At 39.8% G+C, this 60528-nt stretch overlaps 8 protein-coding genes and 1 long non-coding RNA gene across 15 annotated transcripts; 4 read left to right on the forward strand and 5 right to left on the reverse strand.

Annotated features, from left to right (window-relative positions):
• Window positions 1-6836: 6836 nt before the first annotated feature.
• LOC121973562 (mini zinc finger protein 2-like) lies at window positions 6837-7653 on the reverse strand. Its single transcript, XM_042524967.1, has one exon. The coding sequence runs from the start codon at window positions 7208-7210 to the stop codon at window positions 6908-6910; it is 303 nt and encodes a 100-aa protein (XP_042380901.1). The 5' UTR covers window positions 7211-7653; the 3' UTR covers window positions 6837-6907.
• Window positions 7654-9114: 1461 nt separating this feature from the next.
• On the forward strand, window positions 9115-16082 carry LOC121970603. Of its 2 annotated transcripts, XR_006108982.1 has the most exons (4): window positions 9115-9623; window positions 11616-11793; window positions 12459-12540; window positions 15783-16082. It is a non-coding gene; the product is annotated as an uncharacterized LOC121970603 (long non-coding RNA). The 2 variants fall into 2 exon arrangements; XR_006108981.1 differs by lacking the exon at window positions 12459-12540.
• Window positions 16083-16675: 593 nt separating this feature from the next.
• Window positions 16676-20189, reverse strand: LOC121970604 (activating signal cointegrator 1-like). 2 transcript variants are annotated; one of them, XM_042521409.1, is made up of 5 exons: window positions 19996-20137; window positions 19857-19900; window positions 18784-19428; window positions 17481-17579; window positions 16676-17151 (listed from the first exon to the last, which is right to left on the reverse strand). In XM_042521409.1, exons 3-5 carry the CDS (start codon window positions 19381-19383, stop codon window positions 16852-16854), a joined length of 999 nt encoding a protein of 332 aa, XP_042377343.1. In that variant the 5' UTR covers window positions 19384-19428; window positions 19857-19900; window positions 19996-20137; the 3' UTR covers window positions 16676-16851. The 2 variants fall into 2 exon arrangements, with proteins under 2 accessions (XP_042377343.1, XP_042377342.1); XM_042521408.1 differs by lacking the exon at window positions 19857-19900 and having other exon boundaries at window positions 19996-20189.
• Window positions 20190-20515: 326 nt separating this feature from the next.
• Window positions 20516-22356, forward strand: LOC121972631 (pectinesterase-like). Its single transcript, XM_042524282.1, has 3 exons — window positions 20516-21489; window positions 21567-21904; window positions 22000-22356. Exons 1-3 carry the CDS (start codon window positions 20532-20534, stop codon window positions 22354-22356), a joined length of 1653 nt encoding a protein of 550 aa, XP_042380216.1. The 5' UTR covers window positions 20516-20531.
• A 701-nt stretch (window positions 22357-23057) lies between these two features.
• On the forward strand, window positions 23058-27497 carry LOC121970605 (NEDD8 ultimate buster 1-like). Its single transcript, XM_042521410.1, has 11 exons — window positions 23058-23505; window positions 24556-24678; window positions 24787-24883; window positions 25027-25062; window positions 25140-25324; window positions 25418-25520; window positions 25870-26051; window positions 26128-26205; window positions 26680-26782; window positions 26864-26957; window positions 27046-27497. Exons 1-11 carry the CDS (start codon window positions 23120-23122, stop codon window positions 27393-27395), a joined length of 1737 nt encoding a protein of 578 aa, XP_042377344.1. The 5' UTR covers window positions 23058-23119; the 3' UTR covers window positions 27396-27497.
• Window positions 27498-29088: 1591 nt separating this feature from the next.
• Window positions 29089-35790, forward strand: LOC121972632 (nucleolin 2-like). The gene is made up of 10 exons (XM_042524283.1): window positions 29089-29246; window positions 29600-30951; window positions 31039-31072; window positions 31801-31877; window positions 33379-33464; window positions 33528-33591; window positions 33780-34209; window positions 34997-35106; window positions 35358-35388; window positions 35468-35790. The coding sequence occupies exons 2-10, from the start codon at window positions 29635-29637 to the stop codon at window positions 35578-35580; spliced, it is 2262 nt and encodes a 753-aa protein (XP_042380217.1). The 5' UTR covers window positions 29089-29246; window positions 29600-29634; the 3' UTR covers window positions 35581-35790.
• Window positions 35791-36251: 461 nt separating this feature from the next.
• On the reverse strand, window positions 36252-42987 carry LOC121970606 (WD40 repeat-containing protein HOS15-like). Of its 5 annotated transcripts, none has more exons than XM_042521411.1 (14): window positions 42742-42967; window positions 41661-41806; window positions 41232-41574; window positions 40137-40231; window positions 40018-40064; window positions 39048-39198; window positions 38817-38880; window positions 38201-38359; window positions 37972-38093; window positions 37747-37821; window positions 37364-37417; window positions 37223-37290; window positions 36894-36968; window positions 36252-36812 (listed from the first exon to the last, which is right to left on the reverse strand). In XM_042521411.1, the coding sequence occupies exons 1-14, from the start codon at window positions 42806-42808 to the stop codon at window positions 36575-36577; spliced, it is 1704 nt and encodes a 567-aa protein (XP_042377345.1). In that variant the 5' UTR covers window positions 42809-42967; the 3' UTR covers window positions 36252-36574. The 5 variants fall into 5 exon arrangements, 4 of the variants coding, with proteins under 4 accessions (XP_042377345.1, XP_042377346.1, XP_042377347.1 ...); XM_042521412.1 differs by lacking the exon at window positions 42742-42967 and adding an exon at window positions 42562-42731; XM_042521413.1 differs by lacking the exon at window positions 42742-42967 and adding an exon at window positions 42562-42593 and having other exon boundaries at window positions 41699-41806.
• A 127-nt stretch (window positions 42988-43114) lies between these two features.
• On the reverse strand, window positions 43115-46312 carry LOC121970607 (soluble inorganic pyrophosphatase 6, chloroplastic-like). Its single transcript, XM_042521415.1, has 5 exons — window positions 45835-46312; window positions 45096-45196; window positions 44802-44983; window positions 43987-44085; window positions 43115-43448 (listed from the first exon to the last, which is right to left on the reverse strand). The coding sequence occupies exons 1-5, from the start codon at window positions 46263-46265 to the stop codon at window positions 43356-43358; spliced, it is 906 nt and encodes a 301-aa protein (XP_042377349.1). The 5' UTR covers window positions 46266-46312; the 3' UTR covers window positions 43115-43355.
• Window positions 46313-46734: 422 nt separating this feature from the next.
• Window positions 46735-59071, reverse strand: LOC121972633 (protein JASON-like). Its single transcript, XM_042524284.1, has 6 exons — window positions 58851-59071; window positions 58384-58756; window positions 57988-58132; window positions 47210-47499; window positions 47046-47128; window positions 46735-46801 (listed from the first exon to the last, which is right to left on the reverse strand). Exons 1-6 carry the CDS (start codon window positions 59069-59071, stop codon window positions 46735-46737), a joined length of 1179 nt encoding a protein of 392 aa, XP_042380218.1.
• Between the last annotated feature and the right edge of the window lie 1457 nt (window positions 59072-60528).

The following is a 60528-nucleotide window of genomic DNA, read 5'->3' on the forward strand; positions in this document are numbered from 1 at the left end:
CGCGCCTTGCTAATTTCGCTTCTGAGGTGCCTTCGGAAAGCTCCAGGAATTTTTCCCAGAGGTCTTTGGCGGAGTCGTAGCTTTTGATCTGACTTACCTCCTAGGGCGGCAAGACGCTGAGCAGATGGAATTCTGCCTTTCTGTTAGCCACGAAATCGGCTTGCTCCTTTTTGTCTATTGAAATTCTTCTTTATCTTTTGGGACTGAAAAACCATATTTTATAGTTAATAAAATATCGAAATCCGTTTTGAAGAATACCTCCATTCGGCGCTTCCATGTCGCAAAGTCTTCGGCAAATTCCGGGGGATGAATAATTGTTCCGGCCATCATCTTGATATTTGTTGCTTCAGATGGCGATTAGTCCTTCTGAGGCGGTCTGGCTCTGATACCACTTGTTGGTGCAATGGGACCGGCAAGAGAGGAGGGGTGAATTGCCTACAAATAAAACAAAACCCTCCTCGTTCTTTCAACTCAAGAATAACAACAATGATAAAATAAAATAGAAATAAAGGTAAAGCAAAGAAGAGAAGACTCAGGGGTTTACTTGGTTACAACCTACATGGTTGTTAATCTAAGACAGTTGAAAAAGCGCACTACGAATCTCCTTCACTGTAGGCGGAGAAGCCTTTTTACACACTAAGAAAGTTCACAAGTTACTAGGAATTGATTACAGAGTTGATTGCTTAATTCCTAGCTCCAGGGGCCTTTATATAGCTCCTGGAAACTCTATCTCGAGTCTTGAGGGTGCCTCCAAAGGGGTTGAGGGCGCCTCCAATCGAGGCATCAGATAAAACTTTATCCAAAGTCGAAACGATCAAGTAGATTGGGTCGAAGGCGCCTTCAATGACATTGAGGGTGCCTTCAATGTTGAGGGCACCCTCAATGCTATTGAGGGCGACTTCAATATTGAGGGCGCCCTTAATGTTGTTGAGGGCACCTTCAACCTGCATGGTATAAATAGCTTCCAGCTTCTTGTTTTCTTCTTCTTCCGAAACTCCGATCGCTTGGGTGATTTCGGTCAACCGAAATAGGGCTCACCTGAACCCAATTTCCGTCCTTCTCCTCAAGCAGGCTTCCGTCCCGACTTCTCGTCCCTCAAACGTCGCACACATTCTTCTCGTCCACCGGAGTACTCTTCCGTAGCTCTTTCGCCATTCGGACGCACCGAGGCCATCGGCTCCCTTCCCGTGCCATCCTTCTCGCTAGCTACATCTTCCGCTCGACTTCCTACGCTCCTAAGTTCCTACACACTTAGACATGGGGATTAAAACAAACCAGGATCTAACCTAACTTAGTTGATCACATCAAAACAACCACGGGGTTCAACAGACGAGTCATCATCAGAGTCAGATCTGGAGGAGTACGCTGGACCTGCACTGATGGCAAGCCACTAGGAGGAGAGCATAGATAAAGGGGGAGGCCCCTCGGAGGAAAGTAGCAGCAAGGAGGAAGAAATAAACTTCAGAATATATATGGTAAGTGAGGTATGCTTACTATCCCTAACCAGTTATATTCAGGTATTAAATTCATGACGAGATCCCTATGTAAACTAAAAATAAAAAATATTAATTTGAAAAAAGAAGTTTTGAAATTAAGAACAATCCTAGCAAAAACATGCCCCCTATAAATGTATGATAAATTAACAGATGAAAATAAAAAATTGAAAGATCAAATTGAAAAATCAAGAAACTTTGCATATGATAATCAAAATACCTGAAAAAATTATAGAAACCGAAATTGATATCTTAAATATCATAAGGGTCAATTTAGAAAAATATCACAGAAGTATGTTTCTAGAAAGTTTTTGATAAATCCGATAGGAAGGAATCTGTTTTGGGTTCCAAAATCATGCTTAAATCAAAATTTTGATGCATGACCTATTAGATCTAGGGCTTTTAAAAAGAAAATGAAATATTTAAATTCTTTAAGAGGCTTTGTCTAGAAGTGGTTGTTGTTCCAATAACCAAGAAGGTTTAGTGTCTTATCATAACCTAGAAGTCAATTACTGAATTGAATGTTTAATTGACTTACAGTGAAACATTTAACTAATGCTTTAAATTTTTGTTAGAAAAAATTATTTAGGTTTGATCATTAAAATTTATTTAAGTTATTTTTTTAACTTTAATCTAAATAATCTGTTGAAAAAATTTTTCGTTTGAAAATTTTTATGAACTAATTATCAAAATGCAAATTTTTTATTTTTGCTTAAAATTTAACTTTTTGTGAAATTTTGATTTAAACAATCTGTTGAAAAAATTTTTTAATCAAATTTTTTAAATTTTAACCTTTCATATTTTTTTCCCTTAAACTTTAAAGTTAATTTTTCCAAAGTCATTTTAAAAGTAGCCCATTTTTAATGTGACCAAAAGGGGGAGTAGTAAAGTTTAAGTTTAAAGGAAAGGTAGTTAGCACAAATTAAATTTTTTTTATAACTGTTATTTGTTTATGGTTTACCCTAACTTAACTTGGGTTTGCTCACATCAAAAACTGAGAGATCATTAAATACCCCAAGGTGGTTTTGATGTGATCAACCAAGTCAGGTTAGGTCCTAATGGTATTTAACCCTGATGTCTAAGTGTGCAGGAACTTAGGAACACAGGAAGTCGAGCGAAAGACACAGCTAGCGAGAAGGACGGCACGAAAGAGATTCGTCGGGCTCGGTGCGTCTGAGGGGCAAGGTGCTGTGGAAGAGTACGCGGGCAGACGAGAAGGAGGCATGCCACGTTTCTGAGGGACGAGGGGGGGGGAGATTGCTCGAACGCCTGAAGTTGGGTTTGTTGGACCCCGTGGTAGTTTTGATGTGATCAACCAAGTTGGTTAGGTCCTGCTTTGTGTTTGATCCCTGTGACTAAGTGTGCAGGAACTTAGGAGCGCAGAAAGTCGAGCGGAAGACACAGCTAGCGAGAAGGACGACACGGGAAGGGAGCCGACGGGCTCGGTGCGTCCGAAGGATGAGAGAGCTGCGGAAGAGTACACCGGTGGGCGAGAAAAACGTGCGCGGCATTCGAGGAATGTTAAGCCGGGGAGGAAGACTGCTCGAGGAGAAGGCCGGGAATTGGGTTCGGGTGAGTCTTATTCCGGTTGGCCATAATCACCCAAAAGATCGGAGCATCGGAAGTCAAAGCGAAGCAAAGAAGCAAGCTGAAATTCGAGCTGCCAGCTTGGAGGTGCCTCCATCAGGCTTGAAGGCGCCTTCAGCCTTGTTGAAGGCGCCTTCAACAGGTCAAACTGACCGTTTCGAACAACGGATAAAGTTTTATCCGCTCACCCCTTGCAGGCGCATTGGACCCCCTATTGGAGGCGCCTTGGACCCTCGAGATCAGATTTCCAGAGGCTATTTAAAGGCCCCTGGAGCTAGGAATTCAAAACAATTCAAGCAATCAATTGTGTAGTCATTCCTAGCAATAGTTCTAAGCTTCCAAAGTGTAAAAGGCTTCTCCGCCTTCAGTAAAGGAGATTCTTTTTAGTGCGCTTCTCATTGCCCTGGATTAACAACCTCCTTGGTTGTAACCAAGTTAAATTCCTGTTTCTTTTCTGTTTACTGCTTTATTACTTTACTGCTTTATTTACTATTACACTAATTGAGTTGAAAGCACGAAGAGGGTATAGTTTTTTTTTGTTTTCAGCAATTCACCCCCTCTTGCCGGCCTCCGCTGCACCTGCAGGGTTCGGGTGAGTCCTATTCTGGATGGCCGAGATCACCCAAGCAAGCGGAGCTAGAACGGAAGACCCGGACCAAGGCGAGCGGAACCGGAGCAGAAGACCGGGATCAAAAGTCAATAGGATGTTGACTTTCTTGGTCTGGGAGCCCAGACTCCGGGTGCCCGGAATCCTTCCAGGAGCCCGGACTCCGGGCGCTCGGACCAGGACGTTTATCTAAACTCGACGTGGCACGAACTTTCACAATGGGGATACAATTTTATCCCCCTCCAAGCACCTGGAACCCTTTCAGGCGCCCTAAACAGGACTATAAATATAGCTCTGATCCCAGTAGTCTATAACAACTTGTATACGAGTTTCTTTAAGTGTTTGAGAACTTTATGTGCTTTCAGCGCTTGTAAGAGGCTTCTCTGCCTACGATGAAAGGAGAATTTGAGTAGTGCTTCAGAGTCTTGGATTAACAACCTTCCCGGTTGTAACAAAGTAAAAAAAATCGGTAGCCTCTTTCTTTTTAGTTTATCAATTCTTTTTATACAAGTATCTTATTATTTCAAAAGATCGAGAAAAACGTTTGTTTGTTGTTATTGTGTAGACAATTAACCCCCTCTTGCAGGCTGCATCGATCCTAACATATATTAGTTAGATATTGGGTCCCTTATTGTTTCTGTAGCTATGGGCATGGCAGTGATTCACTCAATGTTGTCCTGTTATTAGGGGTGGGATAGAACATACGCCCCTACTTCTGCTCGGGACTAGGTACAATGATTATTTATTCATATCATTTTAGATTAAAGTATTATATACTCATTCACTTGATAAAATTATGATTTCAAGTGGGTAGGTAAGAAAGAAGCGCGACAATCACCGTTATTCACTTTGCAGGGATGGAGTTATGAATTCGACGTTCAAACACACCAACAAGTAAGGTCATTGTTATTTTAACCTTTGTCATTTACAACGTTAGCTATATTAATGAAAAGACTAATTGTTATGACTTTATGTAGATCTCTTGGGAGCCATATGCATAATTTATCCACTAGTTAGATCTGATTTATCTATCAGGGTAGGATATTTGGGTTTGGTTCGGGTACCCTTGATATGCTTCAATGTCGTCGAATGGTATAATCTAGATAGGGTACGACGATAATTTGACTGACTCCAGTTTATCCCTATTCCTCCTTTTCATCATTATGGTTATCATTCAACCAGTCAAAAGGGTAAGCACAAGGCTAATTGGAGGGTTGAATGGGCAAAGGAGATTAACATCTACAATAACCACCAATAATTTATGGTTCATAGTAACACCAGTTTATTGACCCAACGCTATCATAGTTAGTATGAAGACTAGTACATGCGAGTAACACGAAGATTTATGACAGTCGAGGGGGCCACTCATGTAGGAAGTGTAAGATATCACCAAACTCTCTTATTATTTCACAACTTAATATTCAATTGAACTTTAACAACCATTATATTCTTTTTTTCTTCTTCTACTAGATTGATACTCACAAGAGAGCATGGATCTCTTCATGCTCAAATAATGCTATGATCGGACGACAGCATAACCGGATGGCTAGGGCTATTCTTGGTGCTTTCGGAGAGCGGCGAAGATACTACCCAAAAGTGAATATATCATTCAGGACGATATGCATATTTCTGATTATAGATTCACTTCTACCGCTAATGCACCATCGGGTAGAGGTCTAAGAACTCGTCAACCAAGGCAAAGGTATGTCAATCCTCCTCATATGAGATGTGATACTATTTCTGAACCACTGGTTTGAAGAGATCTGTCGATGCAAGCTGGCTCATCTTCATTCACACCCGCCCCGACAAGTTTTGGTGGTTATCCCACATCAAGTGGGTTTGGCCAACACTTCAATCCCCAATCATTTTCAAAGTCATTTCAAGGTAGTTGGGGGACCTGATTATTTTACTCTCTCTATAAATATTTTTACTTCATTTTAAATAGAACGCATGCCCACAATGTCTAACCTCTAATCGGTAGATATATCTAGTATGTGTTCTCGTTTATCTGAAGCTAATGACAATGATCCACAAGAGGGCAATCATGGGGATGACGAAGAGGTTGGAAATGATGTAGATAACGATGCTATAGTCTAACAATCACACAAGCGGAATACGGATGGTAGAATTCTTTTTCTAAAACGATTCCTCCCACCTCGAAATCGTCGACGTCTAAGATGTAGTACCGATTGAATATAATTTGTAGCGTGTTTGATAAATATTTTTATATTTAAATATGACAATCTTTTTACTAATAATATAAATATCGGTTCTCCTTATATTTAGACGTGATATTCTTAAATATATTTGCTAAATCAAAGAATTTTTTTTAATGAAATTATTTGCTAATATAACTTATAATATATTTAATAAATATAAACATAAATATAAATTATTATTAGTTTTTAAACATGTTTTATAAATTAATCTTATTAATTATAATATTAATAAAAAAATTAACTTCTAATTTTTTTTTAAAAAAAAAGTTAATGGGAGTTAAAATATTAAATATTTTTTATAAATTTATTACTAGTTTGATTTTTTTTAAAAAAAAAAACTAAAACTTAATGGCAGGTAAAAATTCTGGATTATTTTAAAAAATTAACTATGCCGGGATTTAAATCCCGGCTATATAGCAAAAATTACCAAATGTGCCGGGGGATTTAAATTCCTATTATGTACAAAAAAAAAAAAATCTTCCGGGATTTAAATCCCGAATATAGAATGTACCGGAATTTAAATTGAGGAAAAAATTATAAATAATAAGTACCACAATTTAAATCCCAGATATTAATTACTCTCATCTAAACTCGGAAAAAAAATTACTTTTTATCAATTTTCGTAATAAATTTTACTATTCACTCTTATTTAAAAAAAAAAATCCCCTGAGTTAAGATTAAGAATAAAGTTAATGCCGTGACTACAAGATGAAAGAGAAAAATGGTCGCATTATAAAAGTTTTCTAAAGTTCACAATACTTCCTTAAAAATAAAAGATCAAGAACTTCAAAACTAATATTAATATTTGTAAAGAAGAGAAGGACAAGCTTAAATACAGAGAAATTAATTCTCTGAAAATATCTTTTAATCAAATTAAAACCATATCACATAATCCAAACTTTGAATTCGATGAGAATAATATTCTGAATATCACCATCACATACACAAACCTTCCAAACAATAATGAGAATAATAAATAATAGCAGTAAATTAATTAACGGCTACTGCAGAGCGCGTGAGCTCGCGCAGTCGCCGTCCTCCGCCGCCGGGGGCTGGACGTCGACCACCACCCTCCGGTGGAAGCTCCGGTGGCAGCCGCAGACTGCGCACTGCAGCGCTCCTTCCCCTCCATCCCCGACGGCGGCGATGAACTCTGCGCATCCGTCGACGGCGTACCCGCCGGTGGCGGCGGCGTGGTTCTTCCTGCACTCCGCGTACCTCACCTCCCCCTGCTTCCTCCCCCCTCCGTGGACTCTCCCCACCGGCTCGTACCTCCTCAGCACCACCAGATGCCTCTTCATCATGCACCAAGTAATTAAGAGCGTCCCTAAACCCTAAACCCTCGGCATTATATATACCACCGCCTGCGTAGTGCGTTGGCGCTGTCCAATTCCTCGCCGGCCCAACGCCTGGACCGGCTGTGGCACGGCGCACATGAGCCGAATTGATGGTCCAACCGCTTCCACCTCAGGCTGGACCAGCCCCTCCCTCCCTGAGGCGGTAGGGAGAGGCCGTACCTTTTGCTCCGCCCCCACTTGGTGGTGGTGCTGCTGCTACTGCCGCGGCCGCTGCCAGTGGCTCGAACCCATCAACCGACCAAGCAACATCGACTTATGGACTGAGCGAGCAAAGCAAAGCAGCCGTGAAGTGGGAGGCCCTCCCATGCCTTTTCTCTTTCTCATCTCTGTCTCTGTAATCTCCTCCAACAGGGCCTCCCAGCTCTGCCCCTGTTTCCCATCCCTCGACGTCCGCTGGCTTCCTCTGTTTGTCGTCTTGCTGACGTCGCATTTCCATGATATACCTTGGTCGGAAGGCAGTTATATATAGGCCGACTTGTCTTTAGTAGATTCACCTTTCCATCAAATTATATTAATTAATTAGGCCATGCACCTCATCATCGTCGACTATACCATACAGAGATTGACATGATAATATAACATATAATCCACCTCATAATCACTCGCTAATTAAGTGATTACATCTAAGAAGTGAACCACTTAAAGTGAGATTTGCACCTATTTGCCACTCGTATGTATCCTCTATTATTCATTTCATGCTTTTGCTTACTTGTTCATAAACTCTCGAGTTGTGTTAATTAATCCAAGTGCAATATACATTAGAAGTTTTTTTTCCCATTTTCTCTTATTATTTTACTAAAATTTTAGAGTAAATGGAAAATTAATTATAAATTCTATCAAGATAATTTAGAATCAAAGTGTGTCCGTGGTACCTTTGTCTATGAGAAAAAACTTCACTTTTTAATCTAACATATCAAAACAAGATAAAAAATTTTGATAGACAAGTAAACAAAGAACATGTGGTGAGGTTCCATAAGTAGGCAAGGAAGATGACGACAAATGCTATATTATCATGTATCATCTTCTCTCTTTTCCTTTACTTAATTATAAAAAGTGAATTGAGAGGAATTTACTTCTTTTTCTTTTCTCTTCTCTAATTTTATTTACTCTCTTCTTCTTCTTCTCATTCTTTTCCTCATAATAATTCTACTATATAGAAGGTAAACTAATATATATTTTTTAGTTTGATAAGGTTTGATCTTATTAATCTACTCTTTTTCATTTTGGTTCACTAAAAACTAAGTTCTTTAACAATTCAATAATCATTACGACTTAATGAGTCACCTTTACGATCCATTCACATCTAAATCTACAATAATACATCGTCGTCTTGTCCCATTCTACCGACGTAGCCCATGATGATGGGTCCATCCTTATCGTTCATCCGTCTTATCTTGCTTGTTGTTTGGCTTTCTAATCAATTTTATATTTAATAATGGCCATGATAAGCATGATTAGGCAATGAATTAACATCAAACAGCCATCCCTTGTCTTGTCTTACCCTACATGTTTAAGTTAAGTACTATGTTCCTCATACTTTTCCTTTCGCATATATGCTTTACACCTCGGGCATAACTTGGTTTACCTCGACCAGTCCAAGTTGTAAAGTTTGTAAGCACGACCCATTTGGTACTGTGTCGGGCCATTCAGGAGTCGACGTGGCCTACTTAGACCTCTACAAGAACTCAAGAAGCGAGTTCAACTCGAGTTCATCCAAGGTGTGAAGTTTAATTTGCAGGCCTTAAGAATCGGACATGGGCCGTAAAGCCTGATTAGATCCGGTCGGCCAGGCTTGGGCTCGGCCCGCTCAACTCTTAACTGCTGACGTGTAACATGATATTTTTGGTCAGCGCTTTTTTCTCGTCGGTCGATTCATGCCGAGAACCGAGATCCGACGCCGGCGTTGCGATTCCTCGCGTCTGCTCGCCGGCGATCGCTTCCGCCCTCAGGTTCGTCAGCTGTGATGAAGGATTCCAGTTTAGAGCAGGACGACTTGACCTAGCACTCGTGTTCCGAGACGCTTGGTAGGGTTCCTTGACGCTCCTCCAGTTGCTTTGTTTATGCCGTCGGCTGATTCGAAAGAGGGTTTTTCCTGTGAGAATTTTGGAAAGGATTTTGGGTGATCTAAGGGTTCCTGATCCTCAGCTTGACCTATTTGGAGGTATGGGTGTGGAAGTGATTATCTAGTGGAATATTGTGGGTCGTTGGATTCTGATGGAGAATGGGGGTGGACTTTTGCCTTTATGAACCAATTTTTTGGTGGGATTCGGAGATTCTCTTGTGCCTTTGCATTCCTAATATGAGTGGATATAAGTGAGAAGAGGTCCCTCCGAGAGAGGACAGAAGGATTGTTGATCTGGTACATAACCGTTGGCCATTTTGGAAACTAACGTATAATTATCTATGATAATTGAATTCTCTGAACACACTTTTCTTTTTGGGAAACAACTTTTTGGACTAGTTTTACAGCTATGACATGTTGAGAGATTGTTCGTCAATTAGAATGTTTTTGACTGTATCAAGTTATCCATCAATCAGAATGTTTTTATAACTGTATCAAGCGTTTGTTTGATCTCAAATTATTCACATGATTGGATTTGTGTTTTATGTTCCTTTAGAATAGGGGAATGGTAGTTCAACCCAAAGACCTTCTCTCAATGAAGCAAATGAGATCACTTGCACTCTTTGGCCTGGAGATGAAGATTATCAGGGAACAGAATGAAGATTACTAGGGACTAGCAGAGACAAACAACAATTTTCATACTGTTATGGATCATTATTACCATGTTGCATCTTACAACATCAAGAAACATTGAATTGCAAATAGTTGGTTTGGCTACATGAATATTATACAATCCTTGAACTCTTCTAGGTAAAATCACTAGGAAAGCAGAAATTTGCATATATTTTTGTTTTAAGTCAATTTTTTGGGGGTCTTCATTTGTTCCTCACACCTTCAATTTAATTGATTCAATTTATTTTCTGACCATAAAAAAATTTGCTATCCACGACCAACTTATGAGAATTTGACATTTACCATTTTTGCATCTGCCTGATCATATCATTGAGTGCACAACTCCTGAGTGGTAATCGATCTAGACTAGCACAAGTATAGTTGACCCATCTTAAGAACAGTCTTCTAGAAACCTAAATGTTACCGTCCTATAGAGTCAATTATGTCTCGCTCTACTAACCTGCTAACCGAATTTAGTCAAGAAGTCTTAGTCAGGAATTCAATATCTCCTTATTGCTAATAAATTTCCATAACATACATGATTCATTGAAGTTTCAATAACTAATGTGGAGTTTAGAGGCACCAAATTTAGTGAACAAGTTCCAGCCAGGAAAACAATTTGAGATTTTGAAATATTGCTCATTGGGTAATTAATATCCATAAAATATATGATTCAGTAAAGCTTTAATAGCTAATGTGGAGTATAGAGACACCATGCCTACCTTGTCATACCTTTGTATTTTTTTCCCCTTATATCTTGCCATGAATATAGTAGGTTCTTAGTGTCTCTATGGTTTGAATGCCTCGTAGTGAGATATCATGTTGTCTGATATCAAGTTTCTTGAAATTTATTATGATAAATGCCATGCATGAGCATGTATCTTTTGAAACGAACTGTTCATAAAATTTCATCTTATTTCCTTTTCACGCTTCCAATTCTCTATCACACTACTTGCTATAATCTGGACTTTTTTTTTGTATTCCCTTTGTAATATCTCTGGCTTAACTTTTTTAAGGATTTACTTACCAGTAAAATTCAACTTATTTGGATATCGAAGGAAGAGAACTTCTCTTTCATAATATACTTCAAGAATTATGTTTCTTTTTCTTTCTTTGTCAGCTGGTATATTTTGTTACCTTCTTTTTCCACGTGTGATTCTGTATGACTTTTCCCACAAAAGGATCTGGCCAACTGGATTAAAATCATTAAAGTAGCTGGTGAACATATAAATAAAATATTGCTTGATGAAACAATGATAAGATCCTTAATATGCAATTGAATGCAGGAGGCAGTTGTACTATATATTAATTGTGAACTGAAATAGATGTCATTGGTATAAACAAGCCAAACTGTAGCAACAGTAGAATGCTTTAATCAAAGTAGTGATCGGTTGATTGTCTATAGACAAAGCAACTCGAACCAGGCCTCAAGAATTTGCATACGAAAATAAGCAAATATATCATATAGCAAGTACTAGCTACCATATTAAATATATATGTTATTGCGAACTATATAACTTATGCAGAACAGCAATCTGCATAGTACACTATTTGCATGTATCATAGATCTTTGCTAGAAGCAAGATGCTCGCCAAATTCACTATTCTGATTGATCAGGAATGGAAGAAACTCTGCAACAGCTCCACCTGGGCACTGTTGAAATCCATTGTTTCCATTAGTGCTGAGAGCCGATTGCTGAGGTCGTCGACCTCCTGGTGAAGTTTCTTGATGCAGTTGCATGTCTCGTGTAGGATGTTTTCTGGAGAAGCCTGCATCAGGCAGCATCAGTGTGCAAGTAAGCTTCATTCATTCTATTTTTACGGTTGATAATTAAATTATTGCATTCTGTGATTACATTGCATGCTTGATAACTACTTGTTTGTAATTAACTTACTCTGCTTGAGCCACGACGTCGTTGATGTGTGTCTTGAAGAAGGAACTGGAGGTTGGAGATGAGCTCATTGATCTCTTCCTCTGAGATCCTGGACCTCCTGCTGGACATCGTGGTCTTCAGCAATAGCAAATAGGAACTCTAAAGTGATGAACTAAGTGCCAGCCTGAGATTTTTATAGGGGAGAAGTGACATTAAGACAGGTTAAGTATAAATTATACCAATTTTGTTTTAAAAAATAGATAAATCGGGTCATATATTATCTGACGTGGAAGGTGAAACTCCACATGTCGGAGCTGACTTATGCCATGTCAGTATGACCACGTGAGTTAGCATGGCATGACAATGAGTCGTGGACCATTGAGCATCTATCTTAATACTCAAACGTATCCTTCATAAGATGAAAAATGAGATCAACTTAAGGAGGGCCTTGTTCTTGTGGTCCTACAAACAATTAACTAAACTGTCAGCAGGGGAGTTGATTACGGAGTCCGTTAACATTAATAATTTTTCATGTTGGCTTACCTTGGCATATGTAGACATTAATTCAGGCGATAAATTCTATGTAGGCACTCACATGGGCATACAGTGGTCATGGCATTCACAGCTTACATGGGATGAAGAGAGACATGCCCTGCTAGAGTACTACATGTATGGACTGCATGCCTAACACCTTACATGCATATATGTGCTTTAACTCACTGTGTTTCAAATTGCATATATTCCACCTTTCTTTCTAACGAAAGTAAAATGAAACAGAAGTAATTCTAATAGACTAATTCAGATCCTACATGAAACATATGAATTGTTTAGGCTAATTGTGAGTATTAATTAGGAACAAAAGATCCTAAAGGCTAATCATGACAGTCATGTTTATATTATATTATAAAGGAGCTGAAGAGTGACTAATGCTCCGAGTGAGGGCATACCAAAATATGTCTCCATTTTTGTGTGATTGAAGAGGTTGGACTCTAATTGTAATGCAAATCCTATGGAGGGCCTGATATAGGATTTTGTTATGGAGGGTTGTGTCCTTGAATCTAAATTATACATAGACAGGAGATGATACAACCCAAAACAAAACCTAATTAGATCGAGTTGTAAAGAAAGGGTCTTCGGTAGCAAACCTTATGACGGTCTCTCCACAGGATTTGTGTTCCTATTTATAATGCATGGGTTGCGCCCATGCTTATTGGCACTAATGTGTAGCTGTGTCTTCCATCCATGAATGTAAAAAGTGAAGAAAAGAAGCCCCTGGGGCAATGGTGCAATGATTACACCTTCTAATGGATAATCAAAGGATCTAACGTTCGAGTCTCAGCTACGGCACACTGTAGGGGAATTTTCCTCTAGTGAGAAGCGGACCTAAGAATGCTAGCCTATTGGATAGGCCTTCATTAGTGCTTTCCGATTTACCATGACGGTCAGTGGGAAACTTTTGTGGAGCCGGGCCGGTTGCTTCAGGATTAGTTGGCTCGAAGAGCTGGATACCTAGATTACTAAAAAAACAAAAGTGAAGAAAAGAACCCGGGAGCAATGGTGTAGCGGTTATGACCCTCAATCGGTTAACCAGACATCTAAGGGTCGAATTCCAACTGCGGTGTACTATAGGGATTTTCCTCCCATGGCATGACAACTCTTAGAACGTTGGCCTCTTGGATGGGCCTCTGCGAGTGCTTCCTGATTTACCATGGGCGACTAATGGAAATTTTTCTTGGGGCTAGGCTCGGCTGGTCACTTTCAGAATTAATCAATTCGAAGAATTGGATACCTGAATTATCAAAAAAAACATGAAATTTGTTTACTCGCGGTGTGGTAGTATAATATTTACATTAGACAAGTTGATCATGACTTGGTTTACATATTTAGGAGTTGTAGGAGATAAAACTACTACATACGTATTCATGTCCTGTTCTACTGCCAATGCACAATTGACTAGCTAGCCATGGTCTGATTGATTCCCATGCCTCGAGTGATATCTTTTTTTATTATTATTATTTTTGTTATTTTCATATAGAGGAAGATTTTAATATTAACACACCAGTCTGCACCACCAAGGTCTCGATTAGAGCGACATGCATACACCCATGTCTGTAGCCAAATTACTCGTATTGTTGCTGTCTGTATCAACAATTATTATATATATTTTTTTAAGCCACCAAGCTTATATGTATGTATACATTGAACATTATTTATTGCTAAAAAAACCGGTTCAACATGGAGGTTGGCCTTATTTATTCCCCAACCTAACCTGCGACCAACTGAAGTCCATCAGAGAAACAACATAATTAAACCTCAACGTTCATCATCACCTCATCATGGTGCAGTGTGCGGGCAGTGCTGCTGCATGTTGCCCAATTAATGCTCAGAAATTAATTATTCTCTCTCACACATATTTATGAATGTAACTGCAACTACCTTTTACAGTTAGAAATCAAAATAATGAAAAGGTTTTTTTTTGTATGTGTGTATGTGGATATTATTATATATATATATAATGTTGTGCATGTAAAATTTTAATGTTGTTAGGAATGGAGTGATATTAAATGCATGGATACCTACTTAAATGTGGCAGTTGGCGATGCATTGCATTGCATTACATTCTTGTGGATACGCCATACATTGCAGCAAAAGGCGAAGCCCTCGCCCCCAGGGCCCCCACCGACCGGACCCACGGCCATCGTGAGGGAGGTAAATCGTAGCACCCGAGTTAGTATGGGACGAACCGGGTGGGATACAGGGATAGGGGATTTATTCCCCCGCTGCCACTGAGTTTCGACCCGGCGGCCTCATTGCAGCAATTCCCGCCCCATACCGTCTCGGATGACCCACGGGGTCTGTGGATACGCCATACATGAACCAATGGGAGATGCATGCTAGTATTAACTTCTTTTACTAGTGGAATTGGCCTCCTACAGAATCCCCAAGTAAATTTCGGATCCAAAAAACTTGGTGTCTAGTGTTCGATGTCTTGCTTGGTGTCTATTCTTCAATGTCAAAACATCTTCATTTTTGTGACATCCATGTTTCTCCCCTTCTATTTATGCACAGGTAATATGGGTAAACGATCAGTTTAGTCTTGCCACCTGTGGATGGAGACATGTAGGGAGCAGAGTGCTAATGGTGTGAACAATGCATGATCTGGGAAACCAGATTTAATTAGGAGAGCGATACGCATTTAGGCTGGGAGGAATTGTTGCAATGGAGGACAATTGAATCATCCATTAGTTAGGTGATGCATGGCTGGACGGCATTGAAATGGCTGGACGCCATTGAATGGGGCACTCACTTCAAGACCTGTAAAAGGAGACAATGCCAATCTTTTGGAAAATTCTGGCAGAATCTAAACAAGCCCAGAATAATAACTCCCGATTTGGGCATCCCCCGACCACACTATCCTCCGTCCACACTTCGTTCCACTTCAAGCCATTGCCATTTTCACTTTGTTCCATGACTGCCCCAAACCATCTCGACTTGGTATTTTTGTATCAGTCCATATTCCTTCTTTGTGGCCCAAGCTAGTTCAACTTGGATGAACCCCAAGCAATTATCACAAGTTGAACTCTACTATGCCCTGTTCCTCCTACCTCTGTCTGTCGGCTGAACTACTAAATCTAGTTCGGGCGAATTCTACTCGACCTAACCATAACTCTTGCAAACTTTTCCTAACTTGGGCTCCCCTCTGACTTGTTCCCCAATTGATGTCGGGTCCAACCGTAGGTTCAAGCTGACTTGGAATCTGTAACAAATTCACAATTCGAGTTGTGAATTAGTGGCTGCAATGTCGTACAGAAAAATCTTTTTTTTTTTCTGATAAAACATTTGAATTTTTTTTTGCTTCTTTGTTTTTTGAATATCTTTTATATATTTGCTAAGACATCTCTTCCCTTCAGTGAATTCATGAGGATCACTCCAGGACTACCCTAAAGGCAATCTGCTGGTGGAAGATTTCCATGAGTGTGAGTGACCGCAGCTATTTCTCTACTAGAGCTATATTAATTTCAATGCTCTTGGTCAAGCTACTAAGGTTACTTAAAAAGATGTAACCAATTTCAATGTCTCTGGCCGAGCCACCAACATAAAATGAGAAATATTGTTTGGTCGGCCTTTGAAATTGTGGGTTGAGTTCATGATCTTGATCTCAAATTTTTCATTGGGCAATGCACATGGTCATATCTCATAATTTCTAGATCGTCAACGGATTTCTTTGGTTGCTCTACGGTGACTTGATGTTTTTTTTTTGAGCTGGCAATAATCATGGGTGCGATGTTTTTTATACCTAGAGGGTGATAATGTAGAGAGGAATGTCGATAGATGATGACAAAACGTGAATTCGCTCGTTCTTAGTATTTCCGTCAGTTATTAGTCTTTGGAATAATAACTAGCACATAAAGGAGGTATTTATCTCGATTTTGTCGAGATTCGAATCTCAAATCTAATGATGATAATATTTCATGCGCTGGTCACTAGATTCATCCGACGAGAAATGTTGATAAATGAACATACTAGAGGAATGTGGATAAATGAACAAACTATGATGGATGTTTCTCATGTGGAAAAAAATAATAAAAAAAAGAAATAAAATCTTCCTTTAATGATATTTTTTTTTCTTTTGCTTCCTTTCCTTTTCTTTTAGATAAAATTTTCGCGTTTAAAAAGTTTATTCCAAATATAATTTTTCCCTTTTCCGATGTAATCTTCATTAATATTCTTATATTTTGATAAATAAAATTTTGAAATATGATTTTTCTTGCTTAAAAATAATCGGATGAAAAAGATTTTGCAATTTTTAAAATATCTTCCCCAGCTTTTCCCTAGAAATAGAATTGAACAACCAGACACTTGTATCTTGAGCATTATACCATAATAAAAGATACAGGTTAACAAAATGCTTCTCTATTCTGAAAAAAGGTCCTAAATTACTTTTAGTTGGTAGATACAGAGCACTCTTGTTCGTCAACTTCATCTCGCCAAAACCCCAGCACCTGCGCCTGAAACACTAGCGCTCTCGACACCATCAGTATCCAACTGGAGCAACTCATTGTTATCATGCTGCACTCTGCCACTTATTTCCAGGCATAAACCCTTTCTCATTCTAATGTTTGGTTTTCCTTTGGCTGGAACCCTTCTGGCACCAGTTTCGACGAAGACCGGCTGAAGCTTAATGGTCGGGTTAGGCTTTATGCGGTTCGATTCCCTTTCTTCAGATGGTCTTAGTATACCATAGTCCGAGTCCAAGGCTTCATCCTTGTTCAATATCACCTGCGCAAAACATGTACTGGCATGTGGTGAAAATAGATTTAGGAAGATGATGTTAAATTTTTTTAGCGTACTGATCTAGTAGAAAGAGTGTCAACTGCAAACATATTTCTCCACTAGAGCATTTCAAGAAGAAAGTAATGCACAAAGCTTTGTCTATTTTATTGGTTCTAGCAAGCCAAAAACCCGACAAATTCACATTAATTATAATCAAGATGTCTAAATCAAGGGTATACCATGAATATCTGACAAAGACGGAACAATATGATGTATGTTACTAGTAGCAAACATTTCAAAAGAAAATTGTTGCACAAAATATCATTAAAAGCAACCTTGCGTCCAAGCAAGTCGAATGTGACAACAACTTTTCCTCTCCGCGCTTCGTCAGCTTCCTCAATTTCCTTTTTCTTCTTCTGTATAAGTTGTTTCTCCTGCAAGATAAGCATTTGTCTGAAGATCAGGTTTAGTTGCAAATTTAAGGCACTTCCACAAGAATAACGACAAGTTGGAGCCAGTGCATTCAAAGAGACTAAGAGTATACAAACTTGAACGTTCACGGTGAACAAGAAGGCTATGTGGTGTCTCAAGCACCTTGTGGAATGGTTCTTCTGGCCGACAAAGTACCAGCATATAACACATTAATAGAAGCATTTCTTAAATGAAGCACAAGAAGGGATAACCACCACGATTCATATCTAAATAATTGATGATAAAGCAAGTCGATTGGGGAATCAAATGAAGCAATTCTTTTAATATTAGAGTAGATGGTGCAAGGATAGAAGAATTCCATCATCAATCGAGTTCGCCAATAGATTCACTCCAAAATCAAAGAAGAAATGAGCTCACCACCAACAGAACAGAGTTGACAAAGGACTGAGCACCAAATTGCCAGACATATTCAATCAATTTACCGACCATAACAGTTCATGGCTAATTTAAGTCTAGCAGAGAAGCACAAGGGAATCTTCTGATGATGATTTGGAGTATTGGTCAACCCTAATCCTCTCTCTATCACGTTACACTCTATTGCAGATGGAGGATGATGAAAGAGGATACAGAATGTCAGAGCTCATACAACTTTGTGAAGGGAAGTCTTAGCACAACGATAAAGTTGTTGCTTTGTGACTTTTAGGTCACGGGTTCGAAACTGGAAACAACCTCTTGCAAAAAGTAAGGTAAGGCGGGAGCTTTGTACACCGGGCTGCCTTTTTTATTATTTTATGTCCATGTGAATAATAATAACTAAATCTAAATGAAATAACTAATTATTTAGTCCTCCTCTGACTTGTCTTACTGGAATACAAAAGCTACATTTTCTTTATCACGAGAAACCAGTTAGGAAGTGAGCCAGCTCAAATACAACATATTAACACAGTGCAAAACATCATATTTCTATTCTTTGTTAGCAATGATTCATTGAATTAGTTGTTCATGTTTTGATAAAGCTTAAAACTGAACCTCTGGTATTAAGAATGAGATGAGTAAAAGTAACCAAATATTAGACATTGATTAGCCATTTTTGGACAGAGGCAAATAGAAAGATCATGCATTAATGCATTAGTATGAAAAAAAGAAGCATTTCAAGGAAATCACAAATTTGATGATGATGAAATCCAGAAGGTTTAAGAATTAGACCTCTGCAGACAACCAGCTATTTCCTTCAATCTCGTAATAGTCACTCTGATCATCAATAACTTTAGTCCTTGCTGCAGAGTTCCTATCATATTCTACAAGTCTTTTTGAATATGCCTCTGCTGCAGCTTCAGCTTCAGAAAGAGGAACTGCCATGTCTGATAGACCAGCATATGTACTCCCTTCTTTAAGCACAAGCGCACCACAAAAATTACAGGGGCCTTCGCCTTCTTGTTCACATACTATCTTACCACAAGATAGGCAGTTGCTTACCAGCTTGTGTCGTCGAGCTTGGCATGAACATGGCTTACCTTGCTGGAATACAACAGTACCTTTCGCTGCCTCGGCGAGAGTGATAACTCTGCCACTTTTTTTCTTTTTTGAAACAGCTGAGTTGCCTTTAGAGGCACCTCTTGGCTCATTTTCATTTTGATTGATCGTGTCTTGGATCAATGAAGCATTTGTTTCTCTGGAAACTCTTGTTTGCTTCTTCACCGCAACAATCTTATCCTCTTCTGCTGGTGGCTTTACATATGGTTTAAAGCTTGATGCTTTTATGTCAGAGGTCTTAGCAGAAGAATCAACAACACCCCTTCGCTTCATATATTCTTGAATTATAGGTTGTCCAGTTTCCTGGCCAACGATATTCTGCAGAATTGTAGTTGCACAGGAATTACAGCAGTTTAAAGAACTAAGAAATTTAATAGAAAAGTCAATAAAATACCTTAAATAGGAAGAACCCTAAAAAAACATGGACTAAATGCTGCACAATACCAGAATTCATCCCTTCATAACTACTAAACATGTTTCCAAATATATCTTATCCTTCTAAAATACGGAGTTTTATCTGATTCACATTTAAAACATAAAAGATCCTACTTTTTTGTTTATCTATCTTATTCTTATTGAAGTACGGGTGTTTCAGACTTATTCTCTTAGATGAGGTCGTTAGATTGAGTGGCACCCCTTCCCGTGATAATGGAATGAGTTCTTCAACCCCATATGCATCTATGTCACAATAGGCATGAGAGGGACGAATAGAAAACCTAGCCTATTAAAAAAAAAAAAATCATTACCTTCTCCAGCAATTTCACCAGTAAAGATGACCGATTACTGACATCTATCGCAAAGGAGAGATATTTAGGCGCGCGAGGATCGAAAGGGAGACAAAAAAAAAAATAGAGAGAGGGAGAGAATATGGCAGAGGGTGCTCACGTTAAGGTAATCAGCGGCATCTTGCGGCGGGGCGAGCTCGCAGAAGGAGACGAGACCATGGATGAGATCCCTGTCGAGGGACAAGCCCGCCTCCATCCTTCCGGAGAGCTCCACCAGCGCCGCCTCCAGCCATTCGCCCGACCCTGCCATCACTTCGTCTCCACGGCGTCTCCGCTTCCAAAAGATCCAGGCTAAGCAATCCCTCTTGTTGGGCCTATTTCGGCCTGCATTCTTTATTCGGCCCTTTATTGGGCCCATAATGGGCTGAATTACCTCTCTTTCTCTGACCATTTCTACTTGAGATTGAAAGTCAACTTAGCTCGCTGACTTTGTGCTCAATTGTGTTTGACCATCAACTTAAAATCCCTAAATTTGGAAAGATCGAGAGGAAATCGAGGCTTGTCGTTTACAATTTAGTTCAATCTCTTATCCTGCCTTGGTATATAAACACTCCTTCAGTTCCTCTCTCTCCTCCTCTCTCTCCACCACCAGGGGCTTCGGCTCCTAAAATAAATAAATTTAATTAATAACCCAAAATGGCGAATATTAAGGCCGTGATCGGCTCCTTCGCTGCCGTCCTCGTGGTGGCGGCGGTGATGGCCGTTGTCGGGACGGTGTACACCTACCGCCACAAGCCGCCGCCGCCATCGTCGGATGACCCCACGTCTATCAAATCCCTGTGTGGGCAGACCGATTACAGCGAGCTGTGCATGCGCACTGTCGGCGGCCACGTCAACTCCTCTGCCGCCCAGCCAAAAGCCATCATCCGGGCCGCGTTCGAAGCCGCCGTGGTTTCCGTGTCCGACGCCCACCGCCTCAGCGACAACGTCAGCGCCGGCGCCGCCGACGAGTTCAACCGCAACGCCTTCGCCGACTGCAAGTCGCTGCTAGATTTCGCCACCGAGGAGCTGCAGGCGGCGATCACGGAGTCCGACGACGTGGCGCGGAAAGCCGACGACATCAAGACGTGGCTCTCGGCAGTGCTCACCTACCAGGAGACCTGCGTCGACGGCATCACCCAGCCTGAGCTGCAGGACGCGATGAGGAAGGGGGGCATGGAGACGGCGTCGCAGGCCACCAGCAATGCCATCGCCTTCGTCGACATCCTCAGCCCCCTGCTTAATTCTTTCAAACTTACCTCATCAGGGCGGCGGTTGTTGTCGGCGGAAGAAGGCAAGCACCCTTCCTGGTTCTCTCAGCACGATCGGAAGTTGGTGGCGGCGCAGTCGAGGGGAGAGCTGAGGCCGAACGTGGTGGTGGCGCAGGACGGGAGAGGAGATTTCAGTAGCATAAACCAGGCCCTGACGGCGATGCCGAAGAACTACGCCGGGAGGTACGTGATCTACGTGAAGGCAGGGGTGTACAAAGAGTACGTGAAGGTGACAAAAGACATGAACAGAGTGTTCATGTACGGCGACGGGCCGAGGAAGACGATCGTCACAGGCAGCAAGAACTACGTCGACGGGGTCGGCACCATGAACACCGCCACCTTCGGTAGCCCTCTCTCAATTCCGACCTACCGGCCGGTTGAATTAACCGATCATTAATGATCGTGGATTACAATTGTGCAGCGGTGGTGGGACAGGGCTTCATCGCGAAGTCGATGGGGTTCAGCAACACGGCGGGGCCGCAGAAGCACCAGGCGGTGGCGCTCCGGGTGCAGTCGGACATGGCTGCCTTCTTCAATTGCCGGATGGACGGGTACCAGGACACCCTCTACGCCCACACCCACCGCCAGTTCTACCGCAACTGCGTCATCTCCGGCACCGTCGACTTCATCTTCGGTGACTCCGCCGCCGTCCTCCAGAACTGCCTCATCATCGTTCGCCGCGGCATGGACGGGCAGCAGAACACCGTCACCGCCCACGGCCGAAAAGAAGCGCGCTCCAACACCGGCCTCGTCATCCAAGTAATAAGTATTCGGATTTTTCCCGGCCGTAGTTTTAGCTTTGCCCATCGATATATCCAACACCCCATTGAGCGCCGCCATTGACTCATTATCAGAATTGCCGGATCCTGCCAGACAAGAGGCTGTTCCCCGACCGGCTGAGGATCCCCAGCTTCCTCGGGCGGCCATGGAAGGCCTACTCGCGTACGGTCGTGATGGAGTCCACCGTCGGCGACCTCATCCGGCCCGAAGGGTGGATGCCGTGGGACGGCAACCTTTACTTGGACACCCTGTACTACGCCGAGTACGGCAACCGCGGCCCCGGCGCCGGCACCAGCGGACGCGTCAAGTGGCGAGGCTTCCACGTCATCGACAAGCCGACGGCGCAGCGGTTCACGGTGAACTCCTTCATCAAAGGGAACCTGTGGATCCCCTACGCCAGCATCCGCTACCTCGGCGGCCTCAAGTACTGAACGACGACGTATCGAAAACAGACGGAGAATTGAAGGTGGTGAAAGAGGAAAGAGATCTGCTCAATGTATTCCGATTAATTCAGTGATAATTATTCCTTGATTCTTGGAGGATCATATCTGGTATCAACACCTCTATTTTTTAAATTATTAAAATAATATTTACAAGAAATTTAGAATTAAAAGGCAAATAAGAAGGATTTTGGAAAACTAAAAAAAAAGTTAACTTGCTAGCCAAGCAAGTTAACGATTAACATTCGTTGGTCTTTTTCTGGGTTCCCAGTCGAACAGAGGAGACACGAATAGCCCACCCGGTTCTTTTTGCATGCGTGTCCCTTGCGAATGTAAAATTACTCCAGGGGGAATCTCGCAAAGAATCATTCATAAAAAATTATCAAATTTCGTTAATGGAGAAATTTTTTCAAGATTATTGGATAAGATAATTGAGCCAACACAAACCTAAATTTATTCAGATTTAGACTGATTTTTTTCATTGAGTTTGAGCATTATTAGATATTCATTGTTTTCCTTAAATTGATATAACAATTAACTTTTTAAATAATGATTCTGTTTGTGATTACGTCTAAAAACAAGGGGCTGTAGCGATTTTTTTGCAACGTCTGAAGAATTGACATGGAAATTTGTACTTTTTAAGGGGTTGTAGGAAATATGTGCAGGCCAAGGTTTTTTCTATAAATTAGCCCTCGAATAATTGAAGGCTTCGTCTCCTTGCCTTGGGCTTTGCTGCTTCTTCTCTGCGATTACGATGACAAACCCGTCGAATTCGATGGAGGAAGCGAAGAAGACATGTTCGTCGGCGTCGATTGGTTCCTCCGCCACGGATTCCGCGGCTAAGGCTAAGGTGAGGATCGCTGGAGCTTGGTCGGGGGCGGTCGAGGTTGAACTGGAGGCCTGGACGCTGCCGATGCTCCGCGAAGAAGTGGCGAGGCGGGGGGCTGTCGCCCCGGCACTCGTCAAATTAATATTCGGAGGGAAGATCTTGAGGGATGACGACCCGGGGAAGTCGCTGGCGCAGTTGGGGTTTAAGAACAACGCCAGGGTGCTCTCCATCAAGCAGGACGACCAGGGGAAGGCGATCGATGATCAGGCCGCTGCCGAGGACGAGCGTGCCAAGAAGCTGGCGAGAATCAAGTGAGTTTTTTTTTCTCCTTGCTCTTTCTGCCCTTTCTCCTTTTTAGTGTTTTGCTTTCGCTTTGTAAGATAATTTTTTTACTCGATAAAAAGTTTGTCTTTTAATTTTCGTGATTTACGGCTCTAGTTTAGATAAATTTGATCTAATGTTGCTGCAGCAGCTTTGAAATCGTTGAAACTATGGTCAATCAAGTCGAACTGTTCTGTTATTGTTTAGGGACACATAAAAAAAAATTAAAAAATTGTTGTACTGATTTATCGTTTACTCAGAGAGTAGGACTGGGATTTTCGAGCGGAGATGAGTATTAATTTGTGTTGAATTTGTCATGAACGATTTGGCCCTTGTCATGGACGCAAAAAAGAATACCTGATTCATGCGCGGAAACCACTTCATAATCGAAGTGCATTGGAAATAGGAGTTCTGCATAGTTCTGCCTACTATTGTTGGCCATATCTGTATGGTTTTCTATTATGAATTCATCTTTCACCCTGTGGCATTGCTGTCATTCCTAAAAACAAGGAACATAGTCTGGACACTTGAAAAATATTAAGATTGATTATGGTCTGCAAGATCCTATTTAGGTTAAGAAAGACTAAGGATTGTATTTGGCCCAAGAAAAAAAATCACAAATTGTTGGTAGAGAATGGTACCCTCTGGGTGGACTGCCCTCGTTCTTTATTTCCCTTCTTGAGTAGAAATAGAAAACACAAAGTAGAATTTAGGTAAACATCAATGATTTTATCAAGAAATTGAACTTCAAACTGTTTCTAATATCATTATATCAACTTACATTTGAGGCTGATAATTTTTTATGCTTCCCTTTTAAACTTTGATACTGGATCAAGTATGTGCTGGGACCTCCACATTTTTTTTTGTCTCTGCCAGTGCAGTTTAGAATAGAGCACAAGTAATGAGTAAATAATATTTCCACTTCCTCTAGAATGATTGATTAGTCATGCTCATGTTATTGTTTGACATAATTAATTTTGTAACCTGAGCTAATATTGATTTATGTTTTCTTAAAACTCAATCACTTCACTACTTTACAGGGATGCTGCTAAAGCTTTAACTGAAAGGCATGCTGATGGTTCGCTTCCAATGGAAAACTACAGTCTAGAGCTCGAGAATCAGAGTGGTCAAAAAATGGTTCTGGAATCTGAATCAGACCGAAAGTATAGTTTTGTAATTTTTTTTGTTTGTGTAATATTTTGATCTTGGAGACTTGAATGTTGTTTTGTTAACTAATGACTATTATCACAAGAGCTTGATGATCTGTGCAGGTCATTAATGTTAGGTCTAATGCTGCACAACAATGCCAGAAGCCTCATTAAAAAACAGGAGTTTAGGCAGGCCTTGGATGTTCTACTCATGGGAGAGGCTAGTTACCCTACTTCTCGATAATTAATTAATTGTGCTATAATACTAACAACGCTATTAGACCTATATGAATCTCAAGGAAAAGTTAGCTATAGGAATAGGCATTATACATGATACTGAAGATCTTATCTTCATTATTGCAGGAGGCTTTATCTCTCTGTGATCCTAAATTTACTGAGGTAAAGTAAATCATTGATTTGTCTGTTGGCATACAAAATATTTGTTGGCATTCACCATTTTTTCGGCTTGTTTTCAGATAGTTGACAACGTACCAATGCTTCAACTAGATGTTGTATGGTGCTATTTCATGCTTCAAGACATATCATGCCTGGCAGTGGCTGGTGTACGCCTAAACATGGCTCGAAAGGGTTTTGAACGCTGCCATGGTAAAGATTCAGATCGCTTGAAGCTCCATACTGGTTATCGAGCAGAACATGCAATGTGAGAATCTCTTTGCTCATTTATTTCTATTACATATTGTGAATGATACCCTTTGAATTCCTTGTTTAAACAACATCTTTTCATCTTGGACAGATATCTTAGACTGGAGCTATTGGAAGGGGTGGTGGCTTTTCATAGTAACAACTTCAGAGAAGCTCGCAGAGCTTTGTGCTCTGCACAAGCTAGATATGCACAAGTACTTCTAGATTTCTAGTGGCTTTTAGTAGAATATTTTCCGTCTTAAATTATAGTTGCAAAAGATCTTTTATCACTTATGATTGCATACATTAACTTTTGATGTTACAGAAAATACTAGAATATATATTTTTATTGTCAATGGATACTAGAAACACTCTCCAAAAAGTCCTAACCCAAATAAAAAGGTGGAATATCTGATTAGACCACTGAAAAACATCTGGAATCTTCAAATATGCAAGCCTACCAATCTTCAAATATTGTTTGTGTTATATTACGTAACAGTGGAAGTCCATTCACGTATTTAACAAACATCTTTTATGCCATCTAATGAATATCAATGCTTTCAGCTTCAAGTACCAGATGAAGGTTTATCAATACTTATAGGAATGGGTTACAAAGAGAATAAAGCAAAGAGGGCATTAAGAATGACTGGTAATGACATTCAGATGGCAGTTCAATTCCTGGTTGAGGAGCAAGATAAGAAAATTCTCAGAGAACAGGAAAACCTTCAACGAGAAGCTGAGATTCGGTACAACTCTATTCCTGTCCACAGAAGCCTTTTATTTTATTGATCTAAGCATGGAATTAATTGTATGAATTTACAGCGAACAGCAGAAATACGGTGCTACTCCTATGAACAAGCCCATCGATTTGCAACTGTTAGATTATTTGGTTTCTCTAAGGTAAGCAATTGCAAACTATGTGGTTTGATATTTCCATCATAAAATGCATACATAGCATATGCTTCAAGTTATATGAGTCATTGAGTACCTTCTTTGCTGATATGATATGGATAAAGCTTGGAAGATGAGGATATTTTGAGCCGGGGGATTTCTTTTGGTATGCACACAAGAAAAAAAAATCATATGTTTCCACGTGCTCGAACCGGAATTTCCAGGGTACTTGTGGATGAAATATGTATTGTCACTTGTATTGTATATTGGTCCTTAGAGAAAGCATTATGATTCTTGTGAATTCGGAAAATAATCTTCATTCTAGTTTGAATGCTATAATCGAATTTCCTTTCAAGTTTCCTGTAGGCTATAGGGAATGAATAAGATTTATGTAAATTGGATAATACAGTTGGGATGCCAATAGAAGTAGCGGTGTCTAGCTTACAAGATTTGTATATATATCTTTGCTGATCATCTTTGCAGTTTTCAGAGAGATCTTGCCGCAGAGGCTCTTCGAGTTAATGAAAACGATACCCAGAAAGCATTGGATCTTTTGACAGATCCCGAAAGAAACTTTCTTCTTCAGGTACTTGGATTTCTGTTCTTTGATTTTCCGCTTCATTAGTCTCCACTCATTTCGACTGACCAAGGACCTATCGATCAAAAGAGCCAACTTGAGAACAGAAAGAAACGAAGAAGAGCAAGACGGACAGAGGCAGATGTTAAGGAACTAGTCTCCATGGGGTACGATCGATCATCAGGTACTCCAATTGATTCTTTCAATCCTCTTTCTTTCTAAGGGAGCCTTTCACCTTGATGGCTCTAGAGCATCCAACTGTGTATTTGCAGCTGTTGCCGCTGTGGCAAGATCACAAACAATGGATGAGGCACTGAACATACTTGTCGGAGAAAGTTCAGGAAACAATAACCTTCCGATTTGCGATCAACCAATGGATGCTGGGGAAGGCCCATCAAATGCCCCGAGCAACGAAGACCAGATGGACGAGGGAATAGAAGAAGATAAAGAAGTGAGGCACACACATCCGAGGGACAAAACCATGAGGGACAAAGCCATGGAAGATGAGCTTGCGAATGATCTGACAGGGGATGCATTGGCTGACTACGACATTGAGGTAACCAAGGAAGGAGAGGCGATCGCGGAGTATCTAGCTCGGTTGGATTCCATTGCCAATGAATGATGGCAAACTTCATACATAATTTAGGTAGCAGTTATGGGAACAATTAATTGTTATGTACTTTCGACATTTATCTCGTTTAATAATGTTGATGGTATTCAAAGATGGGAGGTTTCATGGAAGAAAAAAACTTAAATGAAGAGCTATAGAACTTGACATAAAAAATAGGTCTATCTATTTTGATGTACTAGTTATTAAGTCGAACAAGCCAATTGTGTCGATCAAATTCTACGATGAGCCAGTCGAACCAAAGATAAGTTGTGTGGTCTAGTCAAATGGGATGATTAATCATGCTAAATGGAAGTTTATATTTCACAAATTGAACTAATAAAACATTATTTCTATTTTTTTTTATATTTTATTTATAGAAAATAATTATGCCATTTATTATCTATTATGTTTTATCAATCAAATTCACTAATAATAATAATAATAATAATAATAATAAAATTCTAGTGCAAACCTTTGATATTATTTAGAAACAATTTAATTTAAGCGCAGTTATTATTCAGGAATATATGATTCGATCTTCCGTTCTAATATATTTATAGATATATTTTTTAAAAAAAATGGGGTGGGGTGTATAATCATGTGATGTTGTGCTTCTGGACCGTTCGCAGTTAGCACTTCCTGATTTACCATGGCAGTTAGTGGAAAGCTTCCGTGAGATCGAACCGGTTGTCATAGGTTCAATGTTACCTGATTCAATATATTTTACCCTCGGGGCTACGATATAGTGGAAGGGCACCAAGTTGTCATCCTAGTATCCGAAGTTTGATTCTCAGCTACGGCGTATTTGTAAGGATTTTTCTTTCAAATGAGGTACACAACAACGGGATGCTGGATTTCTGGGTCGTCTTGAGCTAGTATTTCCTGATTTATTCTGATAGTCGATAGAAAGCTTCCGTGGGGTTGGACTGATTGTCATAGGTTCGATGTTACCTAGTTCAATGTTTTTGCCCTCGTAGCTATGGTGCTGCAAAAGAACACTAAGTTGTCATCCAGACGTCTACGATTTGATCCCCCAACTCTAACATATTTATAGGAATTTTTTTTTCTAAATGGAGTGTGCAATCACATGATGCTGAACTTTTAGGCAAACTGTTACGAGCGCTTTCTGATTTATCCTGATATTTGGTGGAAAACTTCCATGAGGTCATGTCAATCGCCCCAGATTCAGTGTTATCTGGTTTAACATTTTAACCCTAGGTTGGCTCAATTAGTAAGTGTATAAGATAATAATTGTAATGATTGGGAGTTAAAACTGAACACAAGATTTTATCCCTATGCGGATCTCCACCCATATACTTGTAAATTTGGATCTCTATTAAACTCTTTCCTAGTGACGTGGAACAGTGATAAGGGGCTGCTAACCTAGCGGTACCACATTTTTATAAATGTTTTAAAATAATTAGATCATATAATTTATTTTAAATTTTTTTTAATTCTGTCTTAACTTATATAGTTTATGTTAATACGACACTTTCCAAAGATGAATATTATTAGGAAATTTATACTTTATTATCGAGAAAATTTCATCAATATATGATTATTTTAGGAAAATTCATTTCACTAATGAAAATTACATACTTTCTAAAACATCTTCTCTAGTTTTGAAATATTATCAAATATCCAAATAATTCTTTATCGAGGGTCTTAAAAAGGCATATAAACTTTTTGGGAAGGAAATGAAAATTTCCATTTATTATTTCTACGCAGCAGTGGCAGAGCAGCTGCAGACAAAGCAGCGGTTTCGTACGAGGGATAGGGAGGGAACGAGTAGCGGGCGAGTTTGAACTATTGCTCCCCAAATTCCCAGCTTTTGATCGCTCTCAGCTCGAGAATCTGCATCAGGTGCCTGCTCTAGTCGGTTTCTATCGGATTATACGTGTTTTTTTCGTCGTTTTAGCTACGATTTATCTGTTGTTTTGAGCAAGGTCGATGATGTTAGGGTTTTGAAAACTAGCGTTGAAATTGTTCTTTCGCCTCCTGGTTTACCATATGTATGCCTCGTGTCTAGTGCATGTGGCAGATTGTGAAGATAGGGTTTCGAAATCCATAATTAGGTTTTTGCTCGTCGGAAGTTGCTGTGGTTTTTGTTTGCTTTTCAATTTACTGTTCATATTTGTAAAATTAACTGTTTTCGTTCTGTAGATGTATAGAATTTCTTCTGCGTGTTAAAGTTTCGATCTTGCTGTGTTATTTAGGTTGGGTTACGGTTCTAGCGTCTAGACCTGTTGGGATGGCAGAAGATAAACCGCCTCCTGAAGGTAATACTCGAGTATATGTTGATTCTGAAGAGCAGGACATGAAACATAAAAGCGACACAGTGGAAGATACTACAATATTGAATGGATCTGGTCCTCTGGAGCCAAAGAATGTTGCGTCTGACTCTGGAGATACAGGAAATAAAAGTGAAGGTAACAAAGATGAGGATGGTGAAGAGATGCATATTGAAGAAAATGGAACTGCAAAAGAAAATGATATTGGAGAGTCAAAAGAAGATGACACAATTGAGGATGCAGGACATATGCAAAAAGAAAGTAGTGGAGAAGAATTGAAAGAAGACAACCCAATTGGGGATGCAAAACCTGTGCAAAAAGAAAGTAGTATAGAAGAATCAAAAGAAAATAGCACAATTGAGGACGCAAGACCTATGCAAAAAGAAAGTAGTATAGAAGAATCTAAAGAGGACAAACCAATTGAGGATGCAAAACCTGTGCAAAAAGAAAGTGGTATAGAAGAATCAAAAGAGGATGGCCCAATTGAGGATGCGAGACTTGTGCAGAATGGAAGTACTGTAGAAGAATCAGAAGAAGACACAATTGAGGATGGAAGACCTGTGCAAAAAGAAATTACTATAGAAGAGTTGAAAGATGATGATCAGATTGAGAGTGCAGATACAACAGCCACAGAAAATGATGTACAAGAAACAAAAGATAAAAAAGAGATTGATGATACAATTGCTACTGCTGAGGATATGGAAATGGTTGATGAAGAAGGTGATCAAGCAATGGAGCATGCGACTACTACCACTACACAAACAAATGATGTAGAAGAATCAAAAGAAGACATAAAGAATGAGGACCCAAGTACTGCGGAATCTAAGGATGGGAAGAAGATTGATGTGGAAGGCGATAACATAACAGTTGTCAACCATGGAAAAATATTTGTTATGGAAGGTGATAAGAAAATTGCAGGTGAGGATGTGGAAATGGCAGATGCAGAGGATGACAAAAATGTGGGAGTGGAAAAAGAAGAGAAGGGTGTGGAGCAAGAAGCAAAGCAGGTAGAATCAAAAAATTATATGGAGGTTGAAGAAAATGGTAGTACTGACCAGAAGGACAATGACGATAAAGATGCTGTAGGGTTTAAGAGAAAAAGATCACGGGTAGAGAAAACAGAGAGAAAAGGAAGCGAAAGTGCAACAAAAGCCATGGAGTTACTAAATAGTCCTATTACTTCATCCATTGAACGCCCTGTGCGTCAGAGAAAATCTGTAGAGAGATTGGTAGAAGTAATTGAAAATGAGGCACTGAGGGAGTTTCAAGTTGAAAAGGTGTTTTACTAGTCATTTATTTTTTTAATCTTGCTTTTTGAGGTTGATATTTCAATCAATGAATACCTGAGATCTCTATGGTTACAGGGACGTGGCACTCCATTGAAGGATATACCAAGTGGTATGCTATTTCTGATATAGTCCTATTTACAAGTTTCATATTGTCATTAAGTGAAAACTTTATGTTTCCTCAGATTTTGTTTTCTTCTCTTTGCATCAGTAATTGTCTCCTATTGAGAAGAATTGTTTATGCCTAACTACGGTCTTATCAGTTGGTTTATATGCTCAAATATCTTGTTATTGTCATTTCTTTAACTTTATAACCAACACTCCACATGAATTTGTTGTCTTGCTTATTTAAATATCTTCTTCAGATAAACATAATTCTCTTAGTTCTTGTTTCAAGTAGTTACCATGTGACATTGTTATCCCTATCATGTATGATATACATTTTTACTGTTGCTCTTCATCGGTGAATTAAAAATCTATTCGATAGCCATCTTACTGGTATGTTAGATTTTATCGGGTGAAATAGATAACAAATTGGAAGGATGCATGTATAAGTTATTCTCAATTGTAGGCTTAAATACTTTGTCGCCAATTTTAAAATCTTTATATATATGAACTCTCCCCTCAAACACAAAGAAATATTTTTACTTGCAAATAAAATCCATTGTAAAGATTGTTGACAGGATTCTATTAATTCAACATCTAAAATCCAAAATTGTATCACAGTTTAATCTATTGATGGTACATCCCATATCTTGTAGTTTACTTTCCATTTCCTTCATATCCATCAAGTATGTTCTGATTATATAATATTCCATGCGTGTCTGGCTTCTGTTCCAGTGGCTCACAAACTAGCAAAGAAGAAACCTGATGATATTAAATTGATACATCATACCCTCTTTGGAAGGAGAGGAAAGGTATTGAGTATTCCTTCTTTTTTCTCTATAGTATGCTATCATTCTTTCTGATTGCTACTACTGTTGGTTCAGGAGTGTTGCACTTTTGATAAGTATTATCCTTAAGTTGTTTGCAATATAAGTATTATGTTGTTTTCAGATAATTGGTCTATTTTCTAATAGCTCAAGCTTTTGGGAGTGGTGATTAGTTAATTAACTTTAACACGGTAGGCTTTGAATTTCACCTAAAAAAAAAAACATCAGTTTATTGGAGCAATAAGGTGATAACGCCCACCCCACGCGGCCTGTATTCCCCAGGTAAATGACGGGGGCAGTTTTGCCCTAGCACAACCGCCCTTTGCATGGAAAAAAAACAGTTCATGCATTGAGAGGTTGAGGCTAATCAAGTCTAGTATCCACTCACACATGAAGGGGAGTATTAACAATATAAATATATAAATTGACCTCTTTCATAATAGCTCAAACTTTTGAGTAGAGAGGCAAGCTAATCAATATGGTTTACAATATAAGTATCATGTTTTCTGATTGGTTTATAATTTGTTTATAGTGGTTAGGTTGACTTTCAAATGATTTAATGCTGCCTCAATATTCTACAATTTGACTGCAAAAGTGTGTTAATACTTAATAGTTCATAATATTGCATATCGTGCTTCTTCTTGGTTTATTGGAATTATTCTGAACTTTGGTATTTGCATGAAGCTGTGATTTTCCATATTGCATATTTTTGGTTTTCCTAGATTTTTTTTTCTAAACTTTTGAGAGTACTATTTTTATTAAGTGAGTGTTTTTGGGAAACACATCGTTTTATTTTCGAATTTCCACATTATATTTGATTTAGTTGAAAGTAATAATCAGATAATTGACTTTTTTCATTAAGTGGATCCTTCAATGATAAGGAAAAAAATGAACGCAAAAGAGGTGGCAACCTAATATAAATCATATAACCTTGATTCTTGTACATCTTGCTAGGTTGATAGCCCTTGCTAGGTCTTTATCAATCTCTTACTATACCCACAAGGAATCTAAGCCTAAGATAACTACAAAAAGAAAAGATTATTTGTCCTTGCTTTCTTATTTTTCCAGCTTCTCTTATAGATGCTATGTTAGGGCACACGCGCCAGTAACCTACATAATTACACAGTTGTCAATCTGAACAAACATTCACAATTATTCTATCTTTCTTGTTACCATGCAATGTGATAAGAGTACCTCAATTTGTTGAAACCCTCCAACAATGACTGATGTTGTGGCAATTGTGCTTCTCTTACCTTGTGCTGTGAATGGTTTTTTCTAAGGTCTATCTTGCATGTGAATCAAAACTTTTCACTTGATGTTCTCAATCTAGTGAGTCTTGAAAGAAGGCTTAATTCTAGTTAGTACCTCAAGTTTGTGTAATTGCAAGTATACTGCTGTTATTTGTACCTATAGACTAAATGCATCAGTCTCAATTACAGCATCACCAATGTATTTTTAAAAGATAGTTGATATGATTTTATTGCAGGCAGTGAATTTCAAACATCATATCCTCCAGTTTTCAGGTTTTGTATGGCATGAAAGTGATGAAAAAAAAGAGATTATTCTAAAATTGTTGCTTTAGTCTTCATGGAGTTTGTTCTATTGCCTTCATTTCCTAAGTTTTTTTTTGGGTAGCAATCAACAAAATCCAAAAAACGTGAGAGAGCGGCCAAGGGAAGTTCTTCAAAGAGAATGGATGGTGCACATTCAAAGAGGTCCAGGAAGGTTTGTATCAGAAAAATGAACTTCACAATCAGCATTATGTCATTCTATGTGTTCTTCCTTTTGCATTTCAAAATTTCTTGATTGTCTCAGTTATTAATATTTGATTGTGTAGCTTGTTTGTGGTAACGGATAAATGTATTAGCTGATGTCTTTGATTTGCAGAAAGCGAACAGAGATGATTCCTCTCTGAGCGAGGGTGATAAAAGCTTACCAGAAATGAACGATGAAGATGAAGTCAATGATAACAATCCTCGTAAAGGCAAAGCAATTGAGCATTCTGAGAGTGAAGATGACGAGAAAGAAACTTATGATATGATTGAAGAAGATGAACATCAAAAAGAGGATCTAGGAAAGGGTGACACAAATAAGAAGAGAGTTTCCAAACAGAGGGAAAAGGTTGGGACCGACTCCAAGGTAGAGTCTGTTTCTGCAACTACCAAGGGTTCTACTAAACCATCATCTTCCATACTTGCCAAAACCAAGGATGGTGATGATGATCTAGGTGCAAAGGTCTTCTCTAGGAAGAAGAAAATGTCTGATTCACCCAAGAAAAAGTCAACTATTAGATCAGCAAAGAACGAAAAGGATACTGGTAATCTATCAGCCATAAATTTTCATGATTAAAGTACAGTGATATTGTTGAGCACTATAATTTATCTGACTACTGGATTGATGGGTTTTCTATGAGCTATGCCAACCACTTTTCTATTTACCCGCACCATTAACATTATGCTCTGTTAAAAAAGGTATGCTAAGATAGAGATGATATTTTCAAATGTTACATCACCTACATGTCGCATTAGGAAGTAAATGAAGGCTCAAAAGCCTACTCACTAACACACTTAGTGTTCTGGTCTCATCCTAGTCAATCTCTTTCAGTTTTCCATTTGGCTTGTCTCCTCATGATGCTGTCATTTTAAGTTTCAGTCTCTTTGTTGGGTCGTTGATCGATCTTATTTTTGCAATTATGGAAATATTGCTTAGTTGATATTTCTCCTGTCACAAATCTTTTTTCCCACATGTCACCTTTTCCTTGGAGTAAGTATTTTATTCTTGTTGGCTCTGAAGCGACTTTATACATTCTATTATCATTTTTGTGTATCTTTAATTCAATGGTACTGGCAACATCTTTGTTAACTCGATCTTGAAGTTGTTTAAATCAGCCTGGTTTGACAATACTTGCAATAGCTTTTTGTCCATGACAATGTATATTTTCTTGTCTATAATATTATTGGCAAATTTTTAGTGATTTTTGTTTTCTTCAATATTATTATTTTTTACTCCTTATTAGAGCTTTGACTTCTGGTGATTTTTGTCTTGGACTTGTGGGCAATTAGTTTTGTTGCAATTATTCTGAAATGCATTCTCTTTTGATCAAGGTAAAAAGGCTGGTAAAGACAATGTAGCAAAATCCAAGGTCCAACAGCCTGGTAAGGAGGAACTAAGAAAGAAAGTATGCGAAATTTTGAAGGAAGTTGACTTTAATACGGTGAGTTACTTGTACGAAGATTGTTTTTTGTAGATTGCTACAGTTTTGCACTCAACTTGTTAGATTGTAAATTTTTAGTAAAATGCCTAAATTATCCTATTAGTAATTTTTTTTATAGGAGCTACTTTTTATGATTATGATGATGCTTTTGGTAAAATATCCGTAGTATTGGTGCTCTCTTCTATTTTCAAACAAATTCCCAGTTGTTTGGATCTTATACTCGCTTGAGTGACCAATTTTGCTTGTTTCAGGCAACTTTCACAGACATTCTGAAGCTGTTAGGTATATATTATCTTCAGAACTATTACTTGTTTCTTTATTTTCGATCCATCAACTAATTTTGACAACAATTTTCTGTCAGCTACGCATTACAAAGTGGATCTGACCTCACGAAAAGCATCAATAAAACTCATAATCCAAGAGGAGCTGACCAAATTGGCTGAAGCTGAAGAGGAGGAGGATGATGAAGACTAGGAGGCGAAGCAGAAAAGATGTGTTTTTTAACTAGCAAGTCCACTCATGTAACGTTCTAATTTACTTGTAGCCACAATGTGTTTTTATTCGTAGGTGTAGATGTATCTGTGATAATTATGGGGTTCTGGTTGTAAACTAAACAATGAAAATTTTTATAGTTTCGGTGTATTTGTTTAGTGTTAATGGACCAAGTTTATTTTATTTCTGACATGATCAAAACTCAAGGATGTTTGTGTTTCCATATATTCCCTAATTTTTAGGGCCATAAATGAGTTTGGATAAAGTTTTATGTTGTTTAAAGTTATTTGATAAGATAGTTGAGTTTAAAATGAATTAAATTGTTGGAATGATGGTTCATAATTGAGTTTTGGTTAAATAATATAAATTTATTTATTTATTTAAAAAAATTAGTGTGAGTAAAATAAAATCATCATCTTAGCCGCCACTCTAAAATAGTCCCACATATCTTAAAAGGGGAAAAATTATAAGAGTTTATTTAACTTTAGTTGACCGATTTTCCTAGATAAGAGACATGAGATAATCTAAAATAATGTTTGCACCTATCAAATATCAAATAATTCCTCTCTAATGATAATTCCTACCTCGGTATTAACTCGGCTACATCCGCGAAGCTTTATCATTTTCAAGTATAGTTCTCATGGATTTTAATAAATTTAAACTCGATTTGTGTTTCGTTATAATTTAAATATCCTTAGTTTGAGAATTCCTATCATTTTACACGTCATATTATTTGTACGTTGCACTTACAAATATATACTGATAAAAAGGAAGAGAAAAAAAATTTAAAAAAACAAAAAACCTTTGCTACAAACTGATGACCCTGAGTCTCACAATGTTGCTCGGTTGTGACCTAGCAGATTAAAAAAACCTCTGCCTAGTGACTCAAAGCCTGTTCAGTAAGGTTTGGTCAACCTCTGCCCTATCAGATATACAAACTTCTTATTATCGCAACCTTCACAATTGACTATACATTCTACATCCGGAAGTCCATGACAGTGATGATATTGTTCAGGAAAAGCATCTTGTCGGAGAAACACGCCGCTACCTTGTCACCTTCCCTGTTCCAGCATACCTCAAAGATGCCGCCTGGCCCCTGGTAAGTCTTCAGTAACCTCCCTTCTTTTATGGACCATATGTGCAGCGACCGATCCAACGCTCCGCTCGCCAAGTATTCACCATTTGGACTAAATGCTATAGAATATACAGCGTCCCTAGTATTTGTGCAATAGATGGAAATATACAGTTATTAGTATAAGAGAGGAATGATGAGATCAAGTAATGGTAGACTTTACTTGTGACCATTCAAGCTGCAAAGAAGGTGTCCATGCTCGATGTCCCACAATTTAATCGTAGAGTCATAAGACGCACTGCAATGGTGTGGAAGTTATCAGTAATGTGATCAAAGGCATCTGCAAGCAAGTCGTATGACTATGCTGAGGTTCGCAAGATAGTTTAAGACGTAAAGCTACAAAAAGAAAGGTTGAACATCAAACACTCTACAAGGAGAAGGCTGATTGGAATGTTTCTACGATCCAGAGCAAAGTACGAAGAAAGCAAGCTACGGTTGTAATTTGTTCCCGGGACGAAGGTATATACCCAATTGTGCAAAGAAATTACTCACGTAGCGAGAACTTGATTTGAAGTATTTGTGCACGGACCAATTGGCCTCCATCTAATTGTGTATATTTCCTGAAAATGAAAACCACAGTGACATGAGCGAGTAGAAAGAGTAAAACAATTTAAACAAATGAAAGATTAGAACCTTGCTATGATCTCTGAAATCATGCAAATATTTATCCTCCTTCAGACTCCATATCTGTATATTATTCACAGAAAGTCATAAAACATAAATGGGCCAAAAAGTAAAGTGGAAAAATAAGATTCATTGATCTACAAAAGACAATTAAATATAAAATTTAATCAGTTTGCATATCTATATTTATTTATTTATCTGGAACAATAACAACTTTTGAAATGATAGCTTATAGTTGCTCGAGCAAAGATGAGTTGAATTTTAGTGCAGATTGGGTTACAATCTAGCTAAATTTGTAAACGAATTTATTGTACAACTTGCAAATATCAAAAGTTATTCACATATTGAAAGATTAAGCTGCAGAAAAATTCTTCTCTAACATGTTTATTTACCTTTGCAGTCCCATCATCAGAGCATGAAGCCAATAGGGTGTGAGTTGGATCCCATTTAGCAGCATTAACTTCGGCCTAAATGAAAAGGTAAAAAATTGATTCAAGGAAAGATGAAATGTATCATTATTTGCACAAAGGCAGTTAAAATCCTAACGATTAAAATTGCACCCAGGTAAGCATGTTAAGGTGCATTTGATCCAAGATTAGAACGAACAATAGTTATACCTTGTGGCCAGAAAAAGCCTTCAACGGGCAAGTCTCACCAACCTTGCAAACATAGATCATGTTGTCGGCAGAGCATGAGGCAAAAGTACAATTGCTTTTCCAATCAATGTCAAATATTGGCGCTGGAAAACAATATTGGCATCTACTACAGTGAGCCTTGTTTAGCTGAAGTTAGGACATTTAAAAAATTCACACTTCGATGTCTCACTGATATAAGAAAAACAAGTACCTGAATGAAATTTAAATTGTTGTTTGCATTCCCAAGTATTTGTATCCCACACAATAGTAGTTTTGTCAACACTGCCACTTAGGAGGAAATCACCCTTCTTGTTCCATTTTAGTGAGAAAATGGCTCCTTCATGTTTCGCTAATGTGCTTCTCAGTTCTCCTGTTAACCATCCAAAGAAGGAAAACTAAAACCTCATCCAAAAAACATGATTTTGGATATAACAAAGGCAAAGCAAGGAAGGGTGTTTTTTTTATGACTATTATAGTTCAGTTATGCATCTCTTTACCTTGTTAGAGAAAAGATATTAAGATGGTATCATAAATCATGTCACTGAGGACAATTTTTCGGTAATCAACATAGAGTAATATCATAATCAGATCAGCCGCCCTCTTAGTGAAATCTAAATAAACTCCTTGTTTTTTAACTTATGTGTAGATTAAGATTGAAAATGTTATATCAACAATGTGAAAGAACTTAAAACATGAGTAACATTAAAAACTCTATCTTCTTCACCAGCCCAACAAAAATTATAATCTCCATAAAAAATATAAGGTGGAAGGAAAACATAACCCTAAAATTTAAAAGAGAACATCCAGCTATGCAAAAGTATATTTACCATCTGGGCTCCATACTCTTGCTTCTCCATCGTAGCAACCAGTAGCAAGTAAAGAACCACCATCCTGTTAGACAAATAAATATGAAAGTAACATCAAATGGTGTTCATAAGGTATCACAGAACAGTTCTAGAGCAGCAGCATCGCTCAAATTGAACCATAAAAACTGCAGTGATAAATGAAAACAGATCTAATAGTTAAAAACAAAAAATGGTCCAAGATGCAAAGCTTACGTTCCAGTCTAGGGTAGTGACATCTTTGCACTTCTCATTTGCTCTACCCTTGAAATGTTTAAGGATATGAACATTTGAAGGTAAAATTTGCACATCTTTGCAGGATGGACCATCTGGAACTTTCCAAATCCTTGCAGTTGAATCACCAGACCTACATTTCAAATACATATCATATTTAAGACGCAAAGTTAGAACAAGATAGTATAAAATTGTCAAAGAATTCAGTGCAAAAGCTTATCATTCTTGAAGGTACGGGTAAATTATCAAATTTAACCAAACACCACAAAGACCAAAGCAAACATCCTGAGGTATCATAAATCGCAAGTGTTAAACGGCATGAGGATCTATGGTAGCTTGTCTTGTTCATGCAGGTAACAAATATTAGTTCAAGTTCAAATAGGAACTCTAATGGGGAACAATCATGGTGACAATTGGTTTGGGGCTACCTAATTAATCAAATTAAATTGAGTATGGTGTGACATTTTCCAAAGTGAACTAAGTCACCCTGTGATTTTGACTTAAATCACCTTAATAGTCATTTTGCACTAAAAAATAAGCTAGACACCTCAAAAGCCATAGATATGGTTTTCAGTTTAAAATATTATGTTTTGTATCTTGAAGATGTTTTTTTAAAAAAAAATCAATTTGGTGGTCATTTACCATTAAAAGATACATTATTGAGGATAACAATGGGGTTTTGAAGAGGTGTCAAGAGAAAAGATGATTATAAAAATTAATAATAACAAAGAACCTCAATAAATCATCCTAATTATCCTTTCCATATAATCTCATCAAGGCTATAAGTGTAGAATGTCACATTTACAATTTTTTTTTTGGATAACCTATAACCACTATTATCTCAACATCCTCCATGGCACTAATTTAGCTTTATAAAATATAAACACAGAACAGTGTAGCTAAAAGTACTTCTAATAGGCTCATATTTATGCTCTGAATAAGAAATTCTCACCCGGAGGCAAGAAGTGAGCCAGCTGGGCTCCATGCACAAGCAAATATCTAAAGAAATATTTAGCACAAAGTAAGAATATTATCCAAAACGAAAACTTGAAAATAAGCATGGAAACAAACCTCAGAACCATGTCCTTCCAAGATGGTCACTTCAGAAGACGAGATCTCACAAGCTAAAGATTGAGAACTAGGTGTGTTGTCCATTTGTTTTGGCCCTACAAGAATAAAAAAACAAGTAATTGAGTTTACTAAGACAAATAAATGCAAGTGAACAATTAATTTTCCACAAAAAAGTATGCACATATATACTTGGTGAATATGCCTCAATCTAGTATATTGTCAGGTTATGTCATCAGTTCATCACCAAGAATTTTTTTTTAACAAATTACATATACATGTCATAAAGGACATGCAACTGTTATTAAACATATAATTCGACTACAAAGTTCTCCTTCCCAGAATAAGTAAAGAAGAGATAAAGCATATGTCTAAGAGCTTTGTTACAGGGAAGGTCTCATATTATGCATTAATATTCCTTAATTGATAATGAACAGCAACTGTTATTCAAAAATTGTTGAAATGGTTGCTTAGATATGCTTCAGCCACTTTGGATTATGTGTGGATTGTCAACTTCCTAAGATATGATTCATCTCTTTTGTACTGTTGCTGGTGTGACTTTCAGTAACTCTGTCAAGAGCATAGTCAGTGATCAGGGGTGATGTGACAAGACTGTATATATGCATCTTCCATAGTTATCTAATATATGAGACAGGTCCATCCTCATGAACACTATTAATTCAACAATAAGTCTATTAGTTCAAATGAGAAAAAAAGCCAATTTAAATTTTAGATAAAGATTAATGCTGTTGTGGGATTAGAAAGGGATTATACCCGACATATCAAGCTAATTAGTATGCCAACAAGACAAATATAACATGATAAAAAAATCATGCACCCAACAAGAAAATTGATTAAGAAGTTTACTTGATTTTTTTTTTCTGTATTTTGATCTACTATTCATTTCTTTGGGGATACAAGTCCAACTGCACAAGTGAATTGAATTGGTTACTGAAATAAGTGTAATTTAAAAGAAATGAAGTAGCATTTAAAACCCAAGACAAATAGATGATAGATCCTTAGTAGACTACATATATAGTCGTGTAACCTAAGAAGTTGTCCAGGAGGCTTTTTATGGAGTAATGAAAGAGACTTCACCCCTAGAAACTTTATGCTTTCCAAGTTTACTCTTTACTTTGGATTGGGAATGTCGCTTTTCCATTTTCATCACCCTTTCCTTAACCTTCCCTTGGTCATCATCCACATCCATCTTATCTTTATCGTCTTCTTGATCTCCATCTTTCTTTTGCCTTCCTCCTGGTGTCTCACCTTTAAATTGTTCTTGTTCTCGAGCATGCACATTATCTTTAATTCTATCAGATTCCTTCTGAATCTTTTCTTTTCTCTTAGCTTTTACCATTATTTGTAGTTCATCTACACTCTTTGTGATGAGATCCAAAGGTTGCAAAAAGGAAAAGTCATCTTCAGAATCTACATCATTCTGGCAAATTTCAAGAATCACAAGTGGTGGTTATCAACATACTCAAAAACAAAAGAAAACATGGCTGACAAGAAGGACATGCATACATTATCTAAGTTAGCTTCCATTTTAACATACTGCAGACCTTTTTGTACTAGGGTGACAAGAGCATCTGGTGGAACTAGATTTCCATCAATGGCAAAATTGTGAATGCCAGCTTCATATCCCAAAACAAATGATGCATGAGTCAAACCTGTTAAAGCCACCAGGTTAGCAATGTCACACCAAGCCATCTTTTCTACAAACATAAACTCTTATCAAAGGCTCTACGTGATAGCAACTTTGAGTATTAAAGAAAAATGAGTAGATTGGAAAAAGTAGTCAACTTGAAGCAGAAGAGTAACAGAACATTAAGTTCTCAAAACAAGATATTATTCACATTCGAAAGGAACACTGAAACAGTTAAGCAGATGCACTAACTCGACAGCACCACAATAAGAAAACAACTATTCCTTCCCTGAAAAAAATCAGTTTCCTAAAAACCCCAAGGAACATTATGCATATTGCCACATCTGGGCCATCTGATGGCCACGAGTTATTTCGATGAATTAAACACTTCTTTTCTTAAAAATAAAAAAAAATTGAATTGGACTTGGACAACGAGAGAAATAAACCAATTCCATAACGGTGCTACATTTTAGTCGTCTAGGCACAAGATTACAGATATTGCGGAGTAAATATAAACCAAAGAATGCAACAAAAAAGCTAACATATTCTTAGGGACCCTAATCCACCAATTCTCCATTAAGACGAGAAGAGAGACCACAATCCACCTCTTCAAAACTTATGTGGGCATAACTTATTCAATCAAAATTCTAACAGAACAAACATATTAATTCAAAAATTCATCAAGAACAATAAAGATTAATAAAAAATTCTAATAGTCTTAGAATAAGAAGAGCATTCGCAATCACTCGTGCCCCGATAAAAAGAAGTACAGAAAACAACCCAAAAGGAAGACATCCTCAACGCCATTATTGTCCCTTCGAGTCGCTCCGTCTCTCATCAATCAAACGATTATTTCCCTAGTGATTCAACTACCTAATCGCCTGATAGAGAAGATACTGTATCGGATTCGAGAGGAACGGGAGAGTAATACGACGGAGATCGAGGACAAGAGACGGCGACCTGATTCCTGGAGGTAACGGAAGACGAGGAAGATGAGCTCGGTGGAAGTGATAGTCGAAATCGTCATGGAATCCACGGCCGAGATTGCTGCACCATGAAATGAAATGACAACAAAATCGCATACCGAACTCGATGGTGAACTAGGGCTAAAATACAGGGCCTGGATTCGAATGGCGGCCGGCGAATATATAGGCGCGAGAGTGTTCAGTTAATTCTTGGGAAATTTCCGTTTGTCACCCCCATATTATCGATTTTATCAATTGCATCCCTCTAGAAACATCTACTATTCAAGGTGATATGGATTTTATTGTGGCACATTCGATTCAAAATGATAAGAATTGAAATAATTGTTTATGAGAATTAGAATTTCATATAATATATAATAGAAACATTTATTCGTGAAATGCAATAGATATTTCAGCTGGATTTCAATATTGATGAGTAAAAAAATAAAATAATCAAAATTACTTCCTTAAGAAACACTCCAAAACCGTAGTTTGGATAAATGCTATTCTTTGGTTTTGCATATTCTAAGCACAAATTTGAACTCTTCACCAATAAGCCTTCTTGGCGCTAACCTCGAATAATAATAAATATTATAATTATCATCATAATCATACGAGAGAAAGATCTCCTGCAGGAGCCGATCTTTTCATCAATTTCGCCCAAGATTCATTTGTCTCTGTAATGATCTTCAATGCATAATCCTAAAATACAACACAAGGATAATAAGAATCACGTAAGTGGCAATATGCTTGATTGTATGAAAGAATTTATGGGAGAAATAAAGTTATACTCAATGCATTTAATAATATAATTGTTCATATGGATTTGCATCTTTTGATAATGTAGTGGAAAAGGAAATGTATAGTGTGAAAATATATAAGATAGGATTTAAAGTAACAATATACATCATGATAAATTTAGAAGAAATCTTAAGGAACCTAAAAATAATCTAAGATGGAACAACAAGGCTCAAAGTAAACGGATCCACTTTGGAACTCCGAAAGTTCAAACGAACATTTTGTTATTCTGCAATGCCATTTTAAGGAGCAGATCCAACCCAAAATATTCTCCGCCATTAACATCAACTATTTGTTCAAGGTATCAGATCCAGTAATACTTTCTATGAGATTTAATAATATTAAGCCTATGAGGCATCCAAAACTGCATGTATGTAACAATCAGATAGCAGATTCTGATACTGAATTAGAGAGTGAAAAATGAAAGTCATACAAGAATTACCTTGTTTGCAGCCTTATTGCCAAGACCAAACTTATTGGCAGGCTTTCCATCTGGAATCTTGTAGTCTCTGAACCAGTCTCTTATGGCAGTAAGAGTCCCCTGAAGAAATAAGCCATCAATTGGTAAGGAGCCGTAAACCACAACATATCATGCATTGGAATCATCATTTGTGCATTTCAAAAGAGTGCCAAACTAGCTTTCTTTATAATTATTGAGAACTGTAACACTGTTATTGCTCAACTCTTATATATTCTTTTTTTAAACATGAGTACAGTGTATACTTTTAGACATTCTGTACTAGGTGCTATATATTTGTCGATTAAACACCCTTGAGAAATTCTGAAGAAAGTCCTGCCAGTTGCAAACCAGTGGTCTCGGATATTCAGACACTAAACTTCAAAATTGGTTAGATCAAATCTAAAATAGGAAACAGACTCAGAGAAACATAATTTGCATTTAAGAACAGGTAGCTAAATGGGAAATCCAGTAAGGCCTTAAAAAAAATTTGTTTCAAAACAGTTATATGCTGTTTGGATTACTCGAACGTGTGGGCAGCAGGCCAAACAAAGCACACTTTGGACATGAGATTTTAGGTCATAAAAGAAAAGCTAGAATTCTTAGTATGTTTGAGGTACATATTTATGTGTGTGTGTATATTCAAAGGCAGTTGGTTTTTATATATATAATAAAACCTAGAATCCAGTTATTTATCATAAACATATATAACCAACAAAACAAATGTGCATTTAAGTAATGAGACAATGAAACAGTGGAATATTTGAAAGCTAACTAATTTATGTCAACAGAAACCATACTGGAAAATGTTTCTCGACATCATCAGCATCATTTACAAGTGAAGCTCGAGGATCGTCCAATGAAATTGCAACAATCTTCCAGTCAAGCTCTCCTTCATCAATCATAGCTAAAGCTGCCAAAGGCTTCACTTTGAGAATGTCACCAATGTTAGCACGCCTTTCACCTATTTCTACAACATCAACTGGAAAATGAAAAAACTTAAGACATGACATTGCTGCATTCCGTGATACTTTTGATAGACTATAAAAAATATTCAAAAAGTGACGGCAACAAAAAGAGACATTCTTCTAAACCTGGATCATTATCCCCAAATGCCCCTTCAACTTCTGCATTAGCAAAAGATGGGTCTTCCCACGTCTGAGGAAGCAGTCCATAATTCCAGTTAATGTTGTATCTGAACATAGATGAAAAAACAATTGATCATCAGACAGAAATCATAGTCAAGTATGACAAATAATGAATGGATGACATTTGTGACCAGTCATAAAATCTATCAAAGAACGGACTATCTGTATTATCTAATCCTTTTCAATTAGTTCCATCAGGTAGAGACATGAACTCGAAGAACAGGTTTGCACTTAGCTATGCTTACTGGAATGTACGCAAAATGACTAGTGTTTTGTTTTTTTGAGAAATAAAGATCTCTCATTGTGGTGTAAGTTGCGCTATCAAACTTGGCGTAGGCAATTGACATGGAGAAATGAGAATTTCCATCTGGCTATAAACGTAAATGTAGATCACTCAGATGGTTTGATTGATCATGGTTGTGGGAAAAAAGAGAATGTTAAGAGGATAACCGTGTTGGAGACAATGCGCGGTTCACCTACACTGCACTGACACAAAATCCCGCTTTTAAGAAGTTGCAGTTTCATGCGAAGTTCATTTATGAAAACTTTACTAGAAAACCAATTTCGCAGCATCCAATCCATGCTATTATATATTATATTTGTGATTAAAAAGCAGGAGTTTGACGACCAAAGAAATATCAGGAAAACTAAATAAACCAAGCTAAAGAGTTGCAAATGTCCTCACGGGTAGTATCGGAGCTTCCCCTTCTTGGTGTCCTGCTTTATAGGCGTGTACGCTTCATCGGTGGCGACTTCCATCTTCGCGCTCGTCTCCTTGGGGATCTCCACGATGAAGTTGTAGACCCCGTCGCCTAAGTGCAAGGGCACATCGTGCCACGGCGACATCTTCTTCCCGGATCCGTCGAGGAAGAATACCCGGTAGTCGAGGGTTTCCGGACTCCCTTCCTCCCTGACCTGGAAATCGGATTTGAGGAGGGCAGAGGGGGCGAGGAAGTGCCGCCGGGAGATGAAGGAGACGAGCCTCGGCTTCGCGGATGAGAAGAGGAAGGAAGCTCGGTGGCATGAAGGGGCAGACCGCGAGCGCAATCCGTGGAGGGCGGCGGTGGAGGTGGCGGCGACGAAGCGGTTGGCGGATGCAGTGGCGGCCATCGCCATGAATTGGGAGGAGCGGGGGGCGATGATTGGATTTGGATGGCATCTCCGAGCCGCCGTCACCTGCCTTATAATTGAACCGGATCAAGGACCAGAATCAACCAGATCGGATCAGTTTAACGAAGACTCGGTCTTTTTGAAAAAAAAAAAAAAGTAAAATGAAAAAAGAGAAATTACGGGGGCTTATTCCTGAATGTCTCCAATTATTCAAATTTCATTTTGGCCCCTCTCTTTGTTCCAGAAGAAATAGATGTAGGACCAAGAAGAAGAGTGATGGAAGACGAAAGCGAGACGCTACATTCAATCTCAAGACATTTATCTTATTGGGGAAGAGGACTCAACATGCTGGAAGAAATTTTTTACATGCATCTAACCAGAAATCGAACATGTTCACAGCAATTCTTTTTGGTTCAAAATGGCGAATGGCGAGATGAGATGGATCGTAATTGCAGTCGAGTAACCAACATTACGTTTAAGATGCTGCTGTATCAGCTGACTCTTCATCCTCCATCTTCGGTGACTTACCATACTGGCAATTCCTGGAATTCAAGAACAAACTCAGTTTCAGAAAAGTACAGGGGAAGAAGAACACAAAAAGAATCGCATGTCAAAAGAACAAGAAGAAAAAGATTAGGCATGTGCATGGTTAATTTCATTGTAGTTGCAAATAGACCACATTCACAAAGCAGCTACAGAAGAAGAATTCTGCATGGGCAACTGAACTGGAAATTACATAACTAAATCATATTAAGGTAGAAACGCCACTTTGATACACCAATATACCTTTTAGGAAAGGAATTTTCATTGGAAAATGCTTTCTCTAGTCTCTCCTCAAATGGTGTCGCGTGCCAGCTAACTCTCTGGTCCTGCAGCGCAGAAAACTTTGAAGATAATCATGGAAAAATGGATTAAAACCATCAACGATTTGAGTTGTTAAGATAATTCACCTCTTCGAACTTGTTTGTGGAGTTTGGAATTCCATTGCCATCCCACTGTTTTGAAGATCTATATACAGGTGTCTTGTCTTTCCAGTGTGCTGCAACCAACCCAAGAATAGACCTGTCTGCATCAGAACTCTTTGTCGAGTATGAATTTTCCTTTGTCACATTAAGCACTCCATACTTTGCAATAGTAGGTTTCAACCACTGGGATACTGCTTGTTCTGGGTGCACCGGGACAACTGCAATCATGTCTCTACTAGTTGTTTTAAGCATTTCAAAACTGTTCAGAGTCTTCCCTGAAACATGTTTATTGGTGAAGATAACATCATGATCATGTTTTCTCTTATTTCTTGGAGACACAAAGCTGGGGGTGATAGTCAATTCCTCAGGCTCTGTTAGGAATGACTTCTGTTGTATTTCCTCACTAGAATCAGAAACATATGACTGCAGTGGTTCCAATGTCACGCCCCATAGGAGTCCCTGTCCGAGAAAATTTCGACAACATCTCCCCTGTACGGCGGACAATCAAAAATTTTCTACAAGCACTAAATACTCAGCCACAGGCGGCTGGAATCATAACAATAATAAAAATCAATCACCACGCAGTTTATATATATATTCAGCCTCTGGCTGACACAACCACGCAGTAATAATACTCTGACTCAAAAATCACCCTACTCAACTACACTCGTAAAGCTCAAAACCGACGAACTCACCTCTTCTGCCAACCAGGCAGGCATGTAGTAGAATAAAAACCAAATCCAAATCCATCGATATAATAAAATCTATATAATGTCCATAAACAAATAAATCCAGAACATAACGAGTTCAAACAGTCTAGAACAGAAAGAAACCAAAGAAAACCAAACATATCCTGGAGGTCTGCAGGACCAGCACTACGTGCAGTGAGGACTAGCGACTGGAACTCCCTCCTGACAGCATCAACCTGAAAATATCAACAATGGAGGCGGGGTGAGTCCAACACTCAGCAGGTACAGTTGATATGCAAAGTAAAGAAACAACACCTAGCACTAATCATGCGTACAGTCTCCTGATAAGATAGATAAGAATGCATCTGAAATAAACAGGAGAATACTGTACTAACCAGGTCCTGAGTATAAGGTCAAACATAGGTATCCAAACAATATGCAGCATATAAATGCAGCAAACACAAACACAAACAATAAATGCATCGTGCATATGATGCCAATGATGCGTCCTGGTCACCCCTGACGCCAGTCGATCATCTCATACAAAAGTGAGGCCGAGTGGGTAGGGCTGTGACAACCGTGCACTCTGTCGTCACTACTCCTGATGAGTGACCGAGTGGACGGGATGCTGTCGGAGTACACCTATCCTCCTACCCCAAATCATAGATGGGGGAGCGCAATGCTCTCAACTCCCGGTACTCAAAGACGGGGAGGAATCCCTGCCGGATAACACGTTGTGTCACACTACCCATGAGCGGACCAACGGTGCCTAACAGAGTCCCTGCTGCAACACACTCAGCCTGAATCGACCACTAACCCATGAGTGGTGGTGTGTGCAGATCCATGTAACTGGCGATGTGCTCAACAATAATGGAGCGGACTATCGCTCAGCATGCAATCATGCAAATGGTGCATGGCACTAACCACAAGAATATCCTGACCTAATCCACATATATATAAAAATGCATCAAAGGTCAACGAATCCAAAACAATCCAAAGGTATACAGAAGGTATAAAACCTAGGTCCTGAACATGGTCAAGCATGGCATATCACTACCCCTATAAGCATGTATAAACAGGTAAAATATACCTGAGATGCAAAACCAATCAATCAATCAAGCATGTAAGATTTGGGTAGTAATTAACCGAAACAGATAAGAAACACAATTAATGCAACATGTTAATTTAATTACTAAACATATCAAATGACATAAGTCAAAAGTACCCGCCTCCAATAGAAATGTCCAATTCTGACTCCGAGATACTCGTCTCGCGTCAAGATCCTGTATTACCAATTGCATATATTTTTATTTAGCTACATTCTCATAAATAGCTAAATAACTCTCTAACCCTAAATTAGGGCAAATCTCTGATCAACACATAAACCCAATTCATTCATACATCATGAATCAAAATTACTACACCTTACCTCAATCAACTATTGTAGATGTCGAAATAAAACCAGCTACTGGAAACAAGGATGAGTTGCTTGATCAAGAACACCACAAACAACAACCTTTCAGCCACTGCCCAACAACTCAATTGATCCAAGGTTGGATAAAAATTAAAGATTACAAATCCAAACAACAATCTAACCTTACCTCTTCCTCACAGCCCCTCTTTTGATGATCCTCTGCCAAGATCGTTGCTACTGGCAACCAGGTGAATCGCTGGACCAAAGCACACCACAAGCAAACCGGATCAAAAATAAAAATCCTTGCACCTACTAAATTTCCAACCAAACAAAACCTCACCGTGGACTTGATCAATGGCAAAGAGCACTAGGGCACAAGGTGGCCGTCGGCTCTAGGGCTCGGGTGCCGGCACAGAGGAGTCGGGATCAACGTACGCAGCGGGGAGGAGCGGCTGTCGCTGCGCTGTTTCGTGCGGGAAGGAAGAACTCGGCCGGCGGCAGCGTCGGGTACGCACGGCTAGGGCACTGGTGGCCGGTGCTAGGGCTGTGGAAGAGGGGGAAACGAACGGTGCTCGGCGTCAGCGCCGGTGGGCAGAGAGCAGGCGGTCAGGCGGCGCCGGGTGAGAGAAGAAGAGAAAAAAATGGCGCCGACGGCGGAGAAGAATCGGCGATTAGGGCAGTGGTGGCGACGGGGAAGAGAAGAGGTTTGCGGCTGTGAAGGCAAAAATCGCGAGCGAAGGGAAAGAATAGGGTTTCGGCAGAAAAAGAATTAATTAAAAAGAAAAAGAAAAGGAATTATAAAAGAAGAAATTCCTCTCTTAAACGGGTAACCTAAACAGGCTTTTCCGGGCCCTGTTCCGATCCCCGTTAACTCGTCCATACGAGCTCTGAAAAATTCTCGGAAAATTTCCAAAAATTCCGAAAAATTCCCTTATTAATATTCGCCTATTTTCGGTATTTTACATTCTCCCCCACTAATAAAAATTTGGTCCCCAAATTTCGTTATCTACCATCAGCAAGTACTAACAACAGATATAGAGTATAAATGCTGAACGGTAAATAAATCACATACCTCAAGTGAAAAGATGGGGATATCGAGCTCGGATCGTATCCTCGAGCTCCCAAGTAGCCTCCTCGTCCGAATGATGCTGTCATCCGACTTTAACCAGTCGGATAGTCTTGTTCCGCAACTGACGCTCTTTCCGGTCGAGAATTCGTACCGGAACCTCCTCATAAGTAATGTCAGGCTGAACTGGAACTGGAATATCTGCCAGCACATGCGTCGGGTCGGGCACGTATCTCCTCAGCATCGATACGTGGAATACATCGTGAACGCCTGACAAGGATGGTGGTAGTGCCAATCGGTAAGCTACAGCTCCGATCCTCTCCAAGATCTCGAAAGGACCAATGTACCGCGGAGCTAGCTTACCTCTGAGGCCAAATCTCTTCACCCCTTTCGTGGATGAAACTCGTAGAAATATATGGTCGCCAACAGAGAACTCTAGTGGTCTGCGTCTCCGATCAGCATAACTCTTCTAGCGATCCTGCGCCTCTGACATCCTCCGTCTGATAGTACGGACCAACTCTGCATCCTGCTGAACTCTATGAGGTCCCAACAACTGAGCCTCTCCAACCTCATCCCAAAGGACGGGTGTCCGACAAGGTCTACCATACAACGCCTCAAACGGTGTCATCTGGATAGCCGAATGGAAGTTGTTGTTGTAGGCAAACTCTACTAACGGCAGATGGTCCTCCCAACTGCCTCAGAAATCCATAACACATGACCTCAGCAGGTCCTCTAAAGTTTGAATGGTCCGCTCTGACTGTCCATCTGTCTGTGGATGGAAAGCTGTACTGAAACGGAGCTGTGTGCCCAAGGCCTGCTGCAGACTCTGCCAGAAACGAGACGTGAACCGTGGATCTCTATCCGAAATGATACTCAATGGAACACCATGTAGTCTGATAATCTCTCGGCAATACAGATCTGCCAATCGATCCAGGGAATCAGTCCTCCGAATCGCTAAGAAGTGCGCTGATTTGGTTAATCGATCAACGATTACCCAAATCGCGTCATGGCCTCGTCGTGTCCTCGGCAACCCTACCACAAAGTCCATGGTAATGTGATCCCACTTCCACTCAGGAATAGGAATCCTCTGAAGTAATCCTGCAGGTCTCTGGTGTTCAGCCTTCACCTGCTGACAAACAAGACATCTAGCTACGAAATCCGCGATGTCTTTCTTCATGCCGTTCCACCAGTAGGAACGCCTCAAGTCTCGATACATACGGGTCCCGCCTGGATGGATCGCAAATCGAGAACGGTGTGCCTCCTGAAGTAGCTCCTGTAAGACCGGATGAGACTGAGGTACGCATAATCTGCCTCGGAAGAATATAATACCCTCCTCGTCTCGTGTAAACTCGGTCTGCTGTCCGGAAGCTATCTGACTGCTAATAAACTGCAAATGCTGATCACTGGCCTGTGCCTCTCGGATCCTCGTCCTGATCGACGACTGAGCAACCATGGTAACCAGAATACCCTGCTCTGTCGGTCCCTGCTCCTCAAGATCTAACTCCGAGAAACTCTGAATCAAGTCCGTGACTGAAGTCCGGTGGCAAGCTAAAGTCCCTCTGGACTTCCTGCTGAGTGCATCTGCAACCACATTAGCTTTCCCCGGGTGGTAGCTAATGGTACAATCGTAGTCCTTCAGGAACTCCATCCATCTCCTCTGTCGGAGATTAAGCTCCTTCTGAGTGAAAATGTATTTGAGACTCTTATGATCAGTGAGAATCTTAAATGTGATACCGTATAAATGATGACGCCAAAGCTTCAGAGCAAAGATGATGGCAGCTAACTCCAAGTCATGAACTGGGTAGCTCTTCTCATGCTCCTTCAGCTGACGAGAAGCATAAGAGACTACTCTGCCGTGCTGCATCAGAACAGTGCCCAAACCCTGTAGAGACGCGTCGGTGTAAAGTACAAATCCATCTTCTCCAGAAGGTAAAACCAAAACTGGAGCCGACACTAATATCTGCTTCAGCTCCTGAAAGCTGGTCTCGCAATCCTCGGACCATATGAACCTCACGCCTTTCCGGGTAAGACGTGTCAGTGGCATAGCAATAAGCGAGAAGCCCTCGACAAAACGTCGGTAATATCCGGCCAATCCCAGAAAACTGCGGATCTCCTGAACTGACTTCGGCTGCTCCCAACCGGTGACAGCCTCGATCTTCTGAGGATCAACTGAAATACCTCTGCTAGAAACCACGTGTCCCAGAAAACCAACTGAGGATAGCCAGAATGCACACTTGCTGAACTTCGCGTACAGCTGATGTCGTCGAAGAATCTCCAAGACTGTGCGAAGATGCTGTGCATGCTCCTCCTCGGAACGAGAGTAGACCAATATGTCATCAATGAAAACGATAACAAACTGATCCAGATACTCCAGAAAGATGCGGTTCATCAAATCCATAAACACCGCTGGAGCATTGGTAAGCCCAAATGACATTACCAAAAACTCAAAATGACCGTATCTGGTACGGAAAGCTGTCTTCTGAATATCTGAGTCTCTGACTCTCAGCAGATGATATCCAGATCGCAGATCAATCTTAGAATACACTGATGTACCTCTGAGCTGATCAAACAAATCCTCAATCCGTGGTAATGGATATTTATTTCTGACGGTCACTGAATTCAGCTGCCTGTAGTCAATACATAACCTCATGGTGCCGTCTTTCTTCTTGACAAATAGAACTGGAGAACCCCATGGTGAAACACTAGGGCGAATGAATCCTCTGTCTAAAAGCTCCTGGAGTTGAACCTTCAGCTCGTTCAACTCTTTTAGTGCCATACGATACGGAGCTTTCGATGTCGGCGCGGTTCCCGGAATCAGCTCAATAGCGAACTCCACTGGCCTTCTAGGAGGCAAACCTGGCAGCTCCTCTGGAAATACATAACAGGAACGTCGGAGAGCTGCGAACTACTACTGTCCTCAGTACTGATCAACGACAATAGAAAACCATGACAGCCGTGAGATAACAGCTTCTGCGCCTGAATCGCCGAAATAATCGAGATGTCGTCGTCTCTAATGCCAGTGAAACTCCACGAGGGTTGGTTCGGAGGCCGAAAGGTGACCACCCTCGTCTGGCAATCAACGGTAGCATGATATACTGATAGCCAATCCATACCAAGAATGATATCAAACTCGACCATCTCCAATACTAGAAGATCTACCGTAAGTATCATGTTGCCAAAGTCTAACGGGCAACCTCTGATCTCCTGGATGACGTCTAAAGTATCACCAGACGGTAGGGAGACAGTCAATCGCCGCAACCTAACAGTAGGTAATCTACCAATCTCCCACATAAAAGTACGAGATATAAAAGAATGCGAGCTACCAGTATCAATCAAAATATCAGCAGTAAATGCATAAATGGAAATCGTACCGCGGAAAACGGATCCGTCGGCCCGCTGAGCATCCTCTCTGGTAATAGCATGAACACGACCAGTCTCTGGCGGAGGAGGAGGTGGTAATGCTGCCAGCGGCTGCTGCGGCTGGGCAGAAGCCTGCCAGATAAGACTGAGAGGATGGTGACTGATACTGTGCAGCTGGCTGTAACTGAGTCTGATACTGCCCCTGAGTCGGATAATAAGGTCCTGGAGCAAAACTCTGGGGTGCTACAGAAGCACTGGAGTACTCCTGTCCAAGCATGCCAAATGCTGCTGCGGAGGGAGCTGCTCCCTGCTGACGTTGTGAAGATTGGGCTTTCTGCCCTCCTCGATATGCCCCTGACTGACTAGACTGTCCCCTCTGACCTGACCCTCCGGAAGTCGTGTGCTGAGCCTTCAGCTGACAATCTCGGCTCTGGTGCCCTGGCAGTTTGCAATAAAAGCAAACTGACTGTCCCAGAGAGCAAGCTGGGGTGAGGTGATCTCTGGATCCACATCTGAAACAATGAGTATCACCGGAAGGTGGTTGCCGGTTCTGCTGAGAAAACCGGGAACGTCCTGAAGAAGACCGCCCTGATTTCTGAGGCCTACGAGACGCCCCAGAAGAACTCTGACCTGACTGTCTGCGACTACTCTGAGGCTGTCCTGTCGCCTGAGTCTGCTGGACCTGCCCTGATGTCTGACCCGTATGCTTTCTTTTCCTGTCCGGATATGCTGTCTGCCGAGCTAACTCTATCATCAAAGCTCGATTCAATGCATCAGAGTAAGATGAAATCCCTAATCCGGCAAGCTGTACATGCAGATAACCATCCAATCCCTGTATAAACTGCATCATGCGAGTTCTGTCCTCCGCAACTAACTCTGGACAAAACTGAGCCAACCGGAGGAATTCAGTATTATACTCGGTCACTGAGCGATTATTCTGCCTCAGACTCATAAAATCCTGTCGGCGAGTCATCTGATAGGACAGTGGAAAGAAACGGCTCTCAAAAGCCTCTCTGAACCTGGTCCATGTGACGTTGCGCTCACCAATAATAGAACGCTGAGTAACCCACCAGGCATTAGCTTCATCCCGTAAATGGTAAGCAGCCAGCTCTGCTTTCTCCCACTCGGAGCAAGCCATATAGAAGAAAGTCTGCTCCATAGTCTCTATCCATGACAGAGCCATACTCGGATCGAGATCCCCGCGGAAAAGAGTGAAACGAGTCTTCATCGACTCAGCCGTCTTGGAATCCTAGCTCGTCAATGACAATATCGATGAGTGGGCGATACTACTGGTGGTACTGGAATATACTGGAGGAGGAACTCCGGTCTTCTTGAATATACGGAGCATATGCCGTTGGGAAGTCAACAAAAGTGGTGGCGGTGGAGGTACAGGTAATGGTACCAGATATGGTGCAACTGCCATCAGAGGCATGGGGCACAGGTGTCGTGTAGGGTCCGTGGCGGTGGCCTTGAATACGCCAGGTCAAGCGGATGTCGGGTACACCAATGGTACTCCTGATGGTACGGGAGTGGATACCGTCGGTGTGGCCAAAGTAGGTATCTCTACAGGAGCTATCGGGATTTGAGAGCCCGATGCTCCCGCTGCATCCTGAGTCTGTCCCTGACTGACAGGCTCACTAACAGTGGGCATCTCTAGCATATTCAGAGATCCCGTGGTCCTCGCACGTGGTCGTCCAGCACCACGTCTCGCAGCAATACGAGTAGATCGTCTCATATCTGTTAAATTAAATTACAGATATCAATACCAATATAACCAACATAAAATAACAACATACCTATTTGCCGTCTGGAGATGTTTCGTCGCTGTCCAGTCCCCAATTTGACCTCAAAATTCCGAACGTACATATCGCCGGAAATCCAAATAAATCCGAAACGGAAATCCGAAACATAACCATATCGAAAATCCGATAATGCCCAGTTTGACTCGCAAATCTGGCTAACCAAAATATCCAGAATACCAACATCAGGTATTCGATAAATCTCCAGAACACCAAAAGCAGGTATCATAACCCGTATCTGATACCAAATAAATTGGTATCAGATAAATCCCGAAAATCCAAAATATGAAACAAAAGATCGTAAAACTTGGCTCTGATACCACTAAATTGTCACGCCCCAGAGGAGTCCCTGTCCGAGAAAATTTCGACAGCATCTCCCCTGTACGGCGGACAATCAAAAATTTTCTACAAGCACTAAATACTCAGCCACAGGCGGCTGGAATCATAACAATAATAAAAATCAATCACCACGCAGTTTATATATATATTCAGCCTCTGGCTGACACAACCACGCAGTAATAATACTCTGACTCAAAAATCACCCTACTCAACTACACTCGTAAAGCTCAAAACCGACGAACTCACCTCTTCTGCCAACCAGGCAGGCATGTAGTAGAATAAAAACCAAATCCAAATCCATCGATATAATAAAATCTATATCATGTCCATAAACAAATAAATCCAGAACATAACGAGTTCAAACAGTCTAGAACAGAAAGAAACCAAAGAAAACCAAACATATCTATCCTCGAGGTCTGCAGGGACTAGCAACTGGAACTCCCTCCTGACAGCATCAACCTGAAAATATCAACAATGGAGGCGGGGTGAGTCCAACACTCAGCAGGTACAATTGATATGCAAAGTAAAGAAACAACACCTAGCACTAATCATGCGTACAGTCTCCTGATAAGATAGATAAGAATGCATCTGAAATAAACAGGAGAATACTGTACTAACCAGGTCCTGAGTATAAAGTCAAACATAGGTATCCAAATAATATGCAGCATATAAATGCAGCAAACACAAACACAAACAATAAATGCATCGTGCATATGATGCCAATGATGCGTCCTGGTCACCCCTGACGATCATCTCATACAAAAGTGAGGCCGAGTGGGTAGGGCTGTGACAACCGTGCACTCTGTCGTCACTACTCCTGATGAGTGACCGAGTGGACGGGATGCTGTCGGAGTACACCTATCCTCCTACCCCAAATCATAGATGGGGGAGCGCAATGCTCTCAACTCCCGGTACTCAAAGACGGGGAGGAATCCCTGCCGGATAACACGTTGTGTCACACTACCCATGAGCGGACCAACGGTGCCTAACAGAGTCCCTGCTGCAACACACTCAGCCTGAATCGACCACTAACCCATGAGTGGTGGTGTGTGCAGATCCATGTAACTGGCGATGTGCTCAACAATAATGGAGCGGACTATCGCACAGCATGCAATCATGCAAATGGTGCATGGCACTAACCACAAGAATATCCTGACCTAATCCACATATATATAAAAATGCATCAAAGGTCAACGAATCCAAAACAATCCAAAGGTATACAGAAGGTATAAAACCTAGGTCCTGAACATGGTCAAGCATGGCATATCACTACCCCTATAAGCATGTATAAACAGGTAAAATATACCTGAGATGCAAAACCAATCAATCAATCAAGCATGTAAGATTTGGGTAGTGATTAACCGAAACAGATAAGAAACACAATTAATGCAACATGTTAATTTAATTACTAAGCATATCAAATGACATAAGTCAAAAGTACCCGCCTCCAATAGAAATGTCCAATTCTGACTCCGAGATACTCGTCTCGCGTCAAGATCCTGTATTACCAATTGCATATATTTTTATTTAGCTACATTCTCATAAATAGCTAAATAACTCTCTAACCCTAAATTAGGGCAAATCTCTGATCAACACATAAACCCAATTCATTCATACATCATGAATCAAAATTACTACACCTTACCTCAATCAACTATTGTAGATGTCGAAATAAAACCAGCTACTGGAAACAAGGATGAGTTGCTTGATCAAGAACACCACAAACAACAACCTTTCAGCCACTGCCCAACAACTCAATTGATCCAAGGTTGGATAAAAATTAAAGATTACAAATCCAAACAACAATCTAACCTTACCTCTTCCTCACAGCCCCTCTTTTGATGATCCTCTGCCAAGATCGTTGCTACTGGCAACCAGGTGAATCGCTGGACCAAAGCACACCACAAGCAAACCGGATCAAAAATAAAAATCCTTGCACCTACTAAATTTCCAACCAAACAAAACCTCACCGTGGACTTGATCAATGGCAAAGAGCACTAGGGCACAAGGTGGCCGTCGGCTCTAGGGCTCGGGTGCCGGCACAGAGGAGTCGGGATCAACGTACGCAGCGGGGAGGAGAAGAGGGGGAAACGAACGGTGCTCGGCGTCAGCGCCGGTGGGCAGAGAGCAGGCGGTCAGGCGGCGCCGGGTGAGAGAAGAAGAGAAAAAAATGGCGCCGACGGCGGAGAAGAATCGGCGGTTAGGGCAGTGGTGGCGACGGGGAAGAGAAGAGGTTTGCGGCTGTGAAGGCAAAAATCGCGAGCGAAGGGAAAGAATAGGGTTTCGGCAGAAAAAGAATTAATTAAAAAGAAAAAGAAAAGGAATTATAAAAGAAGAAATTCCTCTCTTAAACGGGTAACCTAAACAGGCTTTTCCGGGCCCTGTTCCGATCCCCGTTAACTCGTCCATATAAGCTCTAAAAAATTCTCGGAAAATTTCCAAAAATTCCGGAAAATTCCCTTATTAATATTCGCCTATTTTCGGTATTTTACATCCAATGAATATGAATTAAACAATTTCCATCTGAGAGTTTCCACAGGATTCGTAAGTGGATAGGCATACTGAATCTCAATCCTAGGACCTTTGCCAGCTGCAAGGTTGCATATATTGGTTGGATAAACAGTAGCTGGTGTCTCCATTTCATTAGTCACTTTGAGTGGAGTCTGAGAAGGTGAATCTACAGAAGCTTGTAGATGAATATGAGCTTCATGTGGATGCAGAGAGATATCAGGGTTGTGCAATGTAGATTTCAGTTCAATGAATGATTCGATTTGTATACCTTCATAGTCCTGCGACTTGCTCAGACTAACTGAAGGAGAAGAGGATTCACAATTCTGCATTATTTGTTGACTTCCAGCTGTACTACTACAATAAGAATCAATCAAGATAACTAATTTACATCTACAGGAAATTTCAGTAAATAGAAGAAACAGAACTGATTGTCTTAGGTCAAAAGAACTGTTCGTCTTTTTCATCCCACACAATTTCCAAATCAGAAGTATCAGGAATCTTTGAGGTAAAATAGCAATTAGATACATTGCCACTGACAGGAGCTTCAGTTGTTGTTGTTCCTGATGTTTTGCTAAGCTCTGCAGGAGTTTGCAGTATGGCACCACAATTCTTTAGCAATTCAGCCTGTTTAATTATCAAAGTTTTAGACTTAATAGTATTCAGAAGCATTTGCACTAAATACGACCACAAACGGAAGACTATACAGCATTTTGGTTCTTAAATGAATAGTCAAATTAAAAGAATTCTATGTCTATTTTTTACACCATCTTGACTAGATAATTTGCTGTAGTTGAAATCAGTGATTCCATTGAAAGAAAGATCAAGAAACCCAAACACGTACCTGAAATCTATTTCACTTCATGCATTACTGAGAAAATGAAGCATCTACTCACAAAAAAATGACACGTTTCTCTAGCAATACATTAATTGTAAACTACTTGAGAAAAAAAAAATGCAAAGTAGAAAACCAAAATAAAGAATGCTGATGCATTAATTATAGGCAACTCCCAAACTCTTTTTTATCCTAGCCAGTGATCAGCATTATTTCAGTGAAGCTTACATTAATCATTCAAATTGAAAAATTTAAACATTTAAGTAAGAAACTAAGAAAGTCCTAGGTAATTTGTCAAAACTCATGATCTGCATCTTTTTGAGAAATGAAATACAAAACTTTTCAAGGGTCTACGTAGCTCATATAAATAAGTGTAACAAGAATTACAGTTCATGTGATTGATTACGTTGTTCATTTGGCAAACCTAACTCACCCACTAGGTGTTTATTGGGAGGAATCTCAGAAAAAGGACTTATCAACTTCTCGAATATAATACACCGGTAATGTCTGAGTGTGCATATCTATAGGGATATCTTGTGTACCTATATAGATATCATTTTGTTAAAAGAAACCAAAATTTCTCCATTGATTCGATTCTATTCATGTCTCTATGATTCAGGTATTGGATCGGAAATCAACAGGGAAAAAACAAAATAATCAAGATAGAGACAACAAAAATGTAAATTGTCAACATGCCTCATACTTCAGTTCCCTGAATAAGCTGTCCTGAGCGGCGTTATCCTTTGAACTTGGAGTCTGAGTTTGGTAACGTTAGAGGAAAGTTCATGATCTTCAAGGAAAATTAAGTAAAAAATAAAACATAAATGGAGGTGGAAGGAAAAACACATTGATCATTCCGATGGCTATAATCTGATGAGTCTACAGAAGTCCAACCAACAAAAGCAATCGAGTAAACGCCAAAACAAACACATGAATCGGCAACTAACCCTCGTCTAATTAGAAAAAGGATCCCAGCTGCCTTTTCGTGATGGAGGAATCCTGATCGGTCTGCCAAATCCACGCATATCTTGTGAGTTGATAGGCGAAAACTACAGTACAAGACAAGGAAGATCGCGTTAAATCTAAGTCACACGGCCATACCATCCTCGCTGAATGAATCGAATTGGAAGCCGGATATTTCTTCCCTCGCACATCGCCACCTTCAGGACGAAAACACCTGAACAGCCACCTCATCCCCGCCGGAATCTTCTTCCGGCGGAACCCTAAATTTTTACTCCGGGCAATCGCCGGGGCGGAAACAGCGATCGGAAGCAAAGGAGAGAGAGACGCTTCG

The sequence above is a fragment of the Zingiber officinale genome, chromosome 4A, assembly GCF_018446385.1.
Source record: "Zingiber officinale cultivar Zhangliang chromosome 4A, Zo_v1.1, whole genome shotgun sequence".
Taxonomy (NCBI): Eukaryota; Viridiplantae; Streptophyta; class Magnoliopsida; order Zingiberales; family Zingiberaceae; genus Zingiber; species Zingiber officinale.

Bases quoted from the DNA above. Each gene is read 5' to 3' on its own strand.
- LOC121973562 (XM_042524967.1), bottom strand. From the start codon at position 7,210: ATGATGAAGAGGCATCTGGTGGTGCTGAGGAGGTACGAGCCGGTGGGG.
- LOC121970604 (XM_042521408.1), bottom strand. From the start codon at position 20,145: ATGGCAGGGTCGGGCGAATGGCTGGAGGCGGCGCTGGTGGAGCTCTCC. The intron at 17,580-18,783 runs GTCTAATTCTTA...CTTATCTTGCAG, and splicing joins ATAGCTGGTTGTCTGCAGAG to GAGAAACAACTTATACAGAA. The intron at 17,152-17,480 runs GTTGCTTTTAAT...TGTTTTGCGCAG, and splicing joins TCGACTTGCTTGGACGCAAG to GTGATATTGAACAAGGATGA.
- LOC121972631 (XM_042524282.1), top strand. From the start codon at position 20,532: ATGGCGAATATTAAGGCCGTGATCGGCTCCTTCGCTGCCGTCCTCGTG. The intron at 21,490-21,566 runs GTAGCCCTCTCT...ACAATTGTGCAG, and splicing joins CATGAACACCGCCACCTTCG to CGGTGGTGGGACAGGGCTTC. The intron at 21,905-21,999 runs GTAATAAGTATT...ACTCATTATCAG, and splicing joins ACACCGGCCTCGTCATCCAA to AATTGCCGGATCCTGCCAGA.
- LOC121970605 (XM_042521410.1), top strand. From the start codon at position 23,120: ATGACAAACCCGTCGAATTCGATGGAGGAAGCGAAGAAGACATGTTCG. The intron at 25,325-25,417 runs GTGAGAATCTCT...CATCTTGGACAG, and splicing joins TATCGAGCAGAACATGCAAT to ATATCTTAGACTGGAGCTAT. The intron at 26,052-26,127 runs GTACAACTCTAT...ATGAATTTACAG, and splicing joins CAACGAGAAGCTGAGATTCG to CGAACAGCAGAAATACGGTG.
- LOC121972632 (XM_042524283.1), top strand. From the start codon at position 29,635: ATGGCAGAAGATAAACCGCCTCCTGAAGGTAATACTCGAGTATATGTT. The intron at 30,952-31,038 runs GTGTTTTACTAG...CTATGGTTACAG, and splicing joins GGGAGTTTCAAGTTGAAAAG to GGACGTGGCACTCCATTGAA. The intron at 35,389-35,467 runs GTATATATTATC...ATTTTCTGTCAG, and splicing joins AGACATTCTGAAGCTGTTAG to CTACGCATTACAAAGTGGAT.
- LOC121970606 (XM_042521411.1), bottom strand. From the start codon at position 42,808: ATGACGATTTCGACTATCACTTCCACCGAGCTCATCTTCCTCGTCTTC. The intron at 41,807-42,741 runs GTCGCCGTCTCT...TGGCTTTAACAG, and splicing joins CCGTTACCTCCAGGAATCAG to GTTTGACTCATGCATCATTT. The intron at 37,822-37,971 runs GTATAACTATTG...CTTTTCATTTAG, and splicing joins AGGCTTTTTCTGGCCACAAG to GCCGAAGTTAATGCTGCTAA.
- LOC121970607 (XM_042521415.1), bottom strand. From the start codon at position 46,265: ATGGCGATGGCCGCCACTGCATCCGCCAACCGCTTCGTCGCCGCCACC. The intron at 45,197-45,834 runs GTGAGGACATTT...ATCTATGTTCAG, and splicing joins GGGAAGCTCCGATACTACCC to ATACAACATTAACTGGAATT. The intron at 43,449-43,986 runs GTAATTCTTGTA...GTTGTATTTTAG, and splicing joins GCAATAAGGCTGCAAACAAG to GATTATGCATTGAAGATCAT.
- LOC121972633 (XM_042524284.1), bottom strand. From the start codon at position 59,071: ATGCTTCTGAATACTATTAAGTCTAAAACTTTGATAATTAAACAGGCT. The intron at 58,757-58,850 runs GTTCTTTTGACC...TTCTTATTGTAG, and splicing joins TGGGATGAAAAAGACGAACA to TAGTACAGCTGGAAGTCAAC. The intron at 47,500-57,987 runs GTTCGTTTCCCC...AACATGTTTCAG, and splicing joins CGGCGCTGACGCCGAGCACC to GGAAGACTCTGAACAGTTTT.